The following is a 72,089-nucleotide window of genomic DNA, read 5'->3' as shown; positions in this document are numbered from 1 at the left end:
TGGCTAGCACTACATTTTGTAGTAGTGAATTCCATAGTTAAACTATGTGCTGTGTGAAGAAGTCCTTCCTTTTATCTATCCCTCCTTTTATCTGTCCAATCAGCTGTATGGGATAACTTCGGGTTCTAGTATTACGAGAAAGGGAGAAAGATCATCTCTCCAGACCATGCATTATTTTGTACACTTCTATCTTGTCTTTCCCAACTTGCCTTTTTTCTAAGCTAAACAGTCCCAGACATTATAATCTTCCTTCATGTGGGAGTTGCTCAGCCACTTGATCATTTGGGTTGCCCTTTCATGCATATTCAAGAGTAAATATGCATAGGAATGCAGCCAGAGTTGTGCCATTTTCCCATTCTTTTATCTAAAGCATTGCATCAAAAGAGAATAAATTGGGATGAACTGTGGTTTAACACTCATTTTTTTTATTTCCCAGCATAGATTTAACCCTGTCATTTATTATCAGATGGTGGTATATTTTAGTAACATTTCATTATACAACACTAATCTTCTTTTTAATGTATTATCAAGGTTTGTTTCATGTATACTCAGATTGGATAATTGGGTTCTCTGAGTGTATCTAGAAAATGTTGCCCTTTAAAAGTTAAATGCAAATAGAGGCTCTGAGTGCATGGAAGGAAGGAAGAAAATGATAAGCTGAATGAAGCAGAAAACTACTTTCCAAAATGGTCATATGAAATAAATATGTTTGGAGGAGGAGGAGGCAGCTGAAGAAATGACTGCCTTTTAAAATTGGTATTAATCACTACAATATTATTGAGCCATAGAACTTTGTTCAGCCATATCCTGAATTATCAGATGCTGGCACTCCAGAGACCACTCTCCATGCTATCTTTTGCTGACCTCTTATTTTCCTAGTACATCAATTTAAATATATATCAGGCCAAATCTCATAACAGAAAAATGACATTAAAGAAAGTACAATACTTTTTACCCTTAGCTGGCTACTTTGATATGCTAAAAAATTGCCTACTATTTACAGAAATGCATTGCAACCGAAAGAGTGAATGAAATTTCTCCACATCTCTATTAAGAAAGCATAGATAGGGATCTTCGTAGGTAGCGTTCATTCCTCCCGCTTCCTTAGCTCTGCATTAAGGTGACATCTGCTGGAAGATGTGGGTATAGAAAGACATCCCTCATGTGAACTAGACACACCTGATCTCCTGAAAGAGGGCTCTAAACATACATTTCTTGAACACTGTCACGTCCAGCCTTCACCAGTCTGGTGCCTTCCAGATGTTTTGGACTCAAACTCCCATCATCCCTGACCATTGGCCATGCCAGCTGGGAGTTGTAGACCAAAACATCTGGAAAGCACCAGACTGGTGAAGGTCGGTCATATCTAATGGCACACCTAGCTTAGCTTCTACTTAGATGGATAATAAAACAGTAGTTGTGTGCAGCGATGCAGCTGAAACTCACACTTAGTCCATTCATACATTAAATCGGACATGCTCATAATTCTCAGATGCACCACAAGCTGAGACTGAGGCCACAGCTAGACCTAAGGTTTATCCTGAGATCATCCAGGGTTCGCCCCTGCCTGAGCACTGGATCCCCTGTGTGTCACCTAGATGAACAGGTTTGACCCCTGGACGTTCCAGGGATAAACCTTAGGTCTAGCTATGGCCTTAGAACCAACAAACTTTCTAAAACAAAAATGTAATATGAAACTGAATTAATGCTTGTCATTCTGCAGTTGTCCTTTCAAAGGTGCCCCAGGAAACAGCAGCAGGACTGTCCCTCGCCCCTCTCCTCCCGGGTAATCAATTCATATCCATTGGTATCAATCCTGCAAAAGAAAGAGGAAGCACAACCACTCTGGATAAACAACGGGATTTTCTTTAATGTAGAAAAGTGCTGTGACTCACTTAAATCATTGCACCATCATGACCCCAGGAATGGAGTTTGCTTCCGCTGCCCCTGATGCTGCCCACATTTACCTGGGAGTAAGCCTTTCTACGGTAAAAATAATAATAATTTTTAAAAGTAAAAAATAATAAAATGAGCATCTATAAGTACATTCTTGCCCAGTCCAGCTGCCCTCTGACTATAGCATGAAAGAAAGAAAGAAAGAAAGAAAGAAAGAAAGAAAGAAAGAAAGAAAGAAAGAAAGAAAGATGTTGCAGTGAGAAGCATCAGTCCCAGTGGGTCCCAATGGTAGCCTGAAAGCTGACCCTGCCCCCCATCTCTTGCCATGCTCTGGGCGGTCAGAGACTGCTGAGAGTAGGCCAGATCTACACGACTGCTTTATAGTGGTATTGAAGTGCACTGATAACTGTTGGGGCACAATCCACATTCCATATCCCTCTTTCAGAGGTGTGGCTGAGGGGGTACGGATGAACACTGAAAAGCTCCAGCCCTCCTTTGGGAGAGGCAAGCCTACGGGAAGATGCCCTGATGGGGAAAGTGGGGCCTGTTCCTCTCTTGGTTTCCTCGAAGCTATAATGAACGACCACCCAGAAGACTACGCTCTGAGAAAAGATGGGCCCACCTTGGCCGCCAGGAGGTCATGAGTTGGCCTGAGCCCTTCCCTCCTTCGATATTCTGTCTTAAAATGCTTCATTGCAGTGATCTGGGATAAGTGAGCCTGGAGGAAAGTGGGCCATCAGGCTCCTGGGACTTAGTGCCTTTGCTGCAATGGGCTTCCTGGGCTACTCCTCCGGTGGGGCATTTAGACACCTGCACACCCTTTTTCAGACCTGTACCCAACCGTAGGAGCTGCCCCATGGTTTTAATTAAATAAGTGCTAGGATGGAGGCAGCAGCCTCTAATCACTGTCTTCTCCTCTGCCTTCTTAATATGGAGGTCTGCATTCGCCTCAAGGCCTTAGCATCATTGTCCTGCCAGTGCTTGTACTATTTTTGGTGCCTACTTTCATGAAACTATAAGCACAACTGATGATGGACAAGGCTGCACGCTTCCAAAGAAGCATGTCGGGAGCCTGAAAGCACTGGGGAGCCCCGGTTTCCTGTTCTGCACTCCAGGTTGGATCCCGACATAAGCTAGATCACCTGCACTGGTGGAAGTGGACTTTTCCACCCCCTCCTTCCCAGGGCAGCCCATCCAGCTCCCTGAGAATGCTACACAGAGAGTCAGGAGACCCTGCGGAATGGGGTGAGCCATGGGGGAAGGGGACCTCCCCGCAAAAAAGAAAACAGGCAGAGGGGCCTTAGGTGAGTGGGGCCCTTCCTCTCATGGAAGGCAGATCTTAGATCCAATCCCTTAGATGTCATGAAGCACAATCTATAGTGAAGTACATTCCAGGATGGAACAAGATGTTTGGAAGCAACACAGAATTCACTTCTGCCCCAGTGTTTGTTGCTGGTTGGGGAATGCTGGGAGTTGTAGGGCTTTTTTCAGTTCAAACATGCATAATAAGATTGCGCCTTAAAAGTGCTTTCTTAAATACCCCCCTTTTCACTTGCTGCCCCTAAAGACGGACTGTATCCTTCATTGCTGAAAGAACCACTGTAGTACAATGGTTAAAGATGTTGGCCTAGGAACAGTGAGACTTGGGTACAAAAGCCCTGCTTAGCCATGAAGCTTATTGGGCAACCTTGGCCCAGTCACGTTCTCTCTCCATTAGAGAGCCCAATCCTAATCACAACCATGGTGTGGCTGGGTTTAACCCTTTCCCTTTGTGCTACAGTCAAAATGAATACCACCCCTCCCCCCATTTGCTCCAGGAGGAACAAAAAATTAGGGCTGTGCACAACCCCCTCAATTTGCCTCAGAGGCCTCTTCAGAGCCTCCAAAATGGCCCCAATTTGACTCGGGGTGTTTTGGGGGGTGCCTGACTTGCTTTGGTGCTGAAGCCGAAGTAAGATTCATCCCCCCACAAAGCAACTCAGCCTTGCAGGTTCTTGGATGCTGGCCATGTGGCCAGCACCCAGGAAAACCAGGCACAAAGCCAATCGGGAGTCCATAGGAGTCTTGTCTCCCCCTTCCACTCACAGCCCCCAACCCCTCATTTTCAGCCCCTCACCCCCCCCCATTCACAGCCCCCTCACCTCCTTCCCCTTTCCCCCAAGCCCAGAGCTGCCACTACCAGGACTTACCTGTAAATTGTGTTCTCCTCACAGAAAGCTAAGCAGCATTTTATAGTTAATATCATGGCAGCTCTCTGTTTTTACTATATCTACGGCCACAAACTACAGCAGCCGTAATCGTAATTGGCCCACCTTGCCTCGGTTTCGGGGATTCGTCCCGAGGTGGCACACAGCCCTACAAAAAAATGTCCCTAACATGATTGTGACATGATTGTTGGAGGTTGTAAAGCAGGGGTGACCAACTTACTGCCCTACAGCTGTTTTGGCCTACAATTTGCATCAGCCCTTGCCAGCACAGCCAATGATGAGGGGTGATGGGAGTTGTAGGCCAAAGCATTCGGCGGACCACCCGTTGCCCAACCCTGTTATAGTGTCACCTTAGATGAGGTGCCTGGAACTCCTTCAAGACAGAGAAAAGGTTGTCACATAGAGGAGGGCCAGTATCTCTTCTCGATCATCCCAGAGTGCAGGATACGGAATAACGGGCTCAAGTTACAGGAAGTCAGATTCCGGCAGGACATCAGGAAAAACTTCCTGACTGTTAAAGCAGTATGACAATGGAATCAGTTACCTAGGGAAGTTGTGGGCTTTCCCACACTAGAGGCATTCAAGAAGCAGCTGGACAGCCATCTGTCAAGTATGCTGTAGGGTGGATTCCTGCATTGAGCAGGGGGTTGGACTTGATGGCCTTTTAGGACCCTTCCAATTCTACTATTCTATGATTCTATGAAAAGGTTCATCCAGACAGTATCCTAAATTAGCCTATCCCAGTGAAGTAAAGTATAAGGAAATATATTTTATAGCGAGTTTTCATTTGGCTAGCAGGTACTTTCCACCCAGCCCTTTCCCATCCATGTTAATTAGCAAGGCATTTACATCTGAAAGAAAGTTGCTGTCCTTGGCAAAAAGTTCACTCCCCCCCCCCCATCTCATTTATGCAGCAATGCCAGCAGCCAGAATGAATAATTTTTTGCATTTCTTTCCATTGGTGCAGAGAAGCGTTTTGTTTTATTTTTTAAATCAGTTATCCACATGAGCCTCACTACTGGGTGTAATGTGATATGCTAGCTTCCAGAAAGTCCCAAAGAATATTTTGGCAAGTAGCCTTTGATGGCTGGGTGGATATAGGGGGGGGGGGACAAAAGGGGAAAAGACACCCCAAAAACATTAGTTGAATGATATATTCAACTAATTAACTTGGTGATTAACTTGGTGTTTTAAATTTGTAATTTTGCATTGCTGCTGTTTTTATCTCGTTGAGCTTTTAAATTGTATTTTATATTATGGTTTTATACTGTTGTTTTATACTTTGAATGTTTTTAATTTTTGTGAACCGCCCAGAGAGCTCCGGCTATTGGGCAGTATAGAAATGCAATAAATAAATAAATAAATAAATAAATAAATAAATATTACATTAAGAGATGAGTGAGAAAAGAAATTGCCCTCCACCATCACTGGGCAATGTCAGTGTTATGTGCTTGGAGTCAGTCTAAATTACCTCCAGGGGACCCTTACAGCTCAGTGTCTCTTAGTAAAAGAGACTGAGGATTCACACACACACTGTAATTCCTAAACGGGTAACCTTTTTGTTCTACAAGGCCTGAGGGGGTAGAAAGAAATGAATCTGGGGAAAAGGCTGACTGTGTCATCAGAAGAGCGTTTTATCGCACTCCCTACTGCCCACGTATGGATGTTCACACATCCTTTGGATGACGTCGTCCGCCTCCCGCTTGTTTTTCCTTCACAAAGTAGACCCCCAAATATCCGACTTTTTTTCTTTCAAACAGAATGTGCTGTGATCTCCTGCTGTGTGCAGGAAAAGGGGCATGGGGGAAGGCTCCTGAATAGGCCACGTGGCCTTTGTTTACTTCCTCTTTCCCAGACAGGAAGAATGAGGAAGTAATGAGGGACAGAAGTGGGGGAGGAGAAGCATCGGTAAGGAAATCTGATTTCCCACCCCCCACCCCCGTGTGATGATGCTCTCAATCTGAGACAAAAGGAGAGCAGCTTTTACCTTGCAGAAGAGATTTGCTAGGCAGGGGAGAGGAAACAGGGTTTGCTCGGGGTTGGGTTGTGGTTGTAGGCCTTCATTCTGAGCACAATGTAAATAGACCTCATATAAAAGAAATGCCACAAGTCTGCAGTGCCCTCCTTCTAGGAAACTGAGGTCTGAGTAAGTGCTGAAGCCCCTGCAAGTTCACCCCTCCCAGGACTGGGGTGCAGGAGCGTAACAGCCAGGGCTTTTCAGTACCCTTTAATTTCTGCTTCTCATCTGGAAGCGAAGCCCTCAGAGGCAAAGGGATGGGTTACCGCCACCAGGCATATAACCTCCCAAACGTGTTGTCAAGCTGCAAACAGGAACAACTACTCCATGGGCCATTCAGAGGGCAGGGCAGGGAAGGGAAGGGAGCCGCAGGCCCTAGGAAGGAGACGGAGAGAATCATCAAAGCGGCTTACTCACAGTCATTGAATGGCAGCTTCTTCTATATGGCTGGGGGGGCGGGGATGAGGTGGGGGGGGCACAGAGAGGGAGAAACAACACCAGAGCCGAGCGTATACTAAACAGGGCGTCACACTTCCTGCCCCAATGAGGAGACACCTATTTGGCAAGATGAAAACTCAGGGCTGATTCACACATGCATGGACAAGCTCATCACGACTCATCCCCCGCTGACTCACAGCTGAGTGCACAAGCAGCCTCTGCGGGAAAACACTGTGAGCTGCTAAGGTGATAGCCATGAGGGTGTTTGCTCTGTAATGGCTCTTTGGTACACTTGATGGTGCAATCAGTCACTGAGTGATGCTAAAGCAACCTCTTGTATCCAGACAGCTCTCATGGGTGATGATACTCAGCATTTTACATTGCTTCACATATGTTATCGCAGTCATCCTTAACATATGTGATCACAGTAACCCTCACAATGTCCTCTACAAAAGATACTGCATTTCCCTTAGATGCCCCCAGCTTTCTGAACTGTACAATACAACTTGGGGTTGTAACAGAAAGTATGACCAGCTGGGGGAGGGGGAGCGGAGTTCAAATTTCCATTTAGCCACAAAACTCACAGTGTGGAAAATAAATGAAAAATGGACCATCTGGAGCTGGGGAGACCGCCGCTTGGCAACACTCTCCGACCCAGTTCCCACAATTTCTGTGGCCTTCCATGACTTATTGTGTCATCCAAACCTGGTGTTGGTGGGTTGTTGGCATGGTTAACAAACCAGCCACAACTCTAAAATAACTCATGAGTTTGTTGGCGTGGTTTGTTAACCATGCCAGCAGCTCACCCTCACCAGGTTCAAGTGACACAATAAGCCACAACCCCTGCCCACCCCAGCTTGAATATTCAAAATGGCTGCCAGCACACACCGCAAACCACTGTGGCTTACATAAGCCATGGTGAGCTGTGGAGATGGCCCTCTGCGTTTGGTAGCAAAAGGCAGCCAAACCCAACACTATCATGTGAACCCCTGATAATGCAAGACAGAGACAAGGAACACTGCCACTTTGGACGTACCCAGAAGACAACTCCCACATGGACTACTTCAGAAGGTGCCAGCCTGGGACATTTTTCTGCCTGAAGCAGAGCCCGATTGGCATGCAGTCACAAGGGCCAACACTTTAAAAAGCCCTGCTACACCATTCAGATGCCAGTTCCTGTCTTCAGCTATCCACCACCACCACCCCCCCCCCGTGGTGTCCACTTGGAGCAAGCCGATGTCCCTCTGGGACCACTGTCTGGTGCAGTTGTAATTTTTGAAGGACAGGTGTTCAACATGACAGTCCCATAGCCACACCCCCAAGGAGAAGCCAGAAATGCTGGCAGTTGTGCTGATCCAAACCAGCAAACCACCAGGAGCAGCTCTTTTGTAGAGCCAATGAGTCTTAATTGCCCCTTCTGGACCAATCCACCTTAAAACTTTCTGGTGAATGAGGGCGGGCTGCCAAGCATCTCTGGCAAGAGATGCTTGTGCAACCTGCACCCTCTCTGGCAGGAGAAGCTTGTGTGCCCTGTTAGGGGGAGTGTCCTCCTCCACACACCCCATATCCATAAATGGCAGATGAGGGCAGGGCAGAGGAGGATGCTCCTCCTGCGGCTGTCAGAAGAGCATCTTTCTCCATCCCACCCTGGTTCACCAGAAAGTGGTAGCGTGTGGGGATGATGATGAGGGGCGGCAGGAGATCCTGGCATGCCCCATCCCCATTCGCCACCACTTTCCCACAGAGGAAGACACAGGAGAGCCCCTGGAGAAGGGGCGGGTGGCGGCAAAAGCAGCTCAGTGGCAGCTTTCCTGCATCTTCCTTCCCTGCCCCCGTACCCTTCTCCCCACTCCCCACTGATGCTGGTTCCCACTTTCCATATCAGGACGCCACGGAGAAAGATGCAGGAGAGCCACCCACCCCTTCAGCACTAAGAACATTCTTTGTGTTGAAAGGGCGGGCGGCTCTCCCATGTCTTTCTCTGTGGCATCCTGATATGGAAAGCGGGAACCAGCGCCGCCATTCGGTAGGGAGGGCGGAGGGGGGGTGGGGGAGAGCAATCCTGCACCAAGTGTTAATAGTCAACTCCACAGTTGACTATTACCATGTCGCATTGGGGGAGAGAGCTATATAAATATTGTAACTAAACAAAATTATGGTTCTCTTGGTTATTCGAAACTATTGCGTACTTTTATAGCTGTATGCTCTTCTATGGATGTATTTGTCATGGCCTTCGGCTAGCACAATAAACTGATGATGATGATGATGATGATGAACTAAACAAAACAAATGATTACACAGAGAACAAGCAAGGGCTGCAAGGGCCAGCAAGCTATGGGTGCTCTCAGGGTTCAATCCTACGCATGCTTAGGCAAGAAGGAGCCCTACAACATGCTGGCTGGGGAACGCCGGGCGTTGCGGGACTTTTTCTGCCTAAGCATGTAGGATTGTGCCCAAAGCAAATTAGCAGTGACAGGACGAAGGAGGAAAAGCGGCAGCATTGGCTCACCGCTCCCTCCGGGTCGTTGTGAAAATTGGACCTGAGCGAACGAGCAGCAAGGCAACCCAGGGAGAGAGCTTCAGTTATGGGATGGTATATAAATGAAACTAATCTAAATAAATAAATAAATAAATAAATAAATAAATAAATAAATAAATCAGGAATCCTCTTGGAGCCACCACTGAAAGAGAGAGCCCATCACATGGAGAATAAGAGCAGTGAGTGTCAGCAGAATCCTTCTCCCATCCTTGCACACTCCTTGGCGGCTTTGTATGTGGCTGCTGTGCCATGAATGCTGTGCAGTCCTCTCATGAGTTACCTTCCCAAGCTCCTGCTACATTGCAATAGATCACGGGAACATGACTTTGGGGGCCAGGGGCACATCTGGCAACTCAAGAAACTGTCCTGGGCACCACCGCAAAATGGCTGCCGTGGGAGGCCTGGCCAAGGACAAGTAACCTGCCGAAAAGACTGAGTCCAAAGCAGAAGTGGGGGCTGGGCCCCAACACACTAAATAACATCTTTGAAGTCACCGTTTTCAGCAACAACAGAAACCTATATCACAGCAATCCCAGCTGCCAGGAAATGCGCTAATTAAAAAAGGGGGGAGGGATGGGACAGCTTGGTGGGTGCCAAGAAAATGTCCATGGCCACCACATTGCCTAGCCCACTGCAATGAGGTCTCTTGACTGCAAATAAAGAACGACTAATACTAGTACAATCATGGCGAAAGGCCTACCCCACGGCTGCCTAACTGTTCGCCCAAGCACCAGGCATCCACAATAGCACATTCTCCAGCTAAACTTGGAGAGGAACCCTCCCCTATCTTCCCAGGAGCAAGCAGAACATGAACTGAGAGTTGGGGCTGTGCTCTGCAGAGTGCCTTGTCAGTGAGCAATTTCGATCTTCCCCATATTCATCTGTCACTTTGCTTTCACTTTAACTGAAAAGTGTGTGCCTTGGATTCTGTGGCATTCTGTTTATTAACGACAGATTCACATAGACGGAACTTGATGCTCATGGAGCTTCTTCAGACAAGCTTTTTATCACACGCTCATGACTGACCACTCACAGATCTTTGTGAGTCATTTTGACACTGCAGTGACCCTCCAGCGCATCTCCTGCTCTATTTCCCAGTTTTAGCGTTGTAAATTAATCCACAGAAAAGGTGGGTTTTTAAAAAATAAATCTGTATTTCCTGCCATGTGCAGGAAAGTTGCACTATAAAATGCCCACTAGAGGGTGCTGTTCCCATTGATCCGTATGGGCCATGCGGTCTCTGCTCTCTTTCTCCGTGTAATTTCAGCACATTCCCAATGTGGAAGAAAGCAGGAGCATCTTCAGATGGAGGGGGAGGGATCGCGTTCCCTTACTGTTGCTCTTGCTTCCTGCTTTCTTCCATGTTGGGGAGGAAATACAGTCTTATTTTTAACAAATTGGCTTTTCTGCGTATTAATTTCCAGTGCAAAAAACAGAAATAGAGCGGGAGATGTGCAGGAGCATCACTGCATCATCAAAATGACCTGCAAAGATCTGTGAGTGGCCGGTCGTGAGTTGGCAATAAAACGCTCAACTGAAGAAGCTCCAGGAACCAAGAGCAATGGCAAGGAAGCACGATTGCCCCCCACCCCGTCTGAAGATGCTCATGATGATGGTGGAGGAGGAGGAGGAGGGCAAAGACCTGTGTTCCTGTTCAGTCTGTAAACTGTTGGGCAATGTCAAGGTCCCTGTTTTTCATTCTTATTATGGTTCACAATCTTTAAACTGGACTTGGACTGGCCTTCAAGTAGAGAGCTGTCCTGTATAAAGCAGGACACGTGGCCATTCTGTCTGGAAATTGGTTTCAATTCTATAATGACTTGGTTTATTACGTCATGCTGCCCTCTCAGCTTCTTAGATAATCTTCTGCATTACTCACTGAAGCAGCCCTTTGTGGAAGACCATGATATTAATATCTTTATCATGTAAAACATGGGAGCAAAAAGATATGAGTCATGTTTGAGCAAACAGACACATCTTTCTTCTCTCTTTGAGGTAAAGCAGATGTTTTGGGGACTCTCCAGAACTTCACCGAAGTTGAGGAGAACTGAAACTCTGTGTTAAAAAAAAAGCAGGTCTGGGGAACTTGACTGGAAGCCTGTTCATCTGTCACTTTCATCATGGAGTGATTCCTCTAAGGCGCAAGCCTGTATTTCGGGTCTGCCCAGCTGAGGAGCCCGAGGGTCCAGCAAAAGCCCCACTACACCAATGGGACATAACATACACCACCACTGCATGAAATATATGCTGGCAGATCATGCCAGGTACGCTGGCGGAACACTCCACTGGTACAGCCATTCCGCCAGCAAAGATATGGTGATAGAACGGCGAAAATGAAGATCCCTCACCTCTGGAATTCTACACGCATACCCACATCCTTTGCAGTGCAACAGGCGCCATCCTTAACGGTGTTTCAATGCCAGTTGAAAATGCATCTGTGTATCAAGACATTTGCTGATTTTCTTACCTAGCTTCGTAAACTTTTTGTTTGTTCATTTTTTATCTTTGTATTTTATTTAATTTGTGGTTTCATTGAATTTAGTACACCGCCTCGTGATTTGATCCTGAAGGATGGTGGATAAATATTTTAAAGAAATCAATTAAATGGGGCAGAGTTGCAGGCAGGACATGGGGGGCACAAAGGAGGGGCGTGCTCACGCCACTGACAGCACAGTGTCAAGGCCCAACGCTGACTTATAGGAACTTGAACACATTGCGAAATGTCTCTGCCTGGAATCCTAGCAAGTAGCCTCCGCTTGGAACTCTTCTGACAAGGGAGCCAGGACACAGCACCCCACACAGGTGATCAAGGAAGGGGGGCAGGAGACTTGCTGCAAAGCATAACTGCTGTGATGCATGCCCCGCACCTGGTCCTCTTCTCCCGTGCATGTCCCGTGCATACAGGAGCCCCTTTCAGGATCCACCACCTCCCAGATGCTGTGCAATAAACACCTTTATTGTTTCTGGGCTTGCTAGGGGTTGGTAGGCAGACAGGGATCCCTTTCCCACATTCATGGGCAAGCCAGCCCTAAGCAGTGGATGGAGAAACAGATCCAAGGCAGCCCCTGGTAACCCTTTCCCTGTCCCCTTCCACAGTCCCAATGTCACATGGATATGAACCTAGGAACAATGTAGTGGGGGAGCTCTGCGGTTAGGCCTTTTTTTACTGGGCGGCTGAAGACAACTGACCAGAAAAAGGGGGCAGCACAGGAAGGAGCGGGGGGACAGATGGGCACTAATAAAGGGTAACAGCCAGAGCATAAAACTCACTTCAACCATCAGTTTGTGACCACCAAGCATTTCTGACAGCTGAAGCTTTCGTTTTGACAACATTGACCAGAAGTGTTGTGGAACGAAAGGGACTCCTTCAAATTTTTCTGTTCTGACTTCCTTGTGGCAACAAGAGTTATGGGTAGGGGGTGGGGTGGGGTTGAAAATGTTCTTCTGACATTTCTATTCAATCCCCCTTTGAAGCAAAAGGCCTTTAATTCCATAGCAGTTCCTTCAGTTTGTGATTGACGCACTTTCATGGAACCTCATGAACCTTCTCTGTAAAATATTTTCTGTTTCTCTTACAGGGAATCCAGAACTTCTGGGTCATCTTCTCCCTTCAAAGTCCTGTCTGAAAGTAGAAGTGTCATGTCCTATTAAAGCCAGAAGTGCTTTCAGCCAAAAAGAGGATCTCCCCTTTTGAGGGGTGACCTTTCCTCTGGGAGCAGACATTACAGTTGCTTCCCTTTATCCCTTTCTCCAGAATTGCCAATCTTTGTTTTTTCACTTCTTGTTTTAGAGAATCTGGATGACATGGCCAACAAATCATTGCATTCCAGTGTTTTCTGCACTGCCTTCCATCTTTTTTCAGACCAAATTTGTGTACATTGTAATTTATTTTGATTTATGTTTCCATCAACAAATATATTCTACATCTATAAATATATACATCCATAAATATACCCATAAAGAAATGTTTGCATTTCTAAAACTGAATAGCAAGCGAAGTTTTGCAAAGATCAGTTTTGTGTGGGGAACCGCATTAGCTTAAAAAGCAAGCAATTTGTGATGTGCACTCTAACTGCATGAACATGTTCATGATGTGGAACAAACACGGCCAAATATAAGTTACTGAAATCAAACGTGTTTCAAAGGAGGCTTGGGAAGAATCCACTAATACCACTTTTTCTCACTTGGAGCATCGTCAGACGAGCGTTTTATTGCATGCTCATTACCAGCCAGTCATGGGTTTGTGCAGGTCCTTTTGATGACGCCATTTACTTCCCACGCATCTCCTGCCCCTTCTGCTTGTTCTCCCGTTGCAAAAAGAGACCCGGAAAACCCGACCTTTTCAGCTGTAATGAAACATGCCGCCATGTCCTGCTGTGTGCAGGAGAAGCAGTGGGATAAAAATGCCGAGTGAATGGACTATGTGGTCATTGTTTGCTCCCTCCCTCTTCCCTGTGTGAAGAAAGAAGATTGGGTAGCTCTGCATGATTGCATTTTTATTTCAGCAGAAGCTGATGGGGCACCAATGAGGGGGAATGGATTGTTGTCTTCGCTGCTGGTGTTTGATACATTGACAACACATTTGCAGGTTGCTCAGGGCAGCAATTTCTGACAGGCCTTCATATTCCAGCATTGTTGGAATTAGGTTGCCCAGTGCTGCAATTGTCAAGAGGGCAGAAATTGCCCTTAGGATTAGGTTACGGAGTGCTGCAATTGTTGACGGAGCCGGAGTTTCCATAACTTTCTGAATTAAGTTACACGCTGTCGCAATTAGTGGGAGAGAAGGAATTTCCCTGGCTATGAGGTTGTGCTGAGCTCCTCTTTCAGATGTGGCAGATGTTTCCCTAAACAGACATGTCAGAAGAATTGAGGACATTGCTGGTGTCCTGGGTTACCTGTGACCACAGAGAGAGTTAAGTGGAGTAATGAAATTGAAATTTTGAGAAGTATATATGAGTTGTCTCATGTGAACAACAATTGAATTAGCAATGGTTGTCTCCATTGCAAAAGGCCGGTGTCCCAGCACTTCAGCTCAGCCGCTGACCAATGAGATTTATCCAAGGACCTTGTCCTCTGCATTGCCATCTTCCTGTGCAATTCCCACTCTTTCTCTCTCCAGATGGTTCCCCCCCCCCCCATTTCTAGTAGATCCTCATTTCTGGCCTTCCCAACCCTTGTCCTTCATTGTACTATGAACAATACCTGTTGGCCTTTCCTAAATAATACTCCAACGCAGGGGAGCGGTTTCCATCTGTGGTCTCACCTTGCATTCATGCCTCAGATGCATTTGTTTGGCGCTGGTTAGTGATGCAGGGGGAAAGGACCTACGTTCATCAGAATGTGGGGATAAGGGGGAAAGTATCCATTTCATATGTAAAAGTGAAACCAAGCAATGTGCTGTGGCAAAATTGTATGCAGAATACAAATGCAGAGTTTTAACAAACAACAACAACAACAAAATCCACTTGAAGCAATGACTCTTGAAATGTTTAGCTGTAGAACATGGGTGCAGGACCAGGAGCCAAATTCAGGCTTCCAGGCCACGCCTCCTTCCTCTAGCTCCACCCATATTCCCCCAACCATCAATCCTTTGGTGATGTCCTTGTTTTTGTGCAGTTTTATTCTCCATTATAAAACGTTGAAATCTCTCTCCTAAGGCTTCATTACTAAGGCAGTAAGAGCTTTAGGGCTTCTCTACATCAGACTTCCCTGCCCCCTGCACCTTTACCAGGGCTTCTACTTCCAAATTCTTTGCAGGATTAAGATTGGCTCCATTACAATCTCCTCTAGAAATACAGAGAAAAGGTTTCCCCCCCTCACAAAACATACTTTTTTGTGTGCTTGTTTCCTTCGCCTGCAAGTTCTATATGTTTCATTATACAGCCACTAGATGGTGTGTGATATAGGGGGATTCTGCAAATTCACCAGCTGTTGTAGCAGGATTTAAATTTATTACCATATTTTCCTCAATTTAAAAAAAAGGCAAGATAAAGGTTATAAAGCACAGGAGAGGCCCTGGAGGTTGGCAACATAATGTAACGGATCCACAAACTTCCATGATTGACCACAAGTGCATGATAAAAGTGCAATCACAAGCACACGTGTAGAGAAACCCAACCTAAATTCAGCTGTTATTTTCAGTCTTTTGGCTCTGCCACCTTTGCCTTTCAGCCACCCACCATTAGAATGCAGCCCCTAAGAATGGCTCCAAAATTCAATTTGGCCCTCTATCTGAAAAAGGTTCTGCAGCCCTGCTCTAGAAACACAGAGAAAGAGTTTTTCTCTCACACACAAAATATATTTGTATGTGAGAGATATCAGCACAGCAGTGGGCCCCAGCAACTGGCCAAGGATGCTGTAGGTTAACACCAGGCCTCCTTGCAGCTGGGTGACATCACATTCAGGGGTGGGATGGATAACTATGCCCCTCAGGCCAGTGGAGGCTGATGGCTCCAATTGAGTAGGGGGTTGGTCTCAATGGCCTTATAGTCCAATTCTACTTTTCCATGATTCTATAAAATTTCACGAAGGACTTCAAAGCCTGGACCATACCAGGTGAGATGGAGTGTGCCTAGAGTTGGGGAAGGCATCTTGTCCCCTAGACCTGAGGCTCCAGAGGACCCTGCGAATGACTCAGACACATAATATCACCTCAGCAGGCGGCCTTAGCACCCCCTTCTATACCTCCATCTCCCCCTGTTCCTCATCCACCAAGAACCACAGAACCTGATAGCGGCCCTTGAAGAACTCCAGTTAATAGGCAACATGGGGGGAGCCACTGAAAGACCAGGCACAGCCAGCTGTCTTCAGGCCTATGTGAATTGCAGACCTTCGCCTGAATAACAGCTCCTTATGGGAGAAACGTCCAGTCAGCTCTTCATGCACTGTGCTCTCCAAGGTCCTGCCCTGCCTCCAGCCTTCTCTGATGTGGATACGATGTGTACACCTCTTCCTCTGGTTCAGACACCCATCCCTAGAGCTTCAGGGGAAGAAGCATTCATAGCAGGAAAGCAGCGACTGGGATGGCTCAGACTGCCTGGGCTTCTCTTCTTGGACTGGAAGGAGGTATATTGTCCAGAAAGGCAGCTGTGGAAGCGAGAGACAAGCTGAAGCTGAAGAGGCCTCAAAGGCTCTGCTAGACATCTCAATGCTTCAGTTGACTGCAGCCCTTCACCATAACGACCTTCTGGGAGTAATGTCCAGTCAGCAAGTGATCCAGAACAGGCAGTGAATGCTGTGTGTGCACCGCATCCCCTGGGCCTGAAGCCGAGTGAGGACAACCATTCCTAGAGCTTCTGGGGAGGAAGCATTTGCAGCCAATACCCCTCCGTTCATCGAGTTCAAGGGAACATCTCCATCCTCGTCTCTGTCTCCATGTGGGACAATGAAAGGTGCTTGGACTTGGACTTGGGTGAGCCTGCAATGGAAGACAGAGTGAAGAGGTCAAGAGACTCTTGAAAAGGCTACCTCACATCAAACTCTAAGCCCTCCCCCTTATTCAAAAGGGGGTTTAGCCACACATCTGTCAGAAGCCCCACCCAATCCCTGGACATTCCAGATTGAGGCATCACCTCAATGGGGATCATGTGACTCCTCTATGAATTTGTCCATTAAGCCCCTGCCATAAATGTCAGGCACTGGAAGCAGTTAGATGTCCATCGCTGAGAAATCCAGCCCTTTTGGGCTTGCTGGACTTCCACGGCATGCCTGACTCCGGTTTGGTTTTGCGACCCGAGTCACGCAGTTTTACAGATTTCTTTGGTTTTGCATCCAAATTTGGGGGAAAAAATAAAATAATAACAGAGAATTCTGCCAGCTGGCCCAACTCATTATACACTAAGTGGGGCCAGTTGGTGAAAGACACAATGGAGAGAGAGAGAGAGAGAGAGAGAGAGAGAGAGAGAGAGAGAGAGAGGAAAGTTTTATTATTATTTTATTATTTTTTATATAGAAGGAGGAAAATGAATACAAACACAGTTACAGAACACAGGGTTTAAAAGACAGGGGAAGGGGTGGGGTTGGGAAACAAACAAGCACTCCAAATGAAGAACTATAAATTTATATAAATCAAAGTAAGGCAAAACGCAGAGCAAAGGAAAGCCAAAAGTCAGAAACAAACAACACACACCCTATCTCCTCCAAACAAACGCAGCTACAGTACACAGAACTCCTCTCTCCACGAACTCCAAACCCACAAAGAGAGAGAAAGGAAAATTGTCTCTTGGTGGCTCTGGCTTAGTCCCCTCTCCAATATTGGGATTGGAGGATGCTTCACATCAGGTGATCATTTATCATCATGACTGGGAGTTGAATCTGCCTCTCATCACTTCAAAAAAACGTTCCCCCCTCCCGTTTTACCCATTCTAAAAAAATAATAGCAAGCAAACCGCACAATGAAAAATTCTGAAAATCAACACAAATGACCCCCAATCACCACTCTCTAAGCACAGTAAGTTTCAGGGATGTACATTGAAAAACAAAAAAGTTATACACCCTTTTTTCACACAATGCAATCCTATGGGGGGAAATTCCAAAATGGCGGGCGGAGCTTCGCGACAAGTGGATCGCTCTGCAAATGGGCAGTCCACTTCGTGATGCTTCACTAAGCCCCCAACTCGCTTCGCATCCACCTTTAATGGAGGCAAATCAGGCCACTCCGATGCCGCTTCTACGACCTGAAATGGAGCAGAGCACAGCCCTAATTTTGAAGTCCATATTTCTGCTCACTAACCAACTCACTACAGTAGCCATTTCATGAATGAACAGGGAACCCTTGTCAGCAGCCATTTGGGGGCATTCTCTCAAAATCCAAAATGTGCCCACTGACTAAAAAAAGGATTGGGGACCACTGGCTATTGCTGCTTTTTCCTGGTCTTTTCTCAGCTTCATGTTTTTTCTGTCACTCTCTATCCTTCCTCCATTTCCTCAAGGCCTTTCTCCACCATCTGTCTCCTTTTTTCTCCTCAGAACCTCCCTTGCTCCTGTAGCCCTTTAGGGTCAAAAAGAGATTGAACTCTCTATTGGTTCTGGGAACATACTATACTGCAATTATGTAACCCAAACTCACTCTCTCTTGCTCCTAAGAAACAGAAGTGAAATTGGAGTCTAGATGACTCCATAAATAAACCCATAAATAACCATGAGTAAGGAATGATGGGAACACATTATAAATGCCATGTGTAGACAAGTTCTCTATATCATTATTCCTGATACAAGGAGCAGGTCTTGTGCACATTGGGAATCACCGCTCTGATGCAGCAATGATACAGGGACACCCTGTATCATTGCTCCAGAGCACTGCAGGAAGAAAAGGTCCCTGAGAAGAGGCTGATCAAGTGCATACCAGAGAAGTCAAGGGTCTTCTGACCTCCAGACTGGGCCAGACACTCTTCTAATACCATGCTTCTAGGATTCTGCCTAGTTTATCTCCATGGGTTGCACAAACTTGGTAGACTGTTGTTCATCAATTATCAATTCTATTAAATCACAGTGAAAGAAAAGGAAAAAAAAACATCAATGTATAGCCAAACCATCTCTCCCACCGGAAGAATTTAATTGGGTCTTTTAAAATCCTACTATTCAATGGATTCTTAAGCAAAAGTCCTTGTGACATTGAAGCAATGTCTGCAACTGTCTATTTCAATCAACTAAATAAATCAATATCCATACCTTTGGGTTTCTGAATCCAGATTCCCCACCCCCAGTTTCTACTTTGTAGAGGTTTCAATTACATAAAGTAGAAGCAGGTTTAATGGGCTGTATAGTCAGAATTTCCAAATAGACAAGAGCGGAGAGGGACAGAAGGCTGGTAAGTCTCCTGCCGTCCTTAACAATCTAGTATGAACAGTTGCTGTGGGAGTTCAGATTGGTCTGCTAATTGCTTGGAGTCATTTACACAGCACTCATGCTGTTCTACATCCTTACCTCTTGTTCCAGTCAGAACACATTCCAGTATTCCTATTGTTCTTCAATGCTTTCTCACCATCACCAAAAAAAAATTTGGATTGCTGGGGAGGGGGAATTATATTGTGACCATCACTTTTATCAGGCATGTTGAACAGAAATGGGGAGGGAGGGAGGGAGAGAGAGATATTTGCAAATAGTTCTGCCAATTGCGAAGCCAAAAATCACAGCATGAAAGAAGTGTTACATTTGGAAAAGAACCTTTCCCTCAAAATAGAAGCGGGAGGTAGTCTGGCAAATAATAACGTTAGGAGTGTGCATGACGGCTCTGTCGCTAGCATTCTGCTTATTTGTTTATAATATTTCTGTACTGCTTAAAAAAAATCCCTAGACAGTTCACATTTAAAATGTATATACAATAAAATATAAAAGCAATATAAAATAATAAACAATCAAAAACTTTACAGCAAGAATGGTGATAAAACAGAGCAGTGACATAATTCAATACAGGTCAGGGGAAGTGTGAGTGAACAGGTATGTTTCCAAGGGATGTTTGAAACTTGCCACCATTTCTGCCTCTTGAATAGGTGGGAGAAGTGTTCCAGAAGGTGGGTACCACTACTGAGAAAGCCGGCTTAAGTGCTGTTACCTTGTGACATTCTATTGGTCACAGAACAACCAAAAAGGCCGCCTAAGAAGACTGGGCTCCTGTTCAGACAACACAGTGAGCCATGGTTAGTCTGCTAACTCTTTTGCAGCAAGTGGTTAGTGTGCATATTTAAACTGTAATTATGTAGTCACCATGGCTAGGAATGGTTCACATGACACACTAGGTCATGGTTCACACAACATGCTAAGCCATAATGTTTAGCTCAAAACACTTAACCACCATGGCTTAGTGCAGCGGTTCTCAACCTGTGGGTCGGGACCCCTTTGGGGGTCGAATGACCCTTTCACAGGGGTCACCTAAGACCATCGGAAAACACATATTTCCGATGGTCTTAGGAAACTGTATTGACTGAACTATGTCATGTATCATCTTTTGTATTATTAATGCTATTGTTATGTATTATTTTCATTAGCAAACTACACATGGATCGTGTAGAGAAGAACGAAAATAATTTTATGGTTGGGGGTCACCACAACATGAGGAACTGTATTAAAGGGTCGCGGCATTAGGAAGGTTGAGAACCACTGGCTTAGTGTGTTGTCTCAACAGGGCCTGGGTGTTTGATGGGGAATGTAGTCTGCTAGGTATCCTGGTCCCAAATTATTTGGGGTTTTGCATGTTAACAACAGAACCTTGAACATGGTTTGGTAGCTAATAGAAAGCGTGAGCAGTGTTTTTTTAACATAGATGTTTGTTTATCTGCTACCATGGACACACACTCCTATAGACAGACAGACAGTGTTTAAAACTGTGGTTCCAGATGAATTGTGAAGTGCTGGGAAAGGGCTGTAGCTTAGTAGCAGCATGCAAAGGGTCCCAGGTTCAATCCCTGGCATCTCCAGGTAGGATGGGGAAAGACTCCTGCCTGAAATGCTGGAGAGTTCCTGCCAGTCAGTGTAGGTCAGTGAAAGGCAATCTAGTGCTCTCTGGCTGGGGCTGATGGGAGCTGTAGTCCAAAGCATCTGCAGGGCAACAGGTTGCCTACTCCTGGCACTGTAGACGACATGGAACAAGGTGAACCAGTGATCTGACTCTGAATAAAGCAGCTTCCCATGACCTTGAAAGTCATGCTGAGAGCATGGGTGCATCTCTCTGCAAGAGGATGGGTGAGAACGGCATATTTCCATAAATGGTCCAGGGGATAGCAGCAGCAGCAGCACACGCCTTGCCTCAGAGGTTGATGCTTGTTACTCTTCCTGTTATCACATAGATACAACTGGCAGAACTATAGACAGATCTTGCATAAAAATGGCAAGAGTGTTTAGTCTCCTAAATTAGTCTAACTTGGGTCAGGTCAGTACCTGAAGGGAAAACACCTGGGAATCCTATATATAATGTCATGGGTTCTGTTACAGGGAGACAGGATATAAATGCAATAAATAGGTAAAACAAGGAAGGATCATGGCAGTCTCTAGCAATGTTCTTCCTCGTGTACTACCACAGGTGCTTGTAGGCCGGGCCAGCCCTCCCATGAAGCAGTGGGAGGCGCAGCAAACTGTGCCGCTCCACCCTTTCCCTGCCAGGAGAGTCTGCCGCCACTGCCCCACCATCTCCCACAGGTGCTGTGGAGAGCCCTGCCAGCCGTGCTTCCACTGTGGCATTGTTGCATCACGAGAGCGGCTGGCAGCGCTCTCCGGAGCGGCCGCCTGCCCTCTGTTTCCCTTGCCCTCTGCACCCAGCCCCTTTCTTTTGCCACAGCTGCATCAGCTCTATGGAGATCAACACAGCTGGATGGGGATGATGTGGTGTGAAGGAAGGGGTGTGATGCGATGGTGAGAGAGCTTGCGCTGGAACTAGTGGCGCGTAGAGCATAGCGGCTAACTCTGAGTTCAATCTGCTGACTTAAACACTTCTGTGTCCTACAGATCTTGCTCAAGGCTAAGTTCCATTTGATTATCAATGTGGTATGTGTGTGTTTTCCATGAATAGAGTAAACTCCACGATGGGCCTGGAAAGTGTCTCTATCCCACAGTGTTTGGATAATGCCAGCTCTATCTCACAGGGGTCCCTCCACATGCAACTGTAGCCAAAGCGAGTTCCCATTGTCCAAAACCATTGTTATTACTAGCCAAATCTCCTGTATTATCTGAAGTCACTGGCTGTACCCAAATAGGCCCATATGAAAATAATCCGATATAAACCGTCAACTGAGTGATCACGTTAGCTGTTCTCCAAGCCTAGGGAGGTTGTGGTCTCTCCCACACTAGAGGTCTTCAAGAGGCAGCTGGACAACCATCTGTCAGGGATGCTTTAGAGTGGATTCCTGCATTGAGCAGGGGGTTGGACTCGATGGCCTTGTAGGCCCCTTCCGACTCTGCTATTCTATGATTCTAAGCCATTCAGGTAAATGAGCTCATGATCTGTTTCTAAGATCCTAAATTACTTTTCACAGTTAAAACTGAGAAATGAAAGTTTACTTTATGTCAGTTGGAAGGAGAATTGACTCAGCCTAATCTGCTGAAATTTCCCATACAAGCAGTCTGTTCCTTTCAATCTAAAACCAAAACTGCAATTTGTCATGCCAGCATCCTACTAGTCCAAATATTAACTTTCCCCCTTTGCAGCAGCTTTCCTTCTCAGACTGAAACAACAGAGGCAGAAAGAATTGCTGCAATCCTAAATCCTATTGAAACCAAAAGCCACCTCCCCTTTTCCTAGACTTAAAAACAAGCAAACAATTTGTGAGCGCTTTTCTTTATCTGACCGTATTTTGATCACAGTCGACCCTTTTTATCTCTAAATGAACTTATGGACAGAATAGGAGATCAAGAATGCTGGGACCTAGAATTCAAAGGACCCCCACCCAAAACAAACAAAAATAAAGAAACATAAAAATAAGGTTCTATTTCATATAAGCCTTTGCACTTGCCATGAAATATGGTTGTTGTGAACAGCATAGGAGGGCAATACATGGCAAAACAGGCGTCTGTTTGTCAGCCTACCCATGGGACTGATTGCAGTCCCATGGGCAGAGTACTGAACTCAGGGTGCTGCTCTAGGCATATTTACTCAGAAGCAAGTCCCACCATCCTCACTTACTTGGAATGAGCCCCACAGAATACAGTGGGATTTACTTCTGAGCAAGTAGCCATAGGAGTTCACGGCTAGATCAGGAAAGAGTCAATCCCAAAGAGCGCTGCCGCTTCTTTTTGTGAGAGGCACTTCTTTGCCAGGGATGGGGAGGCTATGGCCCTCCAGTTGTCATCAGACTCCAACTCCCATCAGCCCCAGCCAACATGACCAGTGGTCAAAGATGGTGGATATGGTCGCCCAATAACATTGGGAGGGCAACAGGTTTCCCCACCTCTACCCTCTGCCTCGTTCCAGCTATATGTAAAGTTGGGGGATCAACAGGTGCTGCTTTGCCTGACAAGGAGATGCAGCGATAGGCAAAAAAATCTGCAACTGTTGATCATCTGTTGGAAAATTGGGGGGTGGGGAGATGTTTCCTCTGTTTGACAGAGACCTTGAGTGATTTATAGTACAATCCTATACAGTACTATGCTCAAGCGGACTTAACCCTAGGTAATTAGGCATAGGATGGCAGCCTCACATTGTAAGGTCCTTAGAACAAGGACTTCTCCATTTTATCTTAGATGAAATGGCAACATTCTACATATGTATCAATATATGCAAGTACTACACACCTGTAATTATTTCTGTATGCTGGTATTTATATAGTACCTATTGTGCTTTTCTACACGAGGCTGTTCATGCACTGTATCTACTTTTGGTTGTGCTGCAGAATTGAGATCCAAGCACTACATTACGAGCGCTTCCTTTCCTGCTTTTGTTAAATAACCTCTAGGTGGTGCTGTGGAATAGCAGAATGACGCAAGTGGAAAAAGCATTTTCTTTCGCTTTAAAAAAAAATAGGCGAAAGTGCTGTTTAAAAACAGAAGCAAAACTGAAAGTTCTAAAGAACCCATAAACGATCATGAGTAGGGAATGATGAGCGTACAATAAATGCCTTGTGGAAAAAAGCTCATTGCCCCCTGCTTACTGCCAGTTTGTGCCAGACTGTAGGACGGACATTTCCAGAGCTAATACCCAGCTCAGCTAAAAACTTTTCTTTTTCCAAAAGCTTTTAAAACTTGATTTTGTTCTGACTTTATACTGCTAGTTTTACCCTACCCTGTGCCTGTTTGGTGCATTCTCTTCCCCTCTTTATTGTTTTATTATGATTTTATTAGAATGTAAGCCTATGCGGCAGGGTCTTGCTATTAACTGTTTTACTCTGTACAGCACCATGTACATTGATGGTGCTATATAAAATAATAATAATAATAATAATAATAATAATAATAATAATAATAATACTCGCAAAGAGAATTCCATTCCTATACCAGGAAGTAAACGAATAGTCGACTGAGCTTTATCCATTTTGTCCTACCTCTTCTACTGACTTCATGGCCCTCTTAAGAAGTCTTTTGTAATTCAGCAGTGGGGGAATTGCTCAGCTAGGTTACATCAAACACGGGCCATGACAGGACGCCATCAAGCCTTCTCAACATTTCCTCCTGAAACAGAGCAAACTGTCAGCTCGTGTTGTGCTTGGCTCAGCTTTGCAGACTCAAGTGCCTTTCCATGCAGGGAAATATTACTTCACCCAGCAGTATTTACTACAGATAAGGCATGTTTAGGAAAAGCACAAGCAAATGTCTGCTCCTCATTACTTTCCACGCTTTAAATAGAGCATGCTTTCAAGGAAGTGCGCACAGGTTCACCTCTAAAAGGCATTAAGAGTGTTGTTGTGCCCACATGGAACCATGCTCTTTTGGAAATAGCTGGCGTTATAAGCCAGGAAAATGGGCTGAACGTCTTCTCTTAAGTGACCTAAGCCGGTAGGGGCCAGCCCTTTGGGTAAGTGAGCCTCATCTCAAGTCAAAAGTATGAGAGTATGCTGCTCTAGTGCACTCCCTTCTGCAGCTTCTGCTCCCTGCCCAAAATGTTGAGATAGCTCTACTTCTCCCCACTCAGCCATGGAAACCCACTGGGTGACTTTGGGCCAGTCACAGGCTCTCAGTCCAACCTACCTCACAGGGTTGTTGTTGTGAGGGTAACATAGAGAGGAGGATTATGTATGCCACCTAGGATTCCTTGGAGGAAAAAAGGCAGGATATAAATGCAATGAAATAAATACTTCTGGACTGTTGAGCTGAGAAGGGAGTGGCGCAGCACAAGGGAGGCAACCCCTGACTCTATCCCATAGGGTCACTCTAGGATCCTCTTGATCCTGTCAGGTAGGCCAAAGAACCCTGCTGCCTGCACCACGTGGTGCAGGTTGCCTAGCAACAGCCTAAGCAGCAATCTTGATACTAGCCATCTGCTAATAGAAAAGATGGGGGAGAACGGGGATGGACTCACACACTTCTTTAATCAGGTGGTAGAGTCTGAGTGTCTCTAGTTTGGACTCTCCTCTTTCAGTCCTGCTGTTTTGCAGAGATCCAGGCTAGACTATGGTAGATAACTTCTGTAACACATGCATTGCACAAATGGGTTTATAATCATCCTTTTCAGCCTCACAAGAAGACATATTCGCCTCATTTTGCAGATCAGAAACAGACACAGAGAGTGAATTACCCAGAACCACAAATGGAGGCGAGGACTAGATATGACATTGCACTAGGAGCCTCGTGGCCCTTCAGCAGCTCCCTGGGAACAGAAGTTCATCTGGTGCAGCTTCCCAGTCTAGAAATGCAATGCTGGCACAAGTTACACCTGTTCAGTTTCTGCGTGTTCCACAGTTCTTTTAAAAAGCAAAGAGATTCTGATGGGAATAATGGTGGCAACTTTACTTTTACACTCTATAGGGCACCTTCTTATTATTATTTATTGTTATTATTTATTATTTATTTATACTGTTCCCCATTGAAAAATTCAGAGCGATGTACAAGATAAAATGAAAATAAAACCTCTTCCATAATCGAAGTGCATTTTAGAAGGAAGTTTGGCTACATGGACCAAAGTAGTAAGGGTGTTCAAGAGTTGTGAAGGCACTCATAGATCAGACAACGATAGAATTGGCCTCTCATTTATTAATCATTAAAATAAGATGAACAGAAAGTATGCACTACATATTAAATTTAAGCCCTATGCGCAATGCTTCCCCCCCCCTTTTCCAGTAAAGGGTGCGACAATGGAAACTTTACTGAGAGTAGCAGACTGCATGTTTTCATAGGCCCACGCTAGGGGAAGTCTGAATGGAACAGATCCCAGACAGCTGTTAAGAAAATACTCACAGAGGGAGTGTAAAAGGGAAGTGAAGCAATGCTGAACTTCATCCAAACAACTCGCACTGCAAAGTTATTACATTAACCCTTTTAGGAGTCAGTGTTGCTCAGATGACCCATTTATGGGGGGAAATGATGGAGATGGCTCTTGGCCATACTATGAGAGAGGCAAGAAAGAGGAGAGATGCTTACAGGGCCGGAATGGCACGAATAAGGAAGTCAGACTGAACGTAATACCTGCCCGATCTCCACTTGGAGATCAGAGCGTGTTGTAGGAGAGCGTTATTATTAGCATGCGACATGAAACTACTGTGGAAGCCATTGTGCGTGGGCACGGGCACTTGAACCGATGCGGATTCAGTTTCATTGGTGAAAATGCTGGTGGGTGAAATTCCAGGCAGATGCTAAGGGGGAATTGTCCTCGGCCAAGATTAAAAGCCACAAGTCAAAACTGAGATTTACGGAGAGCACTTGCAACGCTTTCAGTTCAGATTCAGTGATCCGTTGTCCCAAGAGAAACACAATCAGACGGGGTGTGGAGAGGAAAGAAAAGCCCTCCCGGGGTCAAAACAGATGAAGCAGCCACCCAGTGGCAGCATCTGCACTTGGAATCGCTGGGCGGCTTCTAGGGGCCCAGCAGGGCCAACCCCAGCCTTCCCTTAAACAATAATAATCATTCTGGCCCAGCACTTGGAGCAGCTGGTTCTAGCCGCCATTTTAAATTTTCCTAATGTAGTGTTGCTCCACAAACACCAGACTTTAAGATGGTGGTTAAGGCCAGCCACACTCAGCTCTGGTTGGCAGCTTGCTGCCAGTTAAGCTCACCAGGGCCCAGCAATGGGGGAAATGCGCACCAGAGAGTGGTTGACGCAGGGGGCCCTCAAACCTGGAGCCATCCCTGCAGCCCTATGGAGGGGCTGTAGCTCAGAGGTCGAGCCCCTGCTTTGCATGCAGGAGGTCCCCGGTTCCATCCCCGGCATCTCCAGGTAGGGTTGAGAAGGAATCCAGCCTGATACCCTGCCAATCAGTGCCAGCAATACTGAGCTAGATGGACTCATGATCTGACTCAGTCTAAAGCAGCTTCCTGTTTCATTACTAGTAAAGTACTTGCCTATGTAAAGTGTTCCACATACACACGCCCCGTTTAAACTCAACTGTTATTTATATATTTGATATTTTTCCTGCCCGAAAATGGTGCTCAACGCGACTAACAATAAATACAAATGAGTCATGAGAACGAGAGCTTAATTAAAATGCAACATAAACCCACACAGTAAAAGCAATAAATAGCACCCAAGCAGTTAAAAAGCCCTTCAGCAACAGTCCAACTTAAATACCAAAGGCCTGCCTGAATAAAAAATGCCTGTGCCTTCCAGCAGAAGGGCAAGAGAGAGGAAGCCAGCCTGGCCTTCATTGGCAGGGAGTTCCAGAGCCTGGGAGCAGCCACCGAGAAGGCTCTCTCTCGCATTCCCACCAAACATGCCTTTGGTGATGATGGCAAGACCAAAAGAAGGGCCTCCCCAGAAGACCTTAAAATCTTGGCAAGCTCATGTCAGAGGAGGCAGTCTTTCAGGCACCACAAAGCTGCCCGTTCACATGTACGGTTGGCATGCTGGCAGAAAAGGCACCCAGGACACTTGCTAGCATGCTACTGCTAAATATGACCGGGCCAACTCATGCAGTAGACACATTTATATGAGACTGGGGCCATATGGAATGATTACACAGGGAAGCATTTTACCAACTGCTGCCATGACAGCTATTTTAAGCCCTCACTATAACCCCATCAGGAGGATGGCAGGCATTTCAGCATAGTCTTCCGATGCCCTGTGTTTGTATGAATGCTGTACTCTACCCATTCCTGGAGTCATCGACTGAACTCTCGGTGGCTGCTCCAGTGCTATGGAACTCTCTTCCCAGGGAAGCTAGACTGGCTCCCTCCCTGATGTGCTTTAGGAGGCAGGCAAAGACTTTTCTGTTCCGGCAGGCCTTTGGTGAATGATCTGGACCTCTGTCTGTGCCAAGGACTTTTAAAATTGTCATTTTAAATGTTTAAATGTTTTAATATTTGAACATGTTTAATACAGTTTTAACTTTTGTATATCTCTATTTACAGGGTTTTAATGTATATGTTTTAAATTTTGTAATGCCGCCTTGAGGACCAGCATTGGACAAAAGGCGGGATATAAATGTAACAACAACTACTCAGTTCATGCATATTGTGCTACTAGTCATTCCTAGAAGAAAGAAACCAACAAATAACTTATGTGCTTGAAATGATGGCATGTGCATATAGAACAAGGAAGGGGACCCAGGAGCGACTGTTCCTTAACGCTCTCTGTGATAATTGTAGGGCAATGTTCCGTTACCAAGGTAAGAGTCACATGATCTCACTTTCCAATCTGTATACTGTCTAGCCTTTGAACATTCATAGATACATCCAGACTAGAAGCAATCTTTCCATAAGCTGAATCTTCAGAACAGTTTGGAGAGGCCCCTATTTCTTGTACTCGGTCAGGAATGAAAGCAACCCAAGAAATAAAACAGGTTTTAAAAAACAAAGCAATACTTATTTTAGAGGTTGAACTAAAGATATCACGAATCTGCACAAAATGTGAGCCTGAATTTCACAGATTTCATAGTCACTGTGAGAATGGGAATAGAGCCAACTTGCATTGGACGCCTGACCTACAGCCATCACCACCACTCATGTAGCACGGTATAAGCCTTCCAACTTAATTACGAATTAACCACGGTATTGCATCAATGTAAACTCCTAGACAGGAAGGAAAGTGGGCATTGCTTAAAAACGGCTGTTTCACCCCCTCCACAATATACGAGTATGTTTTAACGTGTTCCATGCCCATAACAGCCAAAAAAAATTCCCTTTGCTTCAGCCCTCTGGCATATGTAGCTCCCCTAGGGAAGAATCTGAGTAAAAAGAGCTGTTACTAAAAACTTCAGTGAGGTCATATGTTTGGCAAACCTAATGGCAACAAATTAAACTGCTTTTTTTAGGAACTTGGCTTAGCGATTGCCTCGGAGATCCAAACGGAATCCTTAACCCTTTGTCATCTTCCCGAGAACCAGCCACGCAAAAGTCATTCCTTAAATGAGCTGCTCTCGCTGCTGGAACATTTACTCGGGAATTTGCAACATCCCCACCCCACCCCACCCCACCCCCACAATGATTTATTCAGTTGCTTCCTGAACTAGGAGCTTTGCAAAATGATCAGCACAGATGTTTCATTGTCAGGGAAAAGAGCTAAATGCAAGGAGTGGGGGGGGTATATTAATAGCTACCCACCCTCCTCTGCGCAGGAGTAGGAATATTCTGTGTAAAGTTTTCTAAAGTACTTGGTCATGCATACACACACACACACACTATACCAGTGGTGCCCGTTAGTCATCATACTGTATGAATGATATTGATCAGAGAACGTATTTGATTAGAAACTGAAGAGAACACATCTATCAAAAGGATGAAATCTAGAAGAAGACAGTAGTGGTTCAGACTGTGGAGCCCAACTAGCTTTTGTGGAGACCCACGTCCAAAAGGGAATGATGGATAGCCCACTAGCTTGATTCCTACTCTTCTAAAGCAGCTTACCAGCATGACATGGTCTGATGCTACAAATGGCATTTCATCGGATGGTTTGCCATTGGGTTGCCAATGGAAGTGCCACATTATACCTTTCAGTATGGTAGATTTGCCCGAGAAGCCTCCAGGGTGGTCAACTTGTGGCTCTCCAGAAGCTGATGGACTGCAACTCCCATCAGCCCTCACCACTGGCTATGCTGGCTAGGGCTGATGGCCGTTGCAGTTTAGCATCTGGAGGGCCACACTGTCCTAGGTTAAGTCACTTTATTCATACACTTTTACTCGTAAGGTCACAGCTGCCCCTGCAGTTTCTTCCTATACCATCCTGAGTGCATTTAGAGGCATCAGTCAGTATTCGAATGCTTGAGAGGTCCCTGCCATGGGAACATAACCTCTGGACAAGGCACCTGAGCAAAAGCCTTTACACATACCTGGAGCAGGCAGGGAGCATCCCCAGAAGAGGAGGACTCACAATGGTTAAGGCACATAGAAAGTTGGTGTAAGAATACAATACTGTGTGTGCTTGGTTGCAATTGAGCCCCACTGAACTACACAGGACTTGCTTCTGAGTAGACATTAGGTTGGGCAGAAAGTCAAGTTGAAATAAAATGCTTAACTTTTTATTGGAATTCCTACCAATTGAAGCCAATCTAACATAATTCAGATGGCATCCAGAGACTGGAGTGCTCAACAGTGGAGGAAAGCCAATGTGTTGAAGTGGATAGAGGGCTGGACTTGAAACCAGGGGGTCCTGGGTTCAATCTGTGCTCAGCTATGAAGTTCACCGAGGGAATAACCCAAAGTCACCATCTTTAGCTTAGCTAGCCTCACAAGCTTGTTGTAAAACTAAGAGTAGAACACTGTGGACAAAACCCTGAGCTCATTGGAGAAGTGTGTCTTTTTTTTTAAGATAATGCAACAATAAATGTATGACATTGGCTAAGCAGCAAATTCCCAAGGTTTCCATGCACACATATAGAAGATTGCATTCCAAATGTGTTACCATACAAGGAAACTTGGAAGGACGTAACAGCACCCTACAAGGAAAAGTGTTTCTATGCATTACATAAAGACTGGTTTCAGACAATACGCTAAACAATGGTGGTTTAAATAGTCAACAGTTAGTTATTTAACCCACCATGGGTTATCGTGTTGTGTGGAGGGAGTATTTTAACGAAATGTTGGTTATTTGGCTGAAATAACCAATGCTGTGCACAGTTGTCTATTTGAACCACCATTGCTTATTTCCTCAGCCATTGTTGGTTATTTCTTCAGCCACAGAGCCGCAAGGCAAGAGTGGTCAAAGCGGTGGCTGCCACCCTAATTCAGCCGGCAGGACAGATTTTCAACAGCAATGGCTGATGGGATACTAATGGGAGGACTGGGGGCGGGGAGAGCAGGGGATGTGAGTCAACTCAGCGTGGACTAATAGTCAACTCAACGCTGATCCCGATCCACACCATGGTTGATTATTATCATGTTGTGTGGGAAGTGCCCCCTAGGTAAACAACTGTTGAGTTGATTATTACCCCATTGTTGATTATCTTGATTTCTGAATGCAGCCAAAGAGGCAAAAGAGAAAGCAAGAGTCACTTGCACTCTATTCCCATTCTTGCTAGAAATGTGCAGATGGGGACAGTGCACATTAGCCATGGGGAGACACTGTTTCTACATCTGGTGCTCATGCAGCCACAATCCACTCTTTGACCATTTCCCGTAACGTGCAAAAGACCCCTGGGCAAGGTGTTTGGGGAAAGAAACTGCCTGCAAAAACAAAGCAAGGAACAAATCTTCTTTCCCTTGTTTCATTTCAAGCCAAGAAGTAAAATAACCTGCAGCTCTTAACAGACTTTCCAAGATGGTCGGAATACAGTATAATGGACGGAGATGGGGATCTTTTATGGGACTGGCAAATGAAAAGGGGAAAAAACCCTCCCAGATGGAAATAATAAGCCTCCAAAAAGTCCTAATGTTTCAGTAAAACAAAGGCAGATATAAACTTCCATGGAAAGGGTCAGAGAGTTCTAAGAACATAAGGGTCTTGCTGGATTAGGCCAAGGGTTCATCTAGTCCAGCACTGTTCACGCATGGGACAAGCAGCTGTTGATCAGGGACCCACAAGCAGGACATGGTGCAGCAGCAGCCTCCCACCCATGTCCCCCAGCAACTGGTGCATATAGGCTTACTGCTTCTGATACTGGAGGAAGCACATATCCCATCAGGACTAGTAGTCATTGATAGCTTTCTCCTTTAGGAATTTATCCAACCCCTTTTTAAAGCCATCCAAGTTGATCATCACTACATCTTGTGGTAGTGGGTTCCATACTTTAACTATGCACTGTGAAGAAGTACTTCCTTTTATCTGTCCCTAATGTCCCACCAATCAGATTCATGGGATGACCCCGGGTTCTAGTATTATGGGAGAGGGAGAAAAATGTCTCCCTATCCACATCCTCCACATCATGCATAGTTTTGTACACCTCTAGCACCTCTCCCCTTAGCCTCCTTTTTTCCAAGCTGAATAATCTCAGTGGGGAAATGCTACAGTCCCTTGAAAAGGGCTTTAGTTGCCCTTTTCTGTACTTTTTTTCCAGCTCTACAATATCTTTTTTTAGGTGTGGTGACCAGAACTGTACACAATATTCTAAGTGTGGTCGCAACATAGCTTTGTATAAAGGCAGTATGACACTGGCAGTTTTATTCTCAGTTCCTTTTCTAATAACACCTGAGTCTAAGAAATGTAAAAAGTGAGTGAGAGTAGGGGGAATCTTTTAGGGGTTGAGATAAAAAGAGCTATAGCAGTGGAGGTTTGTCTTTACAATTGACAATAACGAAGGTATCAGAAAGGGGCAAGAACATTTCAGCAGCTAAGTGAGTACAGCTTACCTTTACAGCACTGGAGATGCTGGAGCACAGCCCTTTTCCTATGCTGCGTGAGTAAGAACGTAAGGACCACCCTGCTGGATCAGACCAAGGATGCATCTAGTTCAGCATTCTGTTCATGAGGTGGCCAACCAGCTGCCTGCAGGAAACCCATAAACAGAACATGAAAGCAACAGCACCCTCCTGCCCACATTCCCCAGCAACTGGTGCACAGAGGCACCATCCCTCTGATACCGGAGGTAGCATATAGCCATCAGGACAAGTAGCCATTGATAGCCTTCTCCTCTAGGACCATCCAATATACTCTGTAGATATGAGGGAACTCCGCACTGCAACGCCTTCCCACACCAGTGTTGCCCCAGCTTCTAAGTCGTGGACTTCTTCCACATGAGCCAGAGCTTCTGAAGCTGCCTTTGCAGCAGGAAAGGCTGCTGCTGCACTGCTGTGGCTCCAACCCCACAAAAGTAACATCAAAGAGGAACCACCAGAGTCATAGTTCGTGTCGGTAAAGTGATCACAAATACCCTTATCAGTATGACGTGGTGGACTGAATTTAAGTGTATGTTTTGATTGCTGCTATTCTTTCCTAACCCTTTCCCCTCCCCCCTCCCCCCTCCCCATTCCTTTCCCCTTTTGCTTAAGCCTTGACTGGAGCCTTACAAGTTAGAGTTAGTATGTGTAAATAAACTGCTTCGGTCCTTAAGGTGTGTCTGTGTAGTTATCTCTGAAGGGCTGGCTATTGCCATCTTGGGACGGGGTTAGGGAGGTGGCTGTCTGGAAAATCGGATGTTTGGTCCAGAGCCCACCTTGCAGGGACGCTGGGTGGACCTCAACTTTCCTTCACATGGTTGGAAGACCTAAAGACGGTAGTGCACACGCTGGTAACTTTGAGGCTTGACTTCTGCAATGTGCTCTACATAGGGCTACCTTTGTGCCTAGTCCGGAAACTTCAACTAGTTCAAAATATGGCAGCCAGACTGGTCACCGGTACACCTAGGGGTGACCACATTACACCAGTTTTAAAATCTCTTCACTGGCTGCCAATTAGTTTCCGGACGAAGTATAAAGTGTTGGTTATCACCTTTAAAGTCCTACATGGTTTGGGTCCAGGCTACCTGTGGGATCACCTTCTCCCGTACAATCTGCCCCGCACACTCAGGTCCTCTGGGAAGAATCTACTTCAGTCAGTCAAAGTTAGGCTGACAGGTATTACCCAGAGGACCTTCTCTTCTGCCGCACCCAGACTGTGGAATGGCCTGCCAAAAGAGACTCATCGACAGTCTATTAGCATTCAAGAAAGCTATAAAGACTGATCTCTTCCGGCAGGCCTATCCAGTGGAATTTTAAGATGTTTTAAGAATGTTTTATATTTACTGTTGTTCCCTGGCTCGATCCAAAGAGAGAGGCGGGTTATTATTATTATTATTATTATTATTATTATTATTATTATTATTATTACCACCACCACCAAAGTGTGGCAATGCCCAAACAAACCCGATCTTGAACATGCATGCAAAGCTATCACAGACTATACAATCACACATGGAGAAAAAGTAGTCAAGGCGCCTAGAATTTGAATGTTAAACACGCAATGTTCACATTAAAAGTAATTGGGAGCAAATCTGGATCTGATCTGCTGGTGTGTTTCATCTTACAGTCAAACTTGTTATTTTCAGCTCCAATGTACTGAAAGAAATATGTACAGATCCTGCATTTTGGGACATCTTTGTAAAGTAAGTGACATTCAGACTTTAAGCAGAATCACTCAAAAGGATGAGTCACATTTCTACTTGCATTCACTGTTTTCGGAATTCTGTGTCTGAAAGGAAACTCCCAGTGTTCTCAAATGCATATATGCACCCCCACACAGTATTTCAATAAATCTTCTTCAGTGGGTTCTAGAATTTTGCCATTTCCAACGTGAGGATATCCAATCCTTAATATAGCAGCTCTGAGAATGGAGGCTGAAGTTATGGTACTTTCAAATGAATAACCTATCAATACCTGAACGTGTGGACTAGGATGTAAAGTCAAGCATCACAATGGCCATCATTTAGTAAGAAAAGAAAGTTTAATCTTAATACAAATGTATTTACAGACTCTGTTAACTGTACAATTTATTCTAATAAAATAGGAAATGCTTTCATGTTAAAAACCATTCACACACACACCCCAACAGCACTGGCTTCATCAACCTCTCTGGGAAATCAGTTGGATTTATTTTGAGCAATCTTTTGTTGATTCTCAAGACACTCCTTCAGCTTGTCTTCTGTTAATGTTAACCTTTGTTCTAGAATGGAAACAGTCTGCAAAATGAAAAAGATGTTGTAAGACTAGCAGTTTAAGATGACAACTGTATCTGCCACTACATGGAACAAAACTGAACTCAGTGCAGAGGACGACACTGTGCTGCACTTCTTATTTGTATTCAAGCATATAGGCTAGCTTCCCCCCCACCCCAACAAATAGGCTTAAAACAGAATACAACCTTAAGAATAAAAATGTCACACAAAGATACTGCAAAACATCTAAATTCATAGACAGGATGCTGGCCCAACACAGGGGTAAAGCAGATTGAGAAATATAAATAATTGTTTCACTGATGAGTTCAGACAACACAATAATTCACACTCAAGCCTGCAGTATGAACTACATGTGGGTTGTTGTTGAACCATTGGTTGTTGTTGAACCATGGGTTATCGTGTTGTCTGAATCCAGACACACTAACAAATCATGAACGTGTTAATCATGAACAGCCCATGTTGTTGGATTGTGAACTGTGGGTTGTTCATATTTAACAAACCAGTTTGTTTTGGCAGCTGGGTTCAGACATTTCAACAACAATCCACACTCAACCCTTGAGAGTGGGTTACCGTGTTGTCTGAAGCCAGCCTCTATGTTATATATATGTTCTTGATGCTCTCCATAATTTAATGTCACAATTGATTCCAAACTTGGAAAAGCAGCCTCAATTAAAATTTACCAAAGAATTCAGACAATTCAAAGCCATACGTTTTCCCTTTTTGAAAAAGTAAGTGTCCAAAAAATAAGGCCTGCATATGACATAAAGGCCCATCACATTTGATGGGCAGGGAACGTATGAATTACAGCCCCACACACACACACACCCTCCCCACCCCTCTCCCTATTTATTGAGACCATTTTCTCAGGCAGAGTAAGATGTGAGACACATCTGCTTTTCCAAATCTGCCACCTCATTTCCCCAAACCAGAAAATGCATTCGGAAACAAAGAGTGTTGAAAAATATGTCTGTAAGGATAAAAGAAAATTATTATTAGTTTGGAGGTGGTATCTAACTCCAATAAAATTAAACTTAATAAATTAAGATAACTCGATACTTTGTTGGAGAGGATGTCAGGAGAAAGGAACGTATAATATGTGGTAGAATTGTGAACATGTACAAAAATTATGGAAAATGGTGCATAGAGAAATCAATGAAATAACTGGAAAGGATTTAGAAGAAACACCAAGTGTAGCATTATTATCAATATATGGAAATCTTAAATGTAATCAGATGGAAAAAGAATTAATAACAAACCTGTTAACAGCTGCAAGGTTAATGATATCCAGAAATTGGAAGGTTCAAGGAGATTATGATATAGAAGATTGGTATAAAGAAATATGGGATATTGCTATAAATGCTAAATTAACATGTAATATTAGATTTAGAAGGGGAATTACAAAAAACAATGATTTTGAAGAGATATGGAAATTGTTCCTAGAGCATGTATTGTTAAAAGGGAGAGGAAGAACACCTCCAGAAGATACAATGCAATTTTGGAAACTAGAATAAGATCCCGAGGGTGGGGGGCACTTATTAATGTGAGTTAGTTAAGAAGTAGAATGTATAGCTAAGAAATAAGAGGAATGTTATGTTGTTAGCATATGATTTACCATGTGTTGTTAAATAATAAAAAAAATTAAAAAAAGAAAAAAAGAAAATGCATTCGGTAAGAGAAGAGGCCATGCTCTTTCAAATGGGGTTTTGTTGTGGTTGTTGCTGTTGGTTAGTGCAGGGGGATGACAGGGGCTCCCTCTCCATGGGCTCCCATCAGTGCGGCCCACACCACCCAGCATCACAGGGTGGTGGGCATTTCTGCCCTTGCTGTAATGTTATTATTCCATGTCGCGTTTCACTCTACCCCACAGGAATGAATTGTAACAATTCACTTTTATCGAAGAAAGCAGAAGTGCACATCCAGGGTCACTACTGGGATGGTAGTGTCTTGCTTGCGAGCAATCCTAGTATCTGGGATGACAGCAGATACTGCCTGATCCCACAGGAAAAGGGGAGCCAGTGCAAACCAAGCCAGGCCTCATCTGCATAGCCAGCTCCCAGGGTCCATTTCTTGTCATATGAAGTGAGACCAGATGTTGAGAACTGGTCTTTATAGGTGTCTACAACAGTGAAAGTATGATAAAGCCAGGACTCTATAGATTCACCATTCACATGCAAAACAGGCTAAAAATGGGCTACCCCATTTCAACATATATCAAAATTACTACTACTTTGTGTGTGGTAAAGCAGTGACTTAGGAGAGGAATATTCTGCACGATGAGCTGAATGGTGCCAAGCAGCCCTATTTACAGATGTGAAATATTAGACATCAAGAAATGAAGCGGTAGTTGGCAATAATCGCCTCTTTAAATCATTCTTAAGCCTTCTGTGAATGATAAACACACATATTTAAAATGATCACGTAAAAAGCCTGGATATGAAGTTCATGCATAATGCACATACACAACTTCTCTTTCAATATAGTATGTTATATTTTAGGGCCCTCTACTGATCATTCTGTGGTACTGATCAAAATAGTTCTTATGTCACAAGAAATCTCTCTTTTATGAAGATGCCACAGGACTTATTATTATTATTTATTTATATAGCACCATCAATGTAAATGGTACATTACTCTTACTCTTACTCTTTGTGTTTGTTGTAGCACAGCTACCTCTCTGGAATTTGTCGCCATGGAGTTACAACATACAAGAGAACCCCATGCCACACCCCACACCCCATGAGAGAACTTAGCAAAGTTTTCAATGCAAAACATAATTTAGATAGATAGCAGGCGTGGATTTCTGCAGCTTATATTTTGTTTATGTTAGAAAAGGTTTCTATTCACCTTATGTGCCTTTGCATACAGTAGTGAAAGAATTGCAAGAGAAAAATAAGGACTAAAGCCAACTGCAATTCCTGCACAAATAAGTTCCTTGTGCTAGATCCTTGTAGGATTTTTTTTCTGGACCAGTTTCCTGGCCAACAGCTTCAAGCATTAAGGATCAAAATTGCTGGATGCAACACAGGCATAGCTGCCTTGTTTGATCTGGTCTCTTCCAACATAATATACCACCAACTCACTCATTTACTGAGACTTTCAAGACATATGCCTGATTTCTCAGGGACTCATCTTTAAGCAAGATATTCAGTTGCCTCTATCTTGCGCCAATATTGCTTCCGTTCATTAGCTGAAGTGTTGAATTGAAAAACCAAGCCTGCCCATGCACTGTCTATGTACATCCTGTTGTGCAGAGAGTATGACCACTCCAGCTTCTTCATTCTTAATATAATCAGGCTGCACTGCCTTCCAGACAGTTTCTGGGTCCAATTCAAAGAGTTGGCATTGAACTTTAAAACCCTAAACAGCTTAGGGCCAGAGTATCTAAAGGAATTAGAAAGTGCACCTATACAAAAATCAACTTTTACCAAGTAGGGTTACTTTGCATTCTGTAAAGAACAATTAAGGTTAAAATTAAGGTTAAAAAAAAGAAAAGAAACATTTTAAAAATCACCTTCCAAATAGGGCCACCCTAAGATCATGTCCACATTGGGGGGAACATGCTGGCTGTCTCTTGTGAAGTCCAACACAATGGGGTAATTCTGCCATAAGCACGCAGAGTGAGAAGTTCATACTTGTGTGTCACATACAGCAGCTCATGGTTTAAACGTCTGCGAGATTGGTAATGAAATAAAAACTGGGCTGATGGATGAAAAGTAAACCCTACTACCTGTGAATCATAAGCTTCTGCATTTCCTCCCATGACTTGTGGACAAGGCAAGGATAAAAGGAACCACTGCTCAAGCCCCAGCCATGAAATGGAATACCCCAAAAGATTTCTCCATCAGCTTCTCAATCCTGATTCTTCTCTGCGGCTTTCAATGCAAGTTTTATGAAGCGGTTGTGGGTGGGGCTTTGGGGGGGGGTCCTGAGAGCATTCCATACCTGGGTGAGAACATCGAGCTGCCCCACGATATGCTGAAGGGTACTGGCAAGGCTGGCCTCATCGATCCGTTCTTGCTGCCTCCTGACCGATTCTGCAGCTTCCGTTTCTGGAATTTTTGGTTTATCTGGAATTTCTCCAAAATCCATCTCCGATTGCTAGAAGATGAAGAGGCATTGCTTATCATACTGCAAAAGACATTCAGAGAAGAAGGGTTGCCCAACCTACCGTGAAGGGTTGTGCCAATGCAGCCCTCCAAGTTGTGCACTACAACCACAAACACACCTCAGTAGTGATCAGTGAAACATCAGTAGGCTGCCTCCAAACCAGCCCACCGGCGCTCTCCTAATCCAGAACTTAAGATTTAATAAAACTATGAAATGGCATAACTAAAACCAAAGTGGAATATAACCAGAGAATCTAAATATAGAAACATCTAAGATTTTTAGGATGTAAAAGCCTGGGAGAGTTATCTAGCACCTGTTCCTCAGAGCCAAAAGTCAGGCGAATGAGAGAAATGCTTCTCCACCTGGCACCAAGCTACCAGGAGGAGGGCCTTCTCTGCTGTGGCACCCCGGCTGTGGCATGAGCTCCCTAAGGAGGTTCGCTTGGCACCTACATTATATGCTTTTAGACGCCAGGTGAGGACCTTTTTATTCTCCCAGCATTTTAACAGTCTATAAATAAATTTTAACTTGGTGTTTTAAATTTGTAATTTTGCATTGCTGCTGTTTTTATCTGGTTGAGCTTTTATATTGTATTTTATATTATGGTTTTATACTGTTGTTTTATACTTTGAATGTTTTTAATTTTTGTGAACCGCCCAGAGAGCTCCGGCTATTGGGCGGTATAGAAATGTAAGAAATAAATAAATAAATAAATAAATAAGCTGCTTCAATAAAACTTAACTGATCTTTGGAATGGATAAGAGAGCAATTTAATGGTCACGAGAGAGTGTGCCAGGGACCATAGGATTCTACATAGGTCGTAGACACTACTAAGACCTCGGAAGGGGGCCCCTGCTATCCAGTCTCTCCCCTTGCTTCCTCCTTTCCATGGAAAGAACTGTCATGGCTGCTTTTGAAGGTTGCAAATGTGACCTTGGAGAGGTCAGAATGGGTGGGGATGGGAGAGGAAAGGTGAGGATATGAGGAATCGTATGGCCTCTCTAGCCCCAGCCCACCCCCTCTAGAAGGGCCCAGAGGCCTGTTTAGAGGAAAAAAACAAAACACAAAGGGAGGAGAGGCTAAAATCACTCAGCTGGAGATTGGACATGCAGAAGCCTCTTGAGTTCAGAGGCTTCCATCTCACAGGATTGCACACTAATTAATGTATATTATGAAAATATTTTTATAAGCACAACTTTATTTTAATCTTTAATGCTACAGCACAAGCTGTACTTTTCTAGGCAGCTGAATAGTTCCCAGCTCAAGCCACGTAGTGCTTTCCCCTTCAATATGAACTAGGCATTTATTGTCCTGCACACAGCCCATACAGACCAGGATAGTCCACGCATGGGAAGTGTGGAATTCAGAAAGCTGCAGGTTCAAATCCTAACTCAGGGCTATTTCACAGATAGGAGACTTGAGGCATGTGTTGCATTTTCACTATAACAGAAAGGGAGATGTATGCCTGCCATACATTGTAAACACATGCCCAGGAAACTTGGACAATGGAGGCTCCCGGGATTCCGTTAACCACATCTTTGCAGACAGCCATCTGCTCTTCATCAAGCATTCTGATGTGCACCATGGGCCCACACAGGGAACGTGTTACTAATAACTCTTTTCATTGCTAGCAAAGTACGGCTGTGTCACCAAAGATGATAAGTGAGCTCCATGTCAAAGAGTTCTGTTGAAATACTCATGAAGGCTTGCTTCTACTCATCACAATTAAACCACAGAAAAAATCTTTAAACTAAACTATGTTTGACTTTACCTTTTCTTGTCTGTAAATTCCAGATTTTTGAATCCCACTACTGGCAGCATCCATTGGTTTCTACAAACAAACATTCCAAGGGAGTTTGTGTTATTTTACATATTCTACAATTATTCATTAGCCTTCCCCACATTTTCAAAAGTTAGCTGCATGCTTTACAAGCTTTGGATACAGAACACAATGCAAAAAAGCGTCCAGATATCTGACCTGGCAGCATTTTTTATAAACTGCCCAGAGAGCTTCAGCTATGGGGCAGTATATAAATTTAATAAATAAATAAATAAATCTTGAACAAGATGCTAGAATGTGTGGTGTCCTTACAACTCCAAGCTGTTTTGGATGAAACTGATTAGCTAGATCCATTCCAATCAAGTTTCAGGCCTGGTTATGAAACAGAAACAGCCCTGATCAGAAACAGCACATAAGTTGATGACTTATGCTGGCGAATGGATGAGGGGACTGCAACCCTGTTCTGTACCTGTTTGCAGCTTTCAATACCATCGACCAGGGTATTTTTCTGGATCGCTTATCTGGACTGGGCTTGGGAGGCATTGTTTTAATGTGGTTCTGGTCCTTCCTGGAGGAGTGCACTCGGAAGGTGGTGCTGGGGAACTTCTGTTCCACTTCAGGGCCGTTAGCCTGTGGGGTGCCGCAAGGTTCTACCTTGTCCCCCATGCTTTTTAACATCTATATGAAACTGCTAGGGTGGGGAGTCAGCAGGAAGTTTAGGCTGAAATGTCATCAGTATGCAGATAACACTCAGCTCTCATTTCCATCTGCACACCCCACGGAGGCTGTGGAACTCTTGAACTAGTGTTTGGAAACTGTTTCAGGATGGATGAGGGTGAACAAGCTGAAACTTAATCCAGACAAGACGGAGGTAGTGTCAGTTGGGAAACAACTACTTAGGATGGAGGTTTACAGCTGGTCCTAGATGGGGTTGCTCTCCCCATAAAAAACCAAGTGCACAGTCTGTGAGTCCTCCTGGACTCGGAGCTAACTGGGGAAGCCCAGGTGGCTGTGGTGTCCAGGCTGAACTAGTGTAATGCGTTGTATGTGGGCTGCCTTTAAAGAAGGTTCAGAAACTTCAGCTGGTGCAGAAACTTCAGCAGATGGGGCTAAGGGATTCGATTACATAATGCCTATACTGCGCCAGTTGCACTGGTTACCGGTGTGGTTTTGACCTTTAGAGCCTTAAATGGTTTGAGACCCAGTTACTTGAAGGACCATGTTCACCCATACCACCATGCCTGCACTTTACAATCAGAAAGAGTGGCCCTTCTCATTTGTCCAACCATGAGAGCAGTTAGGTGGGTGGCCCCACGTCTTTGGAACAAGTCGCCATCAGTGGTCCGCCACGCCCTCCTCCATGCAGGCTTTTAAGAAGGCCTCAAAAACTTGTTAATTTTTGTTGGCTTTCTCCTGATATGATTGCTGCTGTTACTGTTATTGCCACTGTTGTTGCTGCTGGCTTTATTGTTGACTTTTATTGTTGTTTTTATTGCTATTTTACTGCAGTTATATTTTTATCACTTTTAATATTCCAACTCTTTCTATGTATTTTATTGCTGTAAGCCTCCTTGGGAGGGCTTCTGCCCTAGAACGGGGCAAGAAATATTTTAAATAAATAAATAAAATTCTCCTTATGTGTTGGGTTTCAGCTCCCATCAGCCCCAGCCACCGTGGACAATGGTCAGGAATCCTGGGAGTTGTGGTCAAAAGCATCTGGAAAGAACTAGGAGTGGCTTTCCGAAGTCTTAATAATTTGATTCAGAAGAACAATTTCATTTGTCTAGCTAGAGCTATGGGGGAGGGGGGGAGAGAAGACAGCAGGGGGGTTAGTAGGTGCTTCTTAGGAAGCAGTTGCACTGTGAGTCAAGTGGAAGGACAACCAGGCATCCAGCACAACAAACATAATGGGCACCTGACCCACCATTGCTTGTATTGGTTCCTTTGAAACAATGGCTTCCCCAAACTGGTTGTTTAACTTTATTATTTTCAAGCTGGAGCCTTCAGACCCTCTAAATCAAGGAAACATATGGATGGTCAGAAAGACAATGACCTGGTTTGCACATAATGGTAGCATTCAGTGGTAAATTGGGGGGTTAATTAACCCCCAATTTGCAGGGGCGGACACTGTGTGCAAGCCACTTCCAGTTTGCAGTTACTATCTTAAAATGCCCCATTTGTAGGTTGTGAGCATACTGTCCAGACCCGTACACGTTGGGGTTTTTTTGGTTTATACAGCTCAAAGTTAACCCGTAGTTTGTTCTAAGATTAACAAATAACCTGAAGTTTCTGGGGTTGGATGGCACACTAACAACCTACAAATGAGGCATTTGTAGGTTGCTGTTGCAAGCTGTAAGCTTCTCACATGCAGCGCACATCCCACAAATCATTGGTTAATTAACTAACCCACGATTTGCTGCCAAATGCTGCCATTACATGAGAACAGCCCCAATGACATTTAACTCAGTGATTACCTAGCCACAGAGTGCAAAATTAAATTCAAGGTGCTTTTTTGGAGCTTGTTCTCAGCAAAGATGCAGAATTCTAAAAAGGGACTATTTGGAAGGAGTACTATATAAATACCCTAGTCCAGGTATTACATCTATTTTGGTTTATTTATTTATTAAATTTATATATCACCCCATAGCCGAAGCTCTCTGGGTGGTTTACAAAAGTTAAAAATAGTAAACATTAAGAAGTATGCAAAATTTAAAACCATCAAAAATATAAAAACAACAGTATAAAATAACAGTATCCATTTACACAAAATTGTTCTCATGCACAATTTATTCAGCAGAAAAGCACAAAGCTATTTGATACTAAATGCCTACTTAACAGGTAACAGAACAGAAGAACACTAAATGGTAGGAGAGACACGCAATTGTTGGTAGTTACTAACAATAAGGAAATCAACATGCTGGAGTTATTTATAGCCTCCACTAAACTGTGGGCTGGGAAAGAGAAGTCAGCCTTCATTTGAAAATCCTGTCTTACTTCCACACTATACGGGATTCTTGTTAACTAAGAGAGGGGAGGGGCCAAGCAATTTATTTGGGGCTGCAGAGACGAAACTTTATTCACAAGTAGTTTCAAGGACATCATCTTCATTGAGATCTAAAAACAGCCGTTCTTCATAGAACTGTAATATTCAACAATAATTTTAGCAATAATACTTAGCGTTTGAGTGTTTAGAGGACTTCCCATACAATACATTGCTCTAATCCTCACAGCCTCTGTAAGATCCATATTCTTAGACCCATGTTACATATGGGGAGGGTTGAGAGCCCTCTTAGGGGTCACCTAATAAGTACACGATAGAGGCGAGATTTGAACCAGGGGCTTTTTAGTTCACAGCTGTTTCTTTTTCACCATGCTACAACAGTTTTGTTACGACACACTTGCTGGATCACTTACTGGTCCATCTGGCTTTTCTCAAATACTGCACAATGAAAATTGCTGAAAACACACTAAAGAGGCTTGCTTACTGAGTTCTCAGCAGTTATCTGTCCAGGGGATTTCCAATCATGAGGAAGAATGCTCTGGCCACCTATACAGAGAGCAAATTATATGCCTATCCTCCACCCGCAAAACTGTCTAGGCGTGGTTGGGAATACAAAATCCATTAACAGCCAAAGAATCCAAAGTTATGGGGATTGTATAACATGTTGAATGCATCAGATAACTGAGTTAGGAACTTTTGTGGAGGGTGGAGAAATTAACACTAGAATGTCATTTATACCCCTTCAGACTTTTAGCTTTGACTAGAAGGCATTTTAGCTCTAGCTGCACACAAAGAGTAAGACTGACATCCAGTGGAATTACGCCTTTGCTAGCACAAAGCAAAAGTTGAGCAGAACCTTAGAGATAATGTATTGAGGAATGGGTTTTTGTAGAAAACAACCTCATAAAATACGTGATATGAAGTAAAAGGTTTATCTCTCACACGTGTCAAGGTAACTGGAGAATAACCCAACAGATCCTTATCCCTCTAAATGCTATGCTGAAATTTGAATGCCAAGAAGAGTGATGACAATTTGTTTCAGCTTGAAGAAGAACAATGGCTCAGTTCAAACAACATGTTAGTCAACACAGTGTGAAAACTCCACTCAATGGTTGAGTTTTTAGGAGGTCTTCCCCACACAACATGTTCTAACTCCATCGTTGTGTAACTGTCGGCTACCATGGAGTTGAGTAAAATCCATTGCGACATTTGATTGACAGTTCCTCCACCCTGTCTACTCCCCAGTCCTCCTGATGGTATCCCATCAGCCATTGCTTGGGGGGGGGGGGGAAACTAATCCCGGCCACTCTCCTAGAGCAGCACTCACTCGTTTCGCTACTCTTGCCAGGGAACTCTGTACCCAGTGGAAAAAGTCAACGCAACAGAAAACTCCTCAGAGCCTGCCACACAACATGCAACACTACGGTTGTGCAGGAACTCTCCTCTGCACAGCATGGATGTTCTGTGTGGAGGGTTTTCAAAAAAAAAACTCCACCATTGCATGGAGTTTTCCCGCTAGACAACACGTTTCTCAACAGTGGTACAAAAACTCCACCGACGAGTTCTAAAACCAACGTTGACTAATGTGTTGTCCAAACTGAGCCAATGTCACATATGCAAAATAATAAATCATGTATGTTATAAACTTGTTCAGAAAGGTGCTGTACAATCAAAGCAAAAATCTTCTTTAGGCAACGAAGAACACATAATCAGGTTTTGAATATGGGAAGAAGGCTCAGAGTTCTGCAAATGTGAAGTCTTTTTTTTAAGATTATGCTACTATATTGTTATTTTACAAATTTTTTAAACACTGAAGGAGCTAGGATAAAATATACCTTAAATAAGTAAACTCAGTTGAGTTTGGGGAAGGAAAAATATGTTCTTTTTGGGTTAACAAGAATAAAAGACTGCACAGAGCAGCAATTCTAAGTGGCACTTAGAAAAAGGCAATTACTTGGTGTGGCAACATGCTATTTATTTATTACATTTCTATACTGCCCAGTGGCCAAAGCTCTCTGGGTGATTCACAAAAATTTAAATGTTGTGAATTGCTCAAACATCCAATAACTGAATATATTCTTGGTGGTATTCTTTAAGACTGAGTAGGATCCAGAGTTGCCCTTCCAAGAGTGGAATGGGTCCAGTGAAGATTTCCACTGGAGGAAGAAAGGCTATTTCTGCCAATTCCCTCTTCACCCTACAGCCCCACACAGCACTACTCATGCTGTTGCTGAGGCTCCCCAAACTCTCCAAAGCAGATCTAGAGCGGGAAGGAGGAATCAGTTAAAATCACCTGCCCCCTTTCTTCAATGGGAGTATTCTGATGAGCAGAGCTCAGCTCACAGAAACCCTGAACTTGATGGCCTTATAGGCCCCTTCCAAATCTACTATTCTAGGATTCCATGAATCCAAGAGTTTGCATGACACACTGCAGCTTGTCATGAGTTAATTATGGACATATACAACACCCACTTGGGGCATATCATGCAAACATGGCAAGTATGGGTTATGTGAGGATGTTTAACCCTTACATAACGCACACTCACCAGTTTCACACAACATGACAACCCACAAGTGGGGGTTACATATACAAAATGGCAGCTGCCTGTGGCCCACACATGCCGCAACCTCACCATGGGTTGGCTGTCATGTCATGCAAACAGCCCTTTAAGTTTACTTTGTCTTAAATGATGGGGAAAGTGGGTCTAGCCTCTTTCAAAATCCAGAAAGATGTGTTTACTACAAAGAGCACAGAGCTAGGATAAACTTAAATGGTTCAATTAAACTGTCTTGCCTTCCTCTTCCTGATACTTTAGTAAGACACAAATCGATAACTGAGCAAGTCAATTCTGAGAAGATTATATGGGAAGCACAGCACAAACTTTATGCCATAAATAATCCTTCTCTCACCCCCCCACCCCGAATCAGCATTAGCTCATCTGTTCTGTATTCAGCAACACGCAAACATTGCACCAACAAAAGGTAGCCGACCCAGGGAAACCCAAATCATGCGTTCAGAAGTACACAGATTCAGAAATAGCTCATAATTGATGACTTTGCTTATTAATCTTTGTTTTTCAAAAGTAGTTCCCCAAGAATTCAGTTAATTTTTGCAAAGGCCACAGAGCTAGGATACACTGAAAGGTTACAGCAGGAGCAGGAGATAGGAAGATATAGAAGACAAACAGGACTTCCTACAAAACTTTAAACCTCCACCCAGTCCACAAGTTCTCTGTAAAAACGTGGTTTAGGCCCTGAACCTAACTACCTGCTGGGACTTATTTTCTGAGCAGAGATGCATAGGATTGTGCAGCATATAAATACAGGCTTGCTGCTTAAGCAATAGTATATTGTAGGGGTGTGCACGGACCCCCCGCTCCGCTTCACTTTCAGATCCGCCATTTTCGGATCGGGCCGCCCCGCCCCGCCCCCACTCCGCCTGTGCCCACTCCACTCCGCTCGGAGCTCCGGATCCGGATCGGAGCTCCGTTCCCCCCCCCCCCATGGGGGGGGTTACCGAGCCCTGCCGCCATCGCCGCCCATGCGGCGACGGCGGCAGAGCCCGGTAAGGGACCAAGGGAGAGGGGGACCTTACCTGCCTCCGTCCGCGGTCCGTCGCCGTCTTCAATTGAGCCCGCGGTTCCACCAGGAAGTCTGGGCCGCAAGCAGCCCAGACTTCCTGCTGGAACCACGGGCTCAATTGAAGACGCTGACGGACCGCGGACGGAGGCAGGTAAGGGAGAGGAGGGCGGGGGGGTTACCGGGCCCTGCCGCTGTCGCCGCATGGGCGACAGCGGCAGGGCCCGATAAACCCCACTTACCTTTCCGGCGGAGCTCCGGATCGAGGCGAAGGATCCGCCTTCACCTCGATCCTCTCCGTCACGCTCCGCCGGCCCCCCAATCCTCTTCGCCTCCGCCTTAAGGGCAGGCAAAGCCCCCCCGCTCCGCTCCGATTAGAAGCGGAGCACATCCCTAGTATATTGTCTCAAACAAAAGCATCAAAGGTCTCTGCATGGCGTTACCTATTTCATTTACTCTAATGGGAGTGGCAAGTTCCACGGAAAGCGTTTATAGTACTCCCCCACAAATACGATAGAAAGATGCGGCGAAGGGAGAGAGGGAGAGAGAGAGAAGATGACCCAATGCCAAAATTAGAATGTATTCCTAATTTGAGAACCACGAGGTCAGAACAAAAAGCGCATCTGGCATGAGTTGTTTGGGAAGAATTTGCTTACATAAAGAATAACTTGATAAAGAAACAAAACGTTATAGTCAGCAATAAGAATAGTCCATCAGACCACTGGCAAAGTGAAGGAGGTGGACTGTCCTACATAGCAGCCGGAGGATTAACAGTGGGACTATCAGCCGCGAATGCTCCACCAGCTTCTGACTCATTTGAATTATGCATTCTTACTGCATTTTTTTATTATTTCAGAGGAGCGGAAGGTTTGTTTCCTAATAAAGGCTGAGGGAAACATGACAACATGACAAACTTTTAAAATAAATTTATTTTAGAATCCTCTGCACCCAAATAACTGGATTCACTAACTCCACCCAGATCAAAAATGAATGCAAACCCACAGCTATAACAACGAACTTATGTAAGAGCAGGAGCTTAAGACTTGTGCCCTCAGCAGCTCATAGGTATTTCCAGCGACGTTCACACAGATTTTGCCTTGAAATTAAGTACTCTTCACAGGCACCCATTCATGGAGGGGGTAATTCACATTGGGATGGGCCCTCCATTCCCCACACACAAGCTGAGTTGATCATTAACACTTCTATCGTACCCTATTTCTTCGATTCTAAGATGCACTTTTTTCCCCATATAAACATCTCTAAAAATGGGGTGCGTCTTAGAATCGTGGGTGTGTCTTAGGGGTTTTTTTTCTGTTGGTGGTACTGAAATTAGTGTACGTCTTACAATCGATGGCGTCTTACAATCGAAGAAATACGGTACTTTCTGCTGTATAAGGTGTTTTTCAATTGTTTTAATTTATCATTGTGCTCATATAGTATAAGCATAATGGATAAGATCCTGATTCTAAAGAGTTTTAGCAGGTCGGCTTGTACCAGTGTTACAAGGCTGAAGAACACATGTTATTATTTTGCTGTTCATAGCCCTGCCAGCCTATTTGTGATGGCAGTGGCATAGGTTAACTGGCATTAAACTCTAAAGCTTGTTTTGAGCATTTGCTTGACAAAGTGCATCAGAAATACTGTGGCAGAAGTAATTTTTGATGTAGACTACTGTGAAAATAATAGTCAGCAAAGACTTCCACTAAGAATTGTTATGATTTTGTTTATCACTATCACATTTTGGCCCTGTTCAGACCACACACTAAACCATGCTGCTAAACCACAAAATGGTTAACAGAATGCATTAAGGTTAATGCATTCCGTTAACCATTTTGTGGTTAAGCAGCATAGTTTAGCGTGTGGTCTGAACAGTGCCACTGTGAGCCTTTTTTAATTCAAGCTTAGCACTCCCAATCAAAAGACATTGTGGAGTTACTCCATCTTTCCCCCTGCTGAACAGATTTTCTTTGATAAGAAAAAACATGGGGAAAGTGGTGGGAAAGCATGGGAGGCTTACAAATGGAAGATGGCAACATCTGGGGCCCCAGTAACATCCCTTGAATGAGACAGAATAACAGCACAATAAAAGTCTCATCTGAAAGTTCCCGTCATAGCTGAACTGGAAGCAGTAGCAATATAGCCAGAGGTGTACAAAATTATGCATGGTGTGGAGAATGCAGATAGGGAGACATTTCCCCTCCCTCTCCCATAATACTAGAACCCGAGGTCATCCCAGGAAGCTGGGAGATTCAGGACAGATAAAAGGAAGTACTTCTTCACACAGTGCATAGTTAAAGTATGGAATTCACTACCACAAGATGTAGCGATGGCCACCAATTTATATGTCTTTAAAAGGGGGTTGGATAAATTACTGGAGGACAAGGCTATCAATGGCTACTAGCCCTGATGGCTATGCGCTACCTCCAGTATTAGAGGCAGTAAGCCTGTATACATCAGTTGCTGGTCAACATGGGTAGGAGGGTACTATTGCACTGTGTCCTGCTTGTGGGCCCCTGGTTAAAAGCTGGCTGGCCAGTGTGTGAACAGAGTGCTGGACTAAATGGACCTTTGGTCTGATCCAGCATGGCTCGTCTTATGCTCTTAAAAGTATTTTCCTTTCCTATTTGAAGAGGTTACATGATGAAAGTCTCATATTTTGCTTATATTCATATTTTAAGGTCTCTGTCCACAAGAAGCCAGTTATTAAAGAAAGGATAACAAAATAATTACACTGACTGGGTTCTCACGATCATCACAGTGCATTATGGCTTATTTAAGCCCCGGTGGGTTGTGGCATGTGCCAGCCACTCTTTTTCACATTCACGCCACAGTGGGCGGCTGCTATGGCTTATTCCGCCATGCAAACCCAGCAAGGGTGGTTTATGTGAGGTTTAAACAACCATCGCAACACAGATGCCATCCTCCCATGGTTCGCATGACACAGATAAGCTGTGGTGATTGCCCACCACAGCTTGAATATTGAAAATGGCCGCTGACACACACTACAACCAACCATGGATTAAGTAAGCTACAGTGGGCTGTAGCGATCATGCCAACTGGCCCATTGTTCGTTTCTGTTAACTGATGTCCTTGAGAGCGCCTAGTGTCCTGCTTTTCTTCATTTCCATAATTTATATTCTAGACCTATACAGGACAAGAAAATAATTATCAGTGAAATCCCTACCGCTTCTCCTTTGTTTCCAGCTTTCTTTCTTGTCACCATTCTCATTTAATCTGGCTGTTTGTTTTTAAGAGAGTGTTCAGCATTGTAAAGCTCCAAATTCTAAGACTGTTGACCTGCACTGCCAATTTGCCTCCACAAGCAGCGTAACACTGTGCAACTGTGAATTATAATGGAGCATACTATTTCATTTAAGGGACAATTGCTAGGCAAGAGGTATTTAAAAAAACGCAGAACGGACAGAGCATAACAGGATTCTGACACTCCTTACAAAGTGAGAAAAATAAGAGGAAAGGGAATAAACTATAGAAGATACGGGCCCTGTTCAGAAGACACCTTAAACCACGGTTTTAACCATAGTGGTTAAGCCAGAAAGCCAGGCCGTTTTCAGAAGACACCTTAAACCACGGCTTTAACCATGGTGGTTAAGCCAGAAAGCCAGGCCGTTTTCAGAAGACATCGTAAACCATGGCTTTAACCACGGTGGTTAAGCCAGAAAGCAGGGCCGTTTTCAGAAGACATCTTAAACCACGGCTTTAACCACGGTGAATAAGACAAAAAGCCTTATTCACTGTGGTTAAAGCTGTGGTTTAAGGTGTCTTCTGAACACGGCCCGGCTTTCTGGCTTAACCACCGTGGTTAAAGCCGTCATTTAAGGTGTCTTCTGAATAGGGCAAAGGACAATGCCTGGAAAGCCAGCTTGCTGTAAAGGGGAAAGACTGCTGTCAAACTCTGGTCCCAAAATTATGCTCACTGATGTATTAGGGCTTTAGAGACTTTAGTCACCCTGAAAAGATTTTTCCCTTAAAGGTGGCATACAAATATCTTAAAATAAAATTTTAAAAAGTCTGGAAATGTATAAGTCTATAAAAGTTAAACATTTCTAACAAGAAATATCAGTTGGGATACAATTCCAGATTGCCTTGATTTCACTGGGTCTGGGTTTTCATTACCACTTAACATGCAGGAGGAACTTCAATGGGGATTACAAATGTGGAGAAATAAGGCCATCTAGATTTCTTACCCGAGAAAGCTGAACCACCAGTACTCCCAAACACTGCACAGGGGCTGCCGTACCTAAAGTTCTAGAACAGATATCAATGACATCAACTTACCATATTGTTAAAAGCACCATTCGCATTCATACTCGATTTCTGTGTTTTCAGTACATCACTATAATCAGCCCCATTCACGTTCATACTGTGTTTGCGTGTTTTTAGTATGTCGCCATAATCAGCAGCATCAAAATTTGTTTTCCATACCATCACCTGCAAAGTAAAGTCAATCTGAAACAGTTTTCATGTCTGCAAATATTTTGGTAGTCACCCAGAAATAATGTTATTTTTTCACAGGTCTAAGAGAACATCATTGCCTGAATATGAGAATAAAAATTATTTGTCAGAGTACAACAAAGCATTACCCATACTTAAAAAAATATTACTCAAATATAGAAATTTCATTATAAAAGTGTTCTACTGGGGCCTCAATACAGAGCGATTAAGTGTCAACTTTTGAAGAACTGTTCTGAGAACAGTTTGGGACACATGATGGTGTTAAATAGCTAAGGCTAAACAAGTCTCAGGCTGGATTCAAATTGCCTGGGAGCTCCCGTAGAAGCTGAAATGAATGTCCAAAGGCAAATGCAAAATAAGTAAATAAAATGACAACGTTAAAAAAAAAAGGCATAAGATAAATTTGGGATTGTATCTAATAAGCCTTCAGTCACAGACTCACCTTCTGTTAAGCAGTCCCTCCACCATTTTTACTACTAACATTATAAATACACACACACACGAACACACACAGGCAATACAAACCAAACACTAATTATTTAGAAATCCTAGGGAAACAGAAGAGAAGAAAACATGAGCTGTACACGTACCGTTTGAACAAGTCTAACTGAAACCTGTGAAACATACAGGTAATGGGGCTGTACACGTGACACAACGTTCACTTTGGATTATGCAAGCGCTGCTCGGGGATCATCGCATCATGCAAACCCGCCAAACGTAGCTTATGCGAGGGTTAAACAACCCTAGCACAACTCATGGTCTATTTTATGGTTAAGTGAGGGTTGTGGACCTCAATCCTGGGAAATGCTTTCTCTCATATGCACCTTCTTGCATTTTTAGATCAGCTGGGAAGTTTCAAGATTCAAATTCCACCCACTTGTGATGCTAGATCTACAATTATCAGAGCAGGGCTCCCTATGTAGCAGTGCGGTAACTTATAGAACAAGCCCACCAAGGGAACATATTCATTTTTGATACTAAGTTAACATGTTTCTGTTCTCCTAAGCTTTTAAAGTGCTGCTTAGGTTATGTTTCAAATATAAACTCTGCTGTACTCTGCCTTGAGCATTTTTATAGAAAGGCAGTTAATAACGTTTCTAAATCTCATTAAACTGCTTGTAAAACAAATCCCAATCTTTCAGAAGACAGAGGCAGGTTTGAATACATGGAGAATAAAGTAAACAAAAAAACAACAACACAACTATTTGTAAGTTATGTAACACATTGCCATTCTTTTTTCCTAGGTTCAGTTCTACCTAGGTTCAGTTCTCCCCTACCCATGGGGAGACACTTCAACACAATATTAGACTTTGATATTTATATATAAAACAATTTAAGAAAATTTAAAGTAAATACCTGCTCATCAAAGCCTCCGGAAGCAAACAAGTCTCCTGTTCTTGAAAAAGAAACACAGGTAGCTGGTCCCTGTAAAGACAAAGCAACAACTGAGCTATTATGGATTCAACAGACTAAAAATACATGTGATGTTGGGGCAGGTGGGGAAGAGTTTACTCCTCCGTTCTTTTTTTTTTGTTCCAATATTTATTATTTTTATTGTAATTATTTGTATTGTTGCTTTCATTAAATTTATGAGTTACCTTTTGACTCAAGTAGGGGCCCCAAGGTGACTCAGAAGGAAAACAATTTTAAAATGTTATACTCTACCCCCAAACAGTTTATCAAATAGTCTACTAGAAGGCTGAGCTATCCAGTCCCAGTATAGTTAGGCTGGTGGTTCTCCCAAGATGTCTTTTTTGTTGACTTGCTCCTAGTTCCAATGGATTGCCTGCTGTTTTCACAGTATCAGTAAGTTCATCTGTCATTTCTGTAATCTTTGTCTCAAGGTTTTATACTTCAGCCCATTCCTGCCTTAGTTTTTTTATCTAGTTTATATAGTCTTCTGGTTCTAGACCCTCCTTTGAAGTCTTCAGGGCTTTCCGTGCCTTTGTTGGATTTTACTCTTCCAATAGGCTTCTGCTCACTGCTCCGTTTTTTGGCACACTGTAAAATGTTAATTTCACAACTTTGGATACAGACATGCTGTAGAGCCTAACTTTCAACTCTGTTAGTTTGCATGGAATAAATCCTTGGCATCTTCTCCCTTACTGTCCTGCTAAATCACTTTGATTGGCTCGGGAGGTCCTCCTGGTTGTGCCAGTTTGGAGGTGCATTTGACAGCAACTAGAAAATGGGCTTTCTCTGTGGTGGCATTCTCCATGGGCAACGGTCTTCCCCTTGAACTCAGACAGGCACCGACCCTGTTAAACTTTCAGTGCCTCTTGAAAACTTATTTATGTACCCATGTCTTTATTGGTGTTTAATTCCAGGAGGTGGTATTTGATTTTAACTTGGATTATGGCTGTATTTTATTTCAATGTTTGGTTTTATTATTTTCATGTTGTATGTTTTAGATCGTTTTCCTGTTTACATGTTCTTTTTTTATATACACCTGTCATAAAAGGTGGTATAGAAATCCTTAAATAAATAAAATCTTTTTAATAAAAATATCACACCAGGGGGTGGCTAGAGTTTCAGGTCAATCTACCATGTCTTCTTAGTGCTGTCACACACGCCCATTAATTATATTCTATATTTTATTGCTTTATAGTTTTATTTGGTAAACTGCTATGAGGCGGTTTTGCCTCAAAAGGCAGTACTGAAAATATTTTGTAAAAGATAAATAACATTGTACTCAAGTCTTCCCAATCCTAATTCATCACTTGGAATAGACTCTCATTTGCAGTAAGTATGTTACGTTCTTGTGCTGCCCTTCTCAACAGTATCAATCATGATTACAGCTATGCCTTTGTTATGGGGAGAGCGAGCCTACAGTCCCTCGGAGGGCATCCCATGGACCATAGGATATTCCGGAGTCCCCCTCCCATGGACAGTCCTATGACTTTGGAATGGGGATTCTTGAGATTCTATCGCTTCTCCCACTACCCTCATGGCAGCTGCAGAAAGAAGAGCAGCGCCTGCTTTCCGAAGTTGCACCTCATGACTTCAGGGAGGAAGAAAAGGGGGTGTCCCAGTGCACGGGGATCAGAAGCTTCTGTCTAGTGGGTAGCAGGTCAGCGTTTGGCTTATGGACCAGTCCGCGGTCTTGAAAATGGCTCTAGCCTGCTATCCCAATAATTCTCTCTGAACAACATATACAGTTTGGGGATGTATATAAGCTATTGATATGCATGCACATTTGAATAAGGTTTAATAACCATCCAAGACTGATCTGGTTCTGGAACATTCCATTTCTGTACAAGGGAAATGTCAGCAATAGGTCTATGTATTCATTCCAAGTCTTGTTTGTATTTCAAGAGGAAGATATTCCATAAACCAAGACACTCAAGATGCAATCACAGTGCACCAAATTTTGCAGCTGCATATGTCAGCAGAGAGTTAAACTTCTCTTCTGTTACGATCCTTCTGGTATGAAGAGTAAGCACCATTATAATTAAAGACAGCAATGTAAACTTGGCAACCTTGCTTATGTAAACTAGAGCTAATCAGCTGGTAATGAATTCCTGGTACATCAATAGTTACGTCATAGCATATCTCAGGAATCCAAGATTTTTCTCATGAGTAATTATCCCAGAGCACTAGTCAGCTGTCAGAATAAGAACCAAATCCAAGCTGGGCAGTGTCTTCAGCACAAATATGTGAATTATTAAAAAAAAATAACAAGCTGTTCATCTGTGTGACTAAAATTCCCCACAGACTTGACACTTGATTTTGAAATGCTTGCATCTTTAGCACTGTTTTCATCCATAGTTGCTAACAACTCAGATTTCGCTATAATTCTGAAAACCTTTCAAATGGCACATCAACTAGGAAGATAACTGTTGGCCTGCATAACAAACACTATACACACATATGCATCAGGATTCTCTAGTTATTCAGAATACAAAGTATATTTAAGAATTTTCTGAAGGTTGCAGGGATGGGATGAAGGCATATATCATATCACATTATTTGGAGACTATGAGAAGACAAGAAGGACCCCCTAAAGTCTTTCCAGGAGATTTCAGTGTGATACTACCATATAGCAATGCCTGCTAGCTGCTTACAACCCAACATCTAGAAGCTTCTTTGTGTTGATGCCCCAGCTGGGCAACTGCCTGCCCAATGAGAAACCCTTCTTCCTCCTTATTAGCTTATAGAAGAAGGCAAGTGAAAATGATGGTTTTATTTAAGAATGTTTTCACTGATGTCAAATTCTACTGCATCTGACTTTTACCCACCTACACCCCATGAAAATAGCAATGTGTGCATGTGGGAGTGGGGTGGATGCCTGTCCATATGCCTTCTTGGTCTGTGTCTTCTTTCTGTGTGCTCTTGCTCCCTTATTGCCTTGCTTCCCCTGCACCAGCCACTGTATCCTCGCCCACTCCCAGCCATTCCACTGTCCTCCTCCCCAGTGCTGTCATGATTTTTTCCTCCACAGCCACTCCACTCTCCCCAAGCTTAACAGGCAGCAGCGACAAATCCTTTTTCTGTTTTGTTTGTTTACACTTTTATCAAGCGATGCTGCAAAGCAAAGCACCCCGTCCCCTGCCATCTTCATTTCGCAAGGATGCCTCTAGGTCCACATGGGGCCCAGCGGGTGCATGGTGGCCAGGGAGAGGGCTCTCTCAAACATGGCACCTTTTATGGAATCCACTCCGCTGAGAAGTTTGCCTTGTGCCAAGCTTGGTTTTTTTGGGGAGCTAAGCAATTACCTTTTACTTGCGCAAGCATCCCAGCAGGCTTTATAGCTCATTTTAGTTGTGTTCCAATGGGGTCATATGCACGACACAACAAGCCAGTGGGTTAAATAATGTGAAGCTGCAGCTGCCATTTTGAATACACAAACCCCGCTCAAGGGTTGTCCCATTGTATGAACCCATCAAGCATAGGTTATGTGAGGGTTAAACAACCCTCACACAACCCTTAGTCTGTTTTAACCCTCACATAACCCACAAATGCCAGCTTCACACAACACAGCAATCCCTGAGCAGGGCTTGGACCTACTACTTGGCACCCATGTGCACTGTGGCTTGTCTGAATCTGATCTCTGTTTCTTACAGGATTTTTTTATTCTACTGATTTTATGGCTTTTTAAAAATTCTGTTTGTTTGTTTCTATGTTGTCTGTGTCTCTGTGCACGCTATTTGTTTATATGAATGGTTTTTTCATGAATCACCCAGAGGGCTTCGGCTATGAAGTGGTATAGAAATATAATAAATGAAATATGTGAATTAACTTGTATACCATCCTGGGCGACTTGCACTAAAAGAAAGATTATAAACCCATTAAATAAATAAAATAAAAACTGTTTGTGCAACCCTATCAAGGGGCTGGGGGGGGGAGATCTTCCCAGGGGGCATAGGATTGCAACTTATTTCATGTGCGACTTTTCTTACATAGAGAATCTCCACATATCTTTTAAATAAGTATATGTCAAGTGTGAAAACAGGCATGTTTCTTTTCTAAAATTACACATGTGTAAATGAATCTGTACACAAGCTGCAGAGTACACAAATTTTGTTAAAGAATGTGTACATAGAGGTTCTAAGGTTTATACAAACCAATCGTTTCTAAAGCAATTTTCCTCACCTGGTGGCCATGAAGTGTATAGAGCAGCCTTCCCTCTAGCAAATCTAGTATTTTTAGAGTTGAATCATTAGAAGCAGTAATGAGGTAGTTTCCAGAGGAGTGAAAGGACAGGCTGTTCACTGAAGCACTGTGTACTAAAAAACACACACCAAAGGACACATACATTACTAACATGAATTTACAGAAAAAAATACCAAATTAAATAAAAAGATGTATAAGCCACAAAATCTTTCAAACAGAGAACGTCTGAAAGACCATTTGCTGCTCATAATTGTCATGAGATACCCGTGTGAGTTTTCCAAGCACCCTTGGAAAAAAGACTGTTGGTCTACAAAAACTGGCACAGGAATAAATGGTGAGGGCCACACCAATTAATGGCACTCTGCCTCAGAGGTTCCCAAGACTTGTCATCACTGCAATTAAAAAAAAAACCCAAACACAAACAATTAATTAAGCTCTAATTAATTATTTTTGGCTAAGTAACTCACAGGGGTTCAAAAGATGTACAGCAGACCCCTTTAGTTTTTAACAAAACTGCAAGCAGTAAAAAAGTAGAGCCAATTTTAGCAATAAAACTAGCCTGGGGCCCTTCCGTTCAACCGGCTGTATTTATGAGCTCCTCTTTCTCCTCCTCCTCCTCTGACCTTTTCATGATTGTGTTCTCTACCTTGACCATTCTGCCTATCTCAATGCCATGTGGTTAGTTGTACTGATGGCAGAGAGAGCCCAGGAAGCCTTGAGCCAGAATTTGAACTGCAAATTCAAAGTTCACGAGCAACACTTATTAAACTAAACTGCAAAGATATAGCCTACATACCGTAGACTTTTAAATGACATTTTGCTGGTGCAGAATGATTGAGCAATTCTGGAGCCTTTATGATGGAAACAGATAAAATTATCAATACTGGCTGTTTACAGTATGCAAGACATTTTTGGACTGAGAGCAACCTAAAGTAGTGTTGGTATATATATATATTTTTAAATAGAATGCTAAGTCCCAAATCCAACTTATTTAAATTAATTCCCTAAAGGTATAGTGATCTTTTATTGTGACTTTGATGTTTTGTAGAGCCTTGTGTGGCGCAGAGCGGTAAAGCAGCAGTTTCTGCAGCTGAAACTCTCCCCACGACCTGAGTTCGATCCCAGCGGAAGCTGGTTTCAGGCAGCCGGCTCGGGTCGACTCAGCCTTCCATCCTTCCGAGGTTGGTAAAATGAGTACCCAGCTAGCTGGGGGAAAGGTAATCACGGCCAGGGAAGGCAACGGCAAACCACCCCACTATAAGGCCTGCCAAGAAAACGTCAGCGAAAGCTGGTGTCCCTCCAAGAGTCAGTAATGACTCAGTGCTTGCACGAGAGGTTCCTTTCCTTTCCTTGATGTTTTGTAGCTTGGCTGTTTAGTGTATTAGACACAGAAAACACAGTATTAAAAACAAACGTTTCACATAGAAACTAATACTCTCTCTGCACAATGATATAACCATGAAAGAGGCCTCTTCTGATTTTGTTTTGTACTTATTTTTCTATAAAAATGGAAATGTATTACATTTACAGCCAATGTCTCTAAATCAAAGTTCTGCATGCCGGTGGATGCAGCCCTTTCTGATATTTATAAAATGTGGGAGAAAACAAATTACTCACTATTAAGTATTCATCTGCTTGAGAATCCATCTCTATGCTTAACAAAGGAAGACTTCAACAGTGTGCTACTTACCTTGATAATGCTGCAGAAGCCTATTCATCCTAACATCCCATACTTTCACTGTGTTATCTGTGCCAGCTGAAGCGATACATGTTCCACTCGGGTGAAAGTCCACATGCGGTACAAATCTGCAAAGTTCAAAAAGCAAATTTAAATTTCTTCTCTTTTGGAGAAAGACAAATCTATCAAACCAAACAACAAATGAAAAATACTAGTTATTCAGAAGTTGAGCATTCTGTTACTTCACACAACTGTCTCCTACTTAACGCTTTCTTAAAAAGGTAAGATGGATATTAAAGCTTTCTGTGGGCCAGTTTCACTTAAGGCCAGTCACCATGAGAAGACTTTCTCCAGCCCATGACACTAGCCTTCTTACATCAATGTAAGAAGTAAGGAAATCCACAAATGGCAGAACCCCAAACTCTTTCCTCAGTTTAGGGGTTAAATAAATGCACTAACCTCTTGGGAGGCAGGCCTGAGCAGCCCTGCAGAATACTGCACACCCCAGGGAGGAGGGATTATCCTCTCTGCAGTATCGTAACTCAATTCCCTTCATGTGAGGGCACATTCAAACGGAACAGTCACCAAGTGAAACCAACACGTCTCTGTTTTATGGCCTTCACCAAGGCAGATTAGGCATAGAGAATGCTCATCCGTTGGTGGAAGTTTTGCCCTGCACTTCACACACTTTCTAAACGGGGCCTTGAGGGCCATGCGCCTCTCTTGTAAGACGCTCTTTTCTTCTTCTTCTTCTTCTTTTTTTTTTATTAAACAAAGGAACAAAATAAACTAACACAAGAAATTAAAATAACAACTTTTTTTGCGTTTTCCGAAAACTATTCGCTAGAGAAGTTCCTACGTACGAGTTGCCACAATGGCAGTCGAAGAAAAACTGAGGTTTGAGCGGGAATAGTCAGCGCTTGCGCAGTAGGAGGGGACTAGATTCCCGCCCAAAAACGTTTCCTTTAGCTTTAGAAGTATCCGATACGAGCCCCGCGCAGGCGCGGAGCCCATATGTGTGATGCATAGAGACCACGAAGAAGAACCTAGAAAGTCGCAAAAGTGCAAAGGCCTTTATGCAATGAAACATTCAGAATAGGACGAAAACGTTTTAAAGTTCTTGTACATCGGAATATCAAGGCTCTAAGCATGACCCCACAAATAGTAGCTGGTTTTGGTAGCCAATTATCCCACCCTTCGTGTGCGCTTCCCAGGACACCCTCATTGCCCCTGCCCCCTTCCCTACTGACCTCATTATTCCTCATATACACCTACTAGACTACTCTTACCATCCTCACCTATCTGACATAAAATGCACATGGGGTAGTTTGATGGGGCTGGACTGAAGCATATTTTCATCAGGCCAGAGCAGAGGAAACAGCTCCCCAATTTTGTTGGCTGTAGAAATGGCTGGAACATTTACAGTCACCTCTGGTGAGCGTGCTTGTAGGCCTCTGCTCTGATTATTAGCACACTTACTTGGAACCACTTTCCAAAAATCTTTTAGGGTGGAAGATAAATGAAACAGACGGCTATGTTTATATCTTCAAAAAAATAAAAATGGGAAGAATCTTCAGGTATCTCCCAAAAATGGGACAAGACCCTGAACACCCAAGGAACTGTACTGATACTTGCCCACCATGCTCACAGAAAGAATGTATACATTCTCTGCTTGCTTTATCCCAAAGTTTGACAGTTTTGTCATCGCTAGATGATACGATCAATCTTCCGTCAGGAGAAAATCTAAAATAAAGCAAACATATAAATAAGAGGGAACAGAAGTGAGATCTGGTTTCTAAATTATTTCAGATGTATACAGCTAATAAGACTTGCGCTGAATTAATAGGCTTATAAAAATCAATTTTTAGCATTTCCCCTTCAACAAACTACTTGAACATTGCCTTATTAACTATAAATATAGTCAGGTTGGAGCTCAAAGGAACTAATTTATTCCATATCTTCTCATTCTATTCTCCATACCGACCTAGGCTAGAAGATGGGATTTTCCTTTCCAACAAGACAGGAGCTTGCTGGAATCATAACTGGAGCTCTGGAATGTGGCTAATTCTTAAAGTTGGTGGGTGCCCATATTAAAAGATGAATGAATGTGTACATAAATTCAGGAAAGATTTCAGGTCTTCAGTTGTGTACAAAAGCCCTACTGAGGCATTTTGCTGTCCACATGAGTAACATTATTTGAAGAGACAGTGCACACTGGCCCCACTCCACGGTTGCATTCTCTGACAACCCCCGGGGAAGCCTTTGGGGACAGCCCACAGGCGTTCCACAGGTTTCCCCCATCAGACCTTCCTCCATTGCATGAACAGTATGTGGGCAGATGAAGGGCAGCCCCACTATTCCCTAATGTAATATTATTCTCATGGAAAGAAAAAACCCTGTTTTGACCCCACCCACCTCACCACAACAGTGTCAAGCAGAGATGTAGTTTTACTTACTTAGCACAGCGAACCCAGTTTATGTGCTGACTTAGTGAGAATAAGAATTTTTGCCTGTGGACAGCCCATACTTTAACTGTTTTGTCATCAGAGGCAGTGACCAACGACTGGCCGTCGCTAGAAAAGTGAACACTTCTGACCGTTGCTGTATGAGCCTTGAACGCAGTCGATTCTCCTTTGCTAAGTTTAGGGGGGAAAGCACAACAGAAGACGAAGACAATGTATTCCAAACAGTTTGACGCTTACGCACATTTGCCTACCCGTTTCTAATATACACATTTACGTTAAGAGGAAATTGTTGATCTTAACTGTACACAGCACGCCAAACACAGGAAGAAATTGTTCTACTTAAATTTAGTTACTGGAACAGCTTCTTAGTTACTGGAACAGCTCCTAACTTTAGGCAACTTGCGTTTGTACCCTTTACTCAAAATATTAATAATAAAAAGAAATGTTTGAAGTAGTCAAGTCAAAACACTGTCCTATTAAACTATTTATTCCAATGATGCAGTAAGAAAAAGTACATGTAAGAACATCACGTCAGATGTCTTACTGCAAAAAGGGAAAGAGCTTATAAATAGGGAAAGGGCTTATAAATACAAGAAGGGCAAATTTATTTTATTTATTGCATTTATATCCCACCATTTTTCCTCCAAGGAACCCAAGGCGGTGTACATAATCATCATCCTCTCCATTTTATCCTCACAGCAACCACCCTGTGAGTTAGGTTGGGCTGAGAGTCTGTCACTGGCCCAAAGTTATCCAGTGAGTTTCCATGGCTGAGTGGGGACTAGAACTCGGATCTCCTGACTCCCAGTCCAACACTTTAGCCACTACACCACACTACACTACACTGGCTCCAATTGAGAGCCAGAGAAGCTTTATAACCACCCATTGAGGAACGCACATTTTATCACATTCATATATCGCTTCACTTTAGTATTTTCTTACATAAGTAATGCTTTATAAATATTTTGTGTGTTCTTGCATATAACTCAACAGTTTACATGAAACTAAAAACTGTCAAACTAGGAATCATTGCCAAAAACAAGCGCCTGGGTGCCTGCGGCAATTCCCCATGTAAAAGTTCTGCTAACTGGTTTGTATTTTCCTCTCCAATAGTGTACTGCTACTTCTTAAAAGCTGATATGACAGGCTGCTTGCCAGACAGTTACATACAGGAAACCACCAGAGAGAAAAGTCTTAGTTCAGCATGTTCCTGAAAAATGGAACACCACAGAACACACATGCCGTCACTGATCCTGCCAGGAAAATGTATCCTCTCCAGTCATCCCAAGATACAACATGGGCTAGATGGGATAAATCAATAGCTTCTTCCTGCTTAGGCAAGAGAGAAATTTGGTAGCACTATTCCTTCACTACCACTAGCCAGGATTGTTCTGGTCTTGAACTCATATATGATAGGGGCCATATTTGGAATCAAGCCAATATTAGTTCTGCAAGTTGACTGTGCCCCACGTGAGGTCACACACACACAAGCAAAGAGCTTCTTAAGGCGCAATCCTATGCATATTTAGACAGAAAAAAGTCCTACAATTTCCAGCATGCCCCACTTAGCGTGGCTGGCTGGAGAGATGCTGGGAGCTGTAGGACTTTTTTTTCAGTCTGAACCTGCATAGAATTGCACCCTTAACCTCATTCTCTCTAGTTTGAAGTGCAACAGAGGCTTTGGCTTTGCTCTCTTCCTATATATGACTTTTTTGCACTGATTAAAAAAAATAATCACAGAAAAATAATTTCTGCTTCCAATGTTAAAAAACTGCCACGTTCACCTTGATTGAATTTGCTTTTAAAAACACACACACACAAATCTTGGAGAACTCCGAGAGTGAGGAAAATCACATGCAGAACTTAGCATAAGAAGGCAGTGGACTAGTATATACTTACACACTGGGCACCCACAACCGAACCATTTTGTCTCTAGAGCCTGAAGCAATCAAATGGCCAGACGGTGAAAAATGAACACACATTACTGCATCTTTGTGACCCACAAAGCGATAGGCTCTCATCTGAGGTTTCATACTCCAAATCATCAAGCATGAATCCATAGAGCCACTTACTAGATTAAATAAAAGAAGATGCTCATCACCATTCTTAAATTACACTGGAAACAGATCACACACACACATAGTCAGCAGAAATATCAACCTCAAATTCTCTGTTTCCTTTGAAAGAACATAGTATTCACTAATCACAGAACTGAAAGCAAATACACAAGTTATCCAAGTTCAGCCTCTGGCAATAGCAGGATTACCTAAAAATAAAGTATGCTTCTTGGAGTCGCTTCTTAAAAATAGCCAGTGAAACAAATTGGAAGAATTATAAGCATCCAAGTTGTTCCACAACCAAACTATTCTTGCAGTTTGGAAGCATTTCCCAAAATTCCATTTAATATCCCTTTGCTGCAAACTGAATCTATTATTCTTTTGCCTTTCTTCTGGGGTCTGGTACACATGTTTTCTTAGATGTTTAAATATTTTAGATGTTTAAAAAAACAGACTTTCCTTCAATTTAGACAGATATGTCTAGTTCTATAACTCTTTTTCTTATGTTCCTGTTGCTCTGTTCTAAATTATCTGTGGCTTGTTGCTATCTTTCTTACTATGTATTAGCTAAAACTAAGGGGAGTACACCATCCAGGAGCCCGATCACAAACAGCATACTCTGCCAAACATCATTCATCTTCTAGTTAAAAGCAGATGCAACACTTATTGGCTCAGTTCAGACAATATGTTAATCAACACTGTGTGAAAACTCCACTCAACGGTGGAGTTTTTAGGAGGTACTTTCCACACATGTTTTAACTCCACCACTGTGTGACTGTGGGCTACCGTGGAGTTGAGTAAAATCTATCGCAATGTTTAATTGACAATTCCTCCACCCTCTCTCCTCCCCTGGTCCTCCCGATGGTATCCCATCAGCCAACCCCAGCAGCTCTCATAGAGCAGTACTTGCTCCTTTCGTCACTCTTGCCAGGGAACTCTGTAGCCAGTGGGAAATGTCAACTCAATGCAATGGAAAACTCCACGAAGCCCTCCACACAACACACAACACAATGGTTGTGCAGGAACTCTCCATTGCACAGCATGGATATTCAGTGTGGAATATTTTTTTTTAAAAAAAAAACCTCCACCATGGGGTGGAGTTTTCCTGCAAGAAAACATATTTCTCTGTGGTGGTATAACAACTCCACCATGGAGTTCTAAAATCACCATTCAGAAACGTGTTGTCTGAACTGAGCCTTTATATAACTGTGTATATTTATTTGTTTTTTTAAGAATGCATAGTTTACATTTTGGAATTAAAATCTTAACACTGTATTCTGAATGATCTGGAGACAACTTTATTTGGTTTTTCTTATATGAAATGTAACTTACCTAGTTGTTTCTTATTTAGACTGAAATCCACACTAGTTACTGCATCTCGGTGGCCTTTGAAATGCCTCTCCAACGTTGGATCTTCCTACAGGGAAAAAAAAATCATATTGGACTAATTTTCCGTATAGGTAAAAAAAAACATTTCTGAAGCAAGAGGAATACATAGTTTTTAAAGGATGCACACATGTCATAAGAGACATCGTTCTTACTGTGATTTGTTACTGTTTCATTTTGTAAGCCTCTCCAAGAGTTTCATTTCAAGAGAGGATAGTACTGCTTTGTCTTTCAGCAGTTACTTGGTCAACACAAGCAGTGAGGGATTCCATGCAGGCAAGTGTCTGGGCTAGCAGGGAAGACAGATCACTCAGTCCCTCATCCAATAGCCCATGGCATTTTTCTGCTGGCCCTGAAGGAAGGCAAGCCTTTCTCTGCAGCTAGCAAGGAAAATAAGCACACTAATGAACAAAGGCCAGAGAGATCCAGCTCTCCTCTGCCAGCCCATTTGGTAAAAGGCCATATTTTTCCTAGCCTGCTAAGCAGTCTGTAGCCTTTAAGCAGGCTAGTCACTTTTTCGGCCTTATAGGGGCGAATAAGCATTTTAAATTAAAATTAGTAAGCCGTCTTAGAAGAGGCATTCTTCTTATATGTGAGAGAAAGGAGAATGCCTCTTTTAACCTGATACTGGCCATCTGCAAGTGTATGTTATTTTATAAGCACCTGCATTAACAATATTTTTTAAAAAAATAATCTCCTCCCTGATGAATTGAGGATAAAAGTTTTTTTAATTGATGAATTTAATAGATTAGGGCACAATCCTATGGCAATGCCATAAGCCTCCAAACTTGGAAACATACAGGCATCCTATGCAGAGTGGGAAGAGCAGGGGAGACCAGTTTTACCTCCCTGCTCCTCCTATTCTGCATATTGGCTAAATGGGCTTTTTCACCCATCTAGCTGGGGATCAGCGGTGCAGGAGGGACAGAGACTAGAACAGGCCTGGGGATACATGATATTTGGCTTCCCCAGCCCCCTACCATCCCTGCCCACCAGCACACACCCTTTACCCCCTCTCCATGGTCGCAAATTTCTCAATATGCGGTTCTCTCCATGTCAGCTGTGAGGGGGAGGAAGTGCAGATTACTGGATCTGCACCCTAGATTATCCTATGCCTCTGCGAGCCTAAGAGTTGCAGCTTTAGAGTTAAAATAATCCAGACTTAGTCATGCTTAGAGCAGACCCACTAAAATGAAGGTTAGTCATCTCTACCCATTAATTTCAATAGGTCTACTCAAAGCAGGACTAAGTCTGGATCTAAGCCAGTATCATTAAGCAGCCTCCCCCAACGTGGTGACCTCCAGATGTTTTTGATTTCAGTTCCCATCAGTTATTCTGAAACATCCCAGGAAGGCTATGCTCCCTAGCATAAATTCGTAGGGTGGGCAGATTTTTTAAAAAAAGGTCAGGGTTCCTGCACTCCTACAGTTGTGTAGAAGAAGGCATTTCAGCAGATGTCTGGATCGTCCCCCACCCCATAGGTTTTAACCGTTCCAAACATGGCAGGCAGGAACTCAGCAGGTGAAGCACAAGGATTCGGCAAAGAAAAACTTCACCTACTGCACTCTAGCAGCTGTTATTGACAAAATAAAAAGGGGGGGGGAGCACGCCTACTTCTAGACACAAGGGCAGCTGTTCTTTTTGCACTAAGCACGTGAATCGCCCGTGCCATGTTAAGATTATCAGGCTGTGGGGCTTTCTTGTGTCATGCCCGGCAACACCCTTATTTCAGTTCCACTTACTTCCATTTTAAAAAAGTTTTATAATGAGGGCGAAAGAAGCGCCCTTAACCTCTAGCATGATGAAATGTTCCTTTTCATCTCTCCCCTCTTCTTGGCAACCTACGATTTCTGTCTGCTCAGGACAACTTATGTGGGTCTTTGAACAAGAAACAATTCGTAGCAGGAGGCTGAAGTCCCTGGCCCTACTGCAAGGTCTCCCTTCCACGCCCTCCTCCGCGGGGCCCGGCGCTTCCCACCCAGACCCCCAGCCGCCGCCGCCGCCCTCCTCCTCCTCCTCCTCCTCCTCCTCCTCGCCTCCCTCTTCCGAGAAGCCTGTCTGGACGGCCGCCGAAAGCCATCCAGCCCCACCGCTGCCCTTACCAGGCAGGCAAACGCCATGGCGCCGCGAAAGCCGAAGCGGAACCGAGAGCCCTCACGGTTGTTGTTGCCGCCGGAGCGATTCAGTTTGCCCGCTTCTCCGACCGCCTTAGTAACGGCGTCCTGCGCTTAAAGGGAAGGCGGGAAAGTGAGGGACGCTGTCCTCCGACAGGAAAGGAAGCGCGTCGTAACTAGGCCGCGTTTTTTGAGTTGGTGGGAGTTGAGGGAGCCGCAGCGCCCTGTGTTTGTAGAGGGCGAGGAGGAGGTGGTGGTGGTGGTCTTCTGGCTAGGGAAGCAGTGTTGGATGGAAGAGAAGGGGGACATTTCCTAAGAAGCAGAGGTGGGCAACTGGTAGCCCTCTAGATGTTGTTGGACTCCAACTCCCACGAGCCCCAACCAGGATGGCCAATGGTTGGAGAAGCTGGGTGTTGTATTCCAGTAACAGGAATACAACAGATTTCCCACTCCTGCTAGGAAACAACAGCCAGTGGTTGAAGCCCCTTACAGCTTTATCACACCAGCGTTATACTGTGCAATCACTGCGAACTGCATGCAAAGGACTCAGAAGTTTTCCACCTTATAATCTGCTTTGATTGTGAAATACTCCCATGCATCCTGCCTTAATTCTGCTACAAAGCCAAAAGATTCGCCACATTAAGCCCCTACTTTTTGAGCGTATCTTCCCAGCCGCCACTGGGGTGCAGGAGCAGGATTTTAAACAAATGCTTACATCTGCGTAAGCTTTAAAGATAAAGACACCAAAATTGGCACAGTAATAGATATTAGGGAGAGCTTTAAGCATACCAAATTTGAATTGAATTGAGTCATCCATTATTTTTGTATGTTTTTTTTTACATTTCCCCCCTTAAACTCACTTCCTGGTATGCAAAGGATCGCTGTCGCCTGGTAGCAAAAACAACAACAACAGCGAAAGCTTAGCCCTACGGGGATAATCTGAGGGAAGCCAGCACGTGGGATGAAGCTCTTATTCTTGTTATTTCCAAGGTTCTTTTGCTTCTTCCTGTGAGTCTCCAAATTTCGGCTCTTGGTAGGGTGGCCGCATACCGTACGAATCACCAAAAGAAGGAAGTGCATTGCCCCAAAATGGGACCCTAATGTGGATAGCTTTTCCATATGCTCATTTATATGTATAGATGCAAATTTAGAAATACATATTATAACTTAAATAGAAATACAGTACATCTCACCATAATGGGGAAGACTGACCAGGTGACTTGTGTGCCTGCTTGTTTAGTCTGCTGACTAGGTGCTAACAGGACAGCCCTTCAAATAGAGGATGGTTGTCTATAAAAAGAAAAAAGGACACATAGCCAACCTACCAACACTCATCATCCCACTAAAAAAGCAGAACTTATTGCTTATTTAGAGTGGGGGAGGGGAGAGAAAGGAGAGAAGGTGATAATGTCAAAGTTATAAGAAGGGATTTTATAATGCAATTCTAAACGTTTCTACTCAGAAGTATATCACATTGAATTTAGTGGGCTTACTCTGAGGAAAGTGGGTATTGGCTTGCAGTTTAAGAGCTTCATCTCACGTACCTGTTTCCCTCAAATTATCCCCTACAGCACTAAGCTGTCGGCATTGTTGTTGCTACCTGGCAGCAAGATCCTTTGCATACCAGGAAATGGGTTTAAGGGGGGAAATGTAAAAAAATAATAAAAAATCAATGGATGACCCAATCTGATTCAAATTTGGAATGCTTAAAGCTCTCCTTAATATCTATTACTGTGCCGATTTTGATGTCTTTATCTATAAAGCTTACGCAGATGTAAGCATTTGTTTAATTTTTCTTCAAATCCTGCTCCTGCGCCCCAGTGGCCGCTCAGATGATATGCTCGAAAACTAGTATCAAAATACGGTAAGTCTTTTGCCTTTATAGCACAATTAAAGCAGGATTCATGGGAGTACTTCACAATAAAAGCAGATTATAAGCTGGAAAACTTCTGAGTCCTTTGCATGCAATTCGCAGTGATTGCACAGTATAACGCTGGTGTGATAAAGCTCTAAGGCTGAAGGAAGCAAGCTTCAAAGTGGTCTGATTGCCCAGTGCCCCTCTATGATTCCTCAGTGGGAATTACTCCAAAAGTCATTCCCACTGAGTCAAGGTGCAACTTGATCCTTTTGATTTGGAAGCGCCAATGATTTTGCTTGGATTTACTCACAAGTAAGTGTGCCGAGAACTACAGCCTGAACATGTTTGCTCAGAAATAAGTCCCATTGAGTGTAATGGAATTTACTCCCAGGTAAGTGTGCGTAAGATGAGTACGTAAGATGAGTAAGATTCTGTGCGTAAGATGAGTAAGCATCGTTGAATGATGTAGGATTTGAATTTTCATGAGTTAGGCTTAACTGAATTCCTCCCCACCCCCCAGAGTAAATTACATAGACTGCAAAAACTGCATGATGAGTCACAATATTTGAATAGGTAGTCATGTCACGAAATGAATTCCTCAAATTTCCTTACAAAAAAGCAAATGTAACAGTGTTTGGTTATAAGAAAAATTCCAAAATCCATATTGTGTAACTCTCAACTCAAGAGATTAAAGAAGAAATTTTGCAGATCTCCAAATCTCTTCATCGGACAAGATTTTACAGATAAACAGTTTGGTGGGGGGTTGTGGGGGGAAACTGACTGGATGTTGTCAGGATGTCTGCATGGCTAAGGTCCTAAGATGATATGGAGGAGGAGGAGGGGTTGCAGACATTCAAATTTGGCTCTGCCAGGTTATGTGATGGTTTCAATGCCCTTATGACTACTTGAAATAAGAAAGTCAGAGACAATTGTAGATCCTCTATTTTTGAAAATATAAAAATCAACCATCTCCCATCTTGGACAAACCAAACAGGTTTCTTTGTCGGTGAAAACCAATCAGCAATGGAAGTGATTCTGCATCATAACCACGAGGTGGCACTAACATCAAAGTGCAAAAAGGCTTTGTAGGGGACATATATGTTCAATGTCCAATCTGAAATATTTTACAACTGAAATCATTAACTATCATTATCAAGTTAAGTCAAAGAACAAGCTGCAGCAACATACCAGAATTTCTGACTAGAAACAAGATTCAGTCGGCTACTGTGAGCCTCTCCGGAGCACAGCATTATATTGAGAGTGCTTCCAGATGGGGCTATTGTTCTGCAATTGCCCTGCCTCATTCACAGAATTTTAAAGGGTATGTGTATCTAGACACCATTCATAAACCTCACATGTTTTTCTACTGCATCTTCCATCTTTTTTATACCACAAAAATCCGTTAAGAAGAAAAAGAAGTAATAAGTGTGCAATTCATTTTCACTGCTAGTACTAGGAATCATCTGGCTGGAAGCACCCCAAGTCTGTAGCTGCTTGGAGAAAAATAATCCTCTATATCTTTTCATCCCCATCTACACAAATATCTGTCTCAGGCCATCACCTCTATTTCAGTCTGAACCACTTTAAAGTATCTTCCTGGATTGTCGATTAATGAAACAATTGCATAAGGAACTTATTCATTCTTAAATCCATAGTAGGTGAATCTTTTATTCCAGGTATGGGGAACTCCAAGAAGGGAGAAGAGGCAGAAGTAGCTGTGCTTTGGCCTGCTGGTCTGCTTCACTCCTCCCTCATCTTTCCCAATTAGGGAGGAGCAAAAGGGGGCAGGTTGCATGCTCAGACAGTGCCTCAACAAGCCAGCAGAGTCCTGAGTTGGCTTCACTCCACCTTCCCTTTCTCCAACTGGAGAAGGAGAGCTGGAGAAATCCACTTTGCTCCAGATTCCCCCCCCCCCAGTGCCTATTCTAGAGTAAAAATGGGGCAGGGAGATGTAGCTCCTACACACAGATTTAAAGTATTTTCTGTTTTGACCCTAAATCTTAACTTCTGAGTGAGCATGTGTTTGTGGCTTTGGTAGGGTGACCATATGAAAAGGAGGACAGGGCTCCTGTATCTTTAACAGTTGTATTAAAAAGGGAATTTCAGCAGGTGTCATTTGTATACATGGGGAATCTGGGGATTTTCCCTCTTCATCACAGCAGAGGTGCCCTGCCCTCTTTTAAATCTGGTCACTCTAGTATAGCTCCTGCAGCTTTAACTGCTGTGATGAAGAGGAAATTTCACCAGGTTCTCCATATATACAAATGATACCTGATGAAATTCCCTGCTCTGTCCAACTGTTAAAGATACAGGAGCCCTGTCCTCCTTTTCATATGGTCACCCTAGGCTTTGGTAAATCATGTGTGGCCAAAAATTGAAAGGAGAAATTGTATTCCATTCATCCCATGTATTGTCTCAGTCTAATTGATCATACACTGTTGATTAACCAGTTGGGCAATATTAGAACTCAGTAGTCCACACCTGAGAAGTGTGTCTTCTTTCTAGAAAAGAAGTTTCAGAAAATGTGACGGGTAAATACTTACTCTTTTGCATGGACCTCCCTCAAATCCCAAGGTTTGCTGGCCTTGAGGAGATCACTGGCAGCCGATATCACATTAAGAAACACATAATCCAGATTTGTGACGTGTCTGCAATAAAGGCTTCTTATCAGGTAGGGCTGTTGAGTGTATGCTGGGTTTTTAAAAATATTTATTTTCAAATTTTAGAAAATGAATACTCTATTTCCTCCCCCCATTACATGCAGTAGTCCAGGCATTAAATAATTATAATAAATCAAGGCAGAAAGATACAGATTACATTATTCACATGACCCAGAGGAACTGATATGATACAGGCAGAGTGTTATGACGTTGTGTGTTACCAACCTATATAATAAATCAATACCAACCCATAGCAAATGTATCATGTTTCCTACTTCTTTTCTCCAGTTGTAACTTGCTTGTTAATTTTTCTGATAAGGCAATCTTCCAAACCCAAGTCCACTAAGCATCCAATGAAACTCCTTGGGTCCTTCCAAAACAGAGCAATGACCAGTCTAGCTGCCACCAACAAAAATCCAGCCAATGGCTTAAAGGAGCAGTTTTTGTTTTTTCCCAGAAATAGTCCTAAAAGTGCCAACTCCGGTGTTCTCTCGAACTGCTGTCCAAGTATCTTATCAATTTCATCAAAGACTTCAGTCCAAAATGTTGCCACTTTTACACAGAACCACCACATATGCTGAGTTTGTGAGTTAATTTGTTGTGCCGAAAATACTCAAGTGGCTATAGC

General features: G+C 43.5%; 1 protein-coding gene across 2 annotated transcripts; it reads right to left on the bottom strand.

Moving 5' to 3' along the window:
- Positions 1–34,439: 34,439 nt before the first annotated feature.
- Positions 34,440–67,086, bottom strand: POC1A (POC1 centriolar protein A). 2 transcript variants are annotated; one of them, XM_063121140.1, is made up of 12 exons: positions 66,932–67,086; positions 64,776–64,860; positions 63,286–63,457; positions 61,378–61,557; positions 60,557–60,664; positions 58,934–59,049; positions 57,223–57,356; positions 52,987–53,055; positions 51,454–51,606; positions 40,569–40,628; positions 38,633–38,788; positions 34,440–34,693 (listed from the first exon to the last, which is right to left on the bottom strand). In XM_063121140.1, exons 1-12 carry the CDS (start codon positions 66,947–66,949, stop codon positions 34,595–34,597), a joined length of 1,350 nt encoding a protein of 449 aa, XP_062977210.1. In that variant the 5' UTR covers positions 66,950–67,086; the 3' UTR covers positions 34,440–34,594. The 2 variants fall into 2 exon arrangements, with proteins under 2 accessions (XP_062977210.1, XP_062977211.1); XM_063121141.1 differs by lacking the exon at positions 66,932–67,086 and having other exon boundaries at positions 63,286–63,453; positions 64,776–64,825.
- Between the last annotated feature and the right edge of the window lie 5,003 nt (positions 67,087–72,089).

The sequence above is a fragment of the Elgaria multicarinata genome, chromosome 3 (genome assembly GCF_023053635.1).
Source record: "Elgaria multicarinata webbii isolate HBS135686 ecotype San Diego chromosome 3, rElgMul1.1.pri, whole genome shotgun sequence".
Lineage (NCBI taxonomy): Eukaryota > Metazoa > Chordata > Lepidosauria > Squamata > Anguidae > Elgaria > Elgaria multicarinata.
This window is presented reverse-complemented; position numbering and strand designations above follow the sequence as displayed.

Coding starts and splice junctions, on each gene's coding strand:
- POC1A (XM_063121140.1), bottom strand. Junction 59,050..60,556: donor TCTTTCTGTGAGCATGGTGG/GCAAGTATCAGT, acceptor TGAACTTTGCAG/ATTTGTACCGCATGTGGACT. Junction 57,357..58,933: donor GCTTCTGCAGCATTATCAAG/GTAAGTAGCACA, acceptor TGTGTTTTTTAG/TACACAGTGCTTCAGTGAAC.